The sequence below is a fragment of the Primulina eburnea genome, chromosome 2, assembly GCF_022965805.1.
Source record: "Primulina eburnea isolate SZY01 chromosome 2, ASM2296580v1, whole genome shotgun sequence".
NCBI lineage: Eukaryota > Viridiplantae > Streptophyta > Magnoliopsida > Lamiales > Gesneriaceae > Primulina > Primulina eburnea.
Genome location: NC_133102.1, coordinates 7,010,261 through 7,081,423, shown reverse-complemented (window position 1 = coordinate 7,081,423; position 71,163 = coordinate 7,010,261). Strand labels below are relative to the sequence as shown.

The 71,163-nt window shown below is 34.3% G+C and overlaps 7 protein-coding genes, 3 long non-coding RNA genes and 1 pseudogene across 14 annotated transcripts in view; 5 read left to right on the top strand and 6 right to left on the bottom strand.

The window, feature by feature from the left end:
- Positions 1-1,586, top strand: part of LOC140822856 (hydroxyproline O-galactosyltransferase GALT6) — a 3,945-nt gene extending 2,359 nt beyond the window's left edge. For both annotated transcript variants that reach the window (XM_073183768.1, XM_073183769.1), the window contains exons 5-8: positions 1-46; positions 121-294; positions 985-1,092; positions 1,173-1,586. The exon at positions 1-46 is cut by the window's left edge and continues 83 nt beyond it. In XM_073183768.1, the coding sequence (XP_073039869.1) occupies positions 1-46; positions 121-294; positions 985-1,092; positions 1,173-1,382 (538 nt within the window). In that variant the 3' untranslated portion in view covers positions 1,383-1,586. The remainder of the gene's footprint in view (positions 47-120; positions 295-984; positions 1,093-1,172) is intronic.
- Positions 1,587-2,648: 1,062 nt separating this feature from the next.
- On the bottom strand, positions 2,649-10,594 carry LOC140822854 (DDT domain-containing protein DDR4-like). Its single transcript, XM_073183767.1, has 12 exons — positions 9,567-10,594; positions 9,355-9,465; positions 8,510-8,596; positions 8,365-8,402; positions 8,164-8,245; positions 7,220-7,326; positions 6,701-6,857; positions 5,259-5,351; positions 4,958-5,081; positions 4,595-4,637; positions 4,312-4,500; positions 2,649-4,220 (listed from the first exon to the last, which is right to left on the bottom strand). The coding sequence occupies exons 1-12, from the start codon at positions 10,146-10,148 to the stop codon at positions 3,461-3,463; spliced, it is 2,373 nt and encodes a 790-aa protein (XP_073039868.1). The 5' UTR covers positions 10,149-10,594; the 3' UTR covers positions 2,649-3,460.
- Positions 10,595-21,239: 10,645 nt separating this feature from the next.
- Positions 21,240-22,330, bottom strand: LOC140824546 (uncharacterized). Its single transcript, XM_073186126.1, has 4 exons — positions 22,174-22,330; positions 21,893-22,065; positions 21,552-21,777; positions 21,240-21,451 (listed from the first exon to the last, which is right to left on the bottom strand). Exons 1-4 carry the CDS (start codon positions 22,253-22,255, stop codon positions 21,333-21,335), a joined length of 600 nt encoding a protein of 199 aa, XP_073042227.1. The 5' UTR covers positions 22,256-22,330; the 3' UTR covers positions 21,240-21,332.
- A 1,855-nt stretch (positions 22,331-24,185) lies between these two features.
- Positions 24,186-27,025, bottom strand: LOC140824545 (uncharacterized). 2 transcript variants are annotated; one of them, XM_073186124.1, is made up of 6 exons: positions 26,927-27,025; positions 26,531-26,593; positions 25,287-25,349; positions 25,144-25,191; positions 24,518-24,580; positions 24,186-24,395 (listed from the first exon to the last, which is right to left on the bottom strand). In XM_073186124.1, the coding sequence occupies exons 1-6, from the start codon at positions 27,002-27,004 to the stop codon at positions 24,345-24,347; spliced, it is 366 nt and encodes a 121-aa protein (XP_073042225.1). In that variant the 5' UTR covers positions 27,005-27,025; the 3' UTR covers positions 24,186-24,344. The 2 variants fall into 2 exon arrangements, with proteins under 2 accessions (XP_073042225.1, XP_073042226.1); XM_073186125.1 differs by lacking the exon at positions 26,927-27,025 and adding an exon at positions 26,732-26,873.
- A 6,889-nt stretch (positions 27,026-33,914) lies between these two features.
- Positions 33,915-34,619, top strand: LOC140824544 (uncharacterized). Its single transcript, XR_012116367.1, has 2 exons — positions 33,915-34,331; positions 34,369-34,619. It is a non-coding gene; the product is annotated as an uncharacterized lncRNA (long non-coding RNA).
- Positions 34,620-36,910: 2,291 nt separating this feature from the next.
- On the top strand, positions 36,911-40,420 carry LOC140822853 (serine/threonine-protein kinase AtPK2/AtPK19-like). The gene is made up of 6 exons (XM_073183766.1): positions 36,911-37,814; positions 38,884-38,966; positions 39,046-39,166; positions 39,298-39,471; positions 39,665-39,772; positions 39,982-40,420. The coding sequence occupies exons 1-6, from the start codon at positions 37,134-37,136 to the stop codon at positions 40,276-40,278; spliced, it is 1,464 nt and encodes a 487-aa protein (XP_073039867.1). The 5' UTR covers positions 36,911-37,133; the 3' UTR covers positions 40,279-40,420.
- A 415-nt stretch (positions 40,421-40,835) lies between these two features.
- Positions 40,836-44,302, top strand: LOC140822852 (uncharacterized). The gene is made up of 2 exons (XR_012116053.1): positions 40,836-41,027; positions 44,006-44,302. It is a non-coding gene; the product is annotated as an uncharacterized lncRNA (long non-coding RNA).
- A 385-nt stretch (positions 44,303-44,687) lies between these two features.
- On the bottom strand, positions 44,688-47,970 carry LOC140822851 (TORTIFOLIA1-like protein 3; annotated as a pseudogene).
- Positions 47,971-55,075: 7,105 nt separating this feature from the next.
- Positions 55,076-59,864, top strand: LOC140822850 (uncharacterized). Of its 3 annotated transcripts, none has more exons than XR_012116052.1 (4): positions 55,076-55,200; positions 56,315-58,039; positions 59,400-59,536; positions 59,647-59,864. It is a non-coding gene; the product is annotated as an uncharacterized lncRNA (long non-coding RNA). The 3 variants fall into 3 exon arrangements; XR_012116051.1 differs by having other exon boundaries at positions 55,107-55,200; positions 57,424-58,039; XR_012116050.1 differs by having other exon boundaries at positions 55,118-55,200; positions 55,600-58,039.
- LOC140822849 (protein EDS1B-like) lies at positions 58,318-61,302 on the bottom strand. Its single transcript, XM_073183765.1, has 3 exons — positions 60,798-61,302; positions 59,455-60,231; positions 58,318-59,224 (listed from the first exon to the last, which is right to left on the bottom strand). Exons 1-3 carry the CDS (start codon positions 61,125-61,127, stop codon positions 58,520-58,522), a joined length of 1,812 nt encoding a protein of 603 aa, XP_073039866.1. The 5' UTR covers positions 61,128-61,302; the 3' UTR covers positions 58,318-58,519.
- Positions 61,303-64,537: 3,235 nt separating this feature from the next.
- Positions 64,538-67,164, bottom strand: LOC140822848 (formin-like protein 8). Its single transcript, XM_073183764.1, has 2 exons — positions 66,159-67,164; positions 64,538-66,070 (listed from the first exon to the last, which is right to left on the bottom strand). The coding sequence occupies exons 1-2, from the start codon at positions 67,130-67,132 to the stop codon at positions 64,777-64,779; spliced, it is 2,268 nt and encodes a 755-aa protein (XP_073039865.1). The 5' UTR covers positions 67,133-67,164; the 3' UTR covers positions 64,538-64,776.
- Between the last annotated feature and the right edge of the window lie 3,999 nt (positions 67,165-71,163).

The window sequence follows — 71,163 nt, the reverse complement described above, 5'->3', positions numbered from 1 at the left end:
CTACGATCTCGTTGTACTAAAAACTGTTGCCATCTGTGAATATGGCGTGAGTAATTGATAAGAACTTAAAGATGAACTTTTTCTTTTGCTGCCTCACTTATTTGTTCTCAATGTTTTCAGGTTCGGGCTTTATCTGCAAATTATATTATGAAGGGCGATGACGATACATTTGTGAGAGTCGATGCAATTATTAAGGAAGCGAAGAAAGTGCCTAATACCAGAAGCTTGTATGTGGGGAATATAAATTACCACAATAAGCCCTTACGAAGTGGTAAATGGGCTGTCACGTATGAGGTACTTTACGGATTTCATTTTGTCCATCTCATAATGTATATATATCCTTTTTCTTTTCCATACTTTTCCTGCTATTGATGCAATCTTTCCCGCTTTGGTTCAAAGAACTTTAGTTCCTTTTCATTTGGTGCAGACTTGGTATTTTGGCTTCACTTCACCTTAAAATCATGCTGCACTTAGAAAAACAGGATATTGTGCGGCTACAAATGTGTGATTCATTTGATTATTTCCATTAGGCAATGATGTCGTGATAGTAGAAAAATACAAGGCACGTACATTGGAACAGACCTGTTCACCACTCTCTTTGATGCTCTCTCGAATTTGATCAGGTCCTGGTCGTCCAGATTCTCCTGAATTTAAAACCATAAACATTGCCTCGTTTTTCATCTTCATCATTGTTTAGAAAAACGAAGAGATCACATTCTACCTCAGTATTATGGTTTTCCACAATGTTTCTTCCTCAAATCAAACTACTTTATTAACAATCACTTGCTCCATTTTACTATAGTAGAGGTTGTAATCCACTGTACTTGAATCACTGCCACCAAAATCTTTTTAAGACGCCTATATCTCGACTTACCTGAATCCTGTTCTTCTTTCGTGGTCTCTGTAAATCGAACTTGTAATAAAATGACATGCATACAGTACATTACCACGAGACTAAAGCTCTTTTTTTTTTTGATGATATAGGAGTGGCCAGAGGAAGAGTATCCACCCTATGCAAATGGACCAGGCTACATTATCTCATCTGACATTGCACATCTCATCCTTTCGGATTTCGAAAAACACAAACTGAGGGTAAGTATAACCTCCATATTCCGAATCACTCAGCACAAAAGCTCTGTCCACAACACTTGAACATTCTATTTGCTTTGCAGCTGTTTAAAATGGAAGATGTTAGCATGGGAATGTGGGTGGGGAAAGTCAACTCCTCGACACCAGTCGAGTATGTTCATAGCTTAAAGTTCTGCCAATTTGGGTGCATAGAAGACTATTATACGGCTCATTATCAATCCCCCAGACAAATGATATGCCTTTGGAATAAACTGAGACGGAAAGGGAGGCCTTTGTGCTGTAACATGAGATAACGTGTACCTTATGTATGGGGACTGCTACATTTGTTGTAGAATGAACAAGTTTTGCAGTGATAATATGTGATGTCTAGTAAATTCTTGTGGGCTCAGTAGTATGATACATTGGAGTTGTCCCTCTTTTTCTTTTTTTTTTGGCTTGTATAGATACTGCTTAGATTTTATGTACTTCCAGAACTTCACCCTTTGATATGTATTCATGTACATATACTTGATTGTAAATAAATAACTTCATTTCTACTAGTAGCATTAGATACAAAATAACATGAAAATCTGAAACCAAGAAATTCATATATATTTCTACAATAAAATTACATGATTAAAATTGTTTGCATCATTGTTTTCATAATCAAACTGTTGATCGAATCGGCTTATCTTAAAAAATAGTTCAACCATCTCACGGTCGGATTATAAAATCATTATATTATGTAAAATAATGAATAATATATTTTAAATTATAAATATATTAAATATGTATATATAAATAAATAAAAAAGTATTTATCCAAACTTAAAATCTAAACAATATAAATGTAATCAAATATAATTAAATGTATATTTTAAAAATAAATCAATCAAAACAAGATATAATATTACTAAAATAATATTTTAATAAAATTCAAAATCAAAATAATCATATATATATAATCAAAAAATAAAATTTTAAGCATAAAGAATTTTTTAAAAGAAAAATGAAAAAAAAAACATTTAATTTTTTTTAAAAAATATATACGAATCGGTTCTTGACCGATTTTTGCTGGTTCTAATCGATTTTGACTGGTTGGACCAGGTAGTCCGGTTCAGTTTTGAAACACTGGCTTGCATTAGATGGCCAATGCTGCTGCTAATGCCACTTTCGTGGACAAACTATACTCACATTGTGCATGTAGAAGAGGAGAGCTCAGGTTAATTAAATCGAAAAAAAACAAAAACAGAAGGCAAAAGGAAAAAGAGAAAAGAGAAAAATAGAACCATTTAGCATATTTTTCCTAAAAATTGCTAAAATACCATGGAAAATTCAAAATTGTTTGAAATTGTCGAAGGATATTCTTTTTGAGGTGAAACTCGAGCAACCGAAATAATGTCAAGGAGTGAAGTGCTTTATGCTATTCAATATACATATCATCTTATTTCAAAGACGATAATATAAAAAAATTTAGATAAATATTCGATCAAAATTACCATGTTCATGAAATAAAATAAAATAAAAATAGAAATTCAGACATTTTCTTCCAATAAAATAGAATAGCAAATCACCCTTCAATGGTAAAAGTAAAAGAAACTACCACATCATATATAATCTATATTAACAGGAGATTCGTTATGGTCTTAAAGATCAACATCATCCATAAAATAAGGAGTCAAAAAATCCAGTGGATGTTCACAAACTTTGTGCCCAAATTATCTTTCCTTCTCAATCACCTTACACTATGCAGAAAGAAGCTGGGATGAAATGACCAAAAACATAAGAAAATACCAATTGCTAATAACTTACAAGCTTTTCTGCAAATACTATGGAATTTCACACTTACCTGAAACGAGGAGATTGCGATAACAATAACACCAGGGGAAGTTGCCTAATAAAATGGTACCAGAATCAATGATGTCTGCAAAAATTTCTTCGGATTTGTTTCATGTACTTGAGAGAGCGAATGTAGATATATGAAGAAATGCAGTAAACTGAAAGAAAAAGGAGGTAGAACAAAAGCGTAGCTGCTGCTCCACAAGACGGAGATGTAAACTTCCCATTAGAAATATCAGATCAGATATAAGGGTAGCAGTGTACAGTGACCAGATCACAGGTGTAACTGTGCAAGAACCCATTTGACTATTTCTTTTCCATCCATACCTAGTTCGTGTTCTTTTCAAACGATAAATAAATTGACTAAGGCTACAGAATTTTTTGCTCCAGGCAGAAAAACAGTACCCGGGATGTTGCTTAAATTTTGTATAGGAAGATCTCAAGTCACTTCCTTGATAGAGTTGATTTATCACAAAATACAGAAGGAATTTATCGTACAAATCATTCTTTTGAGGCGAGAACCTGTGATCCTTGCATTTTGGCGAATGGAAACTTTAGAAATCATCATTGTCTTCATTATTCATCGAGCTTGGACCATCATCAAATCCTGAGCCCGGAGCAAGCTCATTTAGATCAAGAAAACGTCTTTTTCGCACAACTCCAAATTCTTCTTGATCTCTCCCATTTGACTGCTCTCCAAGTTTATCAGTTTGGTTTGCATCAACCATCTCTGGATGCTCCTCGGAAGGTTGATTGACATTCAACTCTTGCTTCTCGATGTTGTCCTCAGATTCTTGACTTCCCATTGAGAACTCGGCATTATCACTCGAATTCGAGCGCTCAGCTAATACATTCGACTTTTTGGGTGGTTTCATAGATTCGTTTTCTGATTCAGACAACTCATACTGTCGATAATTAATAGGATTTCTTGCCGCCCGTTTACTACGCCTGAGTCCAGATTGTAGCTCATCAACTGACTTTTGTTTAGTTTCCCTCCTAGTACGACTTGGCAATGCTCTGAATCTCCGAGGCTCGTCACTCTCCTCACTCGTGCTTAAGCTATCATCTTCTTCTTCTTCTTCTTCTTCATCTTCCTCTTCCTCTTTATGATTTTCTTCATCCCAGTTATACTCTTCATCTCCTTCCGAGCTACTCGACATCTTCCTTCTTTGTTTTCGTTTTTTTAAATACTCTTCATCATAAATAACTTCACCAACAATATCCTCGTCGCTGTCAAAATCTGCTTCGTTATCAGAGACAGCTTCAACGAAATCTTTCACAGAATACCGCTGAGGTCTCTGCCGACGGCGATTGCTAAAAGCCATAAGACAACATAGTGAGGGATCTTAGAAAATATAAACATGCGTGCCAAAAAAAGGTTCTCCAGAAGCAAGGAATGGAGTACCTGCGATCCAATGTCTCGGTTTTCTGATCCTCATAAAATTCATCTGATTCGGATGATAATGGAGAGAGTGCACTAAATGTGACATCCTGGGAATATTGTGAAGGACCAGCCCATCTACCGTTTGTAGAAACTTCACGTTTCACCGCAGGATCTCTTCTATCAAAAGGTTCTGGAGAAGGCGGCTTCGTCCTGGTACAGGAGCAAATAAATTTACGGAGAAAGATTATAGGGAAAGCTCAACCAAAATATTTGTAAAACCAAATGAAATCTTCAAAACTCGTACTTGGTGATCTTTATAGCCTCGTTAATTGATCGATCATAATCATCTGCACAGAAAAACAAATATAAAATGAGGCTCAGCATTTACTTACATTCACATTGAAACATACACAAAGATAAAGAATTATGCCCCTTCACTCTTGCCAAAAATAAAGCAAGAAAAAAAAGTGATAACTTTAGGTTGGGGCCTTGGAAACTTTCATGCCAGAGAACCAAATAAAAAGTTCTGACTATTCATCTACAAGAGTCATCTTAAACCAACTAGCCACCGTCCCATTTAGTTTTGCTATTTTTGGGGTAACACCAACTTCTTATAACAATTGTCTAATACTCCTTCGGAACCTACAACTCAATATGTCACGCGTACCAAAAGTATAGGTAACATGTTTTCTATCACGAAGAGAGCGTCCAGCAGCAAGACCATCAAGGTTTATCATGCTGTCAAGCATAAGTGCTTGTCTGTGCTGTTTCTTTAATAGCTTCTCCTTTTTCTGTAAAAAAACCCCATCTCAGTGTAATCAGCTCAGAGAAGGGTGCAAATGATCTATATATAATGTATATATCATAATTTTGATGGTGAAGAAGAGATGTCATTGTCTCATTGAGACTGAAAAGAGGATAGGATCAAAATTAATGACAAATGTCTCAATCAAGTTAAATTTGGTTACCTTGTGAACTCTCTCAATTTCAGGAAGCATGTCGTTTTTCAATTTTTTGCCAACGGAAACCTCTGATTTATTTTTACTGGAAAAGAGCTTTTCCTGCAAACAGTTAATACATCAGTCACAAGCATGTCAACTTTAACATGACCTACATCATGAAAGGAGTGAGTTCCATATGCCAAGATGCACCAAAAGACTCAAGTTTGCACCAAAAGTTTAAACTTCAAGAGAAGGCAAGACCAGACTAGTAAAAACATAGATACATGCACGTCTGCCTCCTCCATTGAAATGCATAGCAAGATACAGCAAACCAACTCAAAACTGAAAACTATTTAAATTGTTGGAAAAAAAAGAGGCTGCTTACATTATTCGGTGCTTAAACAGAAATCGCATTTTGACTACAAAAAGTCGAAGATATCGACTTACACAAGTCAAAAATCAAAACAAACGCTTTTATATGATATATACAGCTCAGTATGCCAAGCAAATTGCCTAGCACACAGATTGCTCATCTAATCAAGATTACAAACTTTTCATTTTTGCATTGCAGGAGTCACCACCTATTAAAACTTCATAGTTTGATGTTCTTCTACAGCTCAAGAACTGTCATAGATGTACCAGTATAAGTTGCAGTAAAACTCTATAAGGATTGACGTATAAGATCAATCTACATTCAATAATCACTGCCCAGGTCCATGCTTGAGCACGAGTATTCTAGCACAACTGCACAACAAACATGCACATTTTGTTACTTGTGAAACATCACAAGGTTCTGTTTTAAAAGTGTCCTAGGGTTTCTTGACATCAGAACAACCTAGAATTGAGAATTACTACTAATTCTTGAGAGAATTTTTTCCCAACTTATTCAGAAAGAAAATTATATAGTCACAAACTCAAAATACCTAGGCACAATACTCAAGAACTGAAGCAATCATGGAATAAATGTTTGTTTCCTAGCATTGAAGACAGAGAAGTATTAGATGCAATTCTAATGGGCGAATAAATGGTTCTTGAACATTCAACAGAAGAAATAGTTTAAAAAGTATCTGGCATAAATCAGACACAGAGGCCACAGATATTTTCAGATAGTTACCCTGCACTAATGTACTGGTTCCAGATTCTAATAATCTTTGCCCAAGAACAAAACATTATGCATCTAAATTTTTGGATTCACGTTACAATTGATTTCATTAGCAGGCCACGGACATGGGTCTGATACATTCTTCCTTGGTATGGAAAGAGCAGCGAGGATCACATTATTTGAATCCACGACTACATTCTTAAATAGGTTACCATAGTATTCATCTCGTATACTTTCCTGTATTGAGGTCTTTTGACCCTTTTCAACACTACTCGATTGGATTCTTCCATTGGCAACACAAATGCATACCATTTTCTCAAGACATAAAGATGGGATACAAAGAACTGAATGCTACACACACACTTACAGAAACAGTAAGGAATTCATCTAAATTAGTTGCAGCTGTCTCCCATTGATAAGAGGAATGGGGAATAGGGGGAACATTCTTCCCTTTCCCTTTTTTCACCTCAACTTTCCTAATCTCTCGGTAAAGCCTATGACCAATGATAGGATCATTTTCATACCTACATAACCACAAAAGTTAAAGGTCAACTTTAAGGAATATATAATGAGTTGATCATAGGTCGAGCATAAGATAAACAATAGATTCAAAACATGATGCATTTGACACATTACCGATGCATGAAAAAAATTATTCAAAAACTTTTTTTTTTTTTTGATGAGAAACAAAAATTTTATTAATATAGTTCTTTTAACATTACAAGAAGTGGACTAGCAATCCACTGCACCCAAAGAAAACCATCTGATTTTAACAATACACATAGGACCAATCCCTTAATATGTCAAATGTAGAGACTGCATAAAAGTTTTTATCCGCTCTATTCAAAAACTGACGCATAAACATGATTTATCAAAAAACTATTACCAATATGAGATTCCATGAGAATCACCACCTATGCGTTCCTTGCGAAATGTGGAAAGCTGAACCCCATGTTTTACTGAGTCGTCTATGTAGTTCCGTATATCTTCTTGCTGCAGAATCAAGCATAACAAATTTCGATATTATCACACAATAAAACAGACCTTGAAAGCTAAATCAATTTATAATATGTAAAAAAGAAAGTCATGTTGCCTGAATAAGATATGTACTGGTATAATGGAAAAACTCAAGTCTAAACAGAAAGCTGTCTCAGAAATGAACTTGACTGACCAGAGGTCCCACAACACTTTTTCCTCAAGCATTCACTTGCTTGACGTAACGTACATCAGACAAAGAAAGGGAACGGTAGAGACATGACCAGAAACGAAGGCCAAGAGACAACGGGCTTACTACATGACCAAAGATCGGCCGTAAGATGGGAGACGTGCCCTTTTTAAAATCAAAGTAAACAAAGTAAACTTATCAATCAACACATCAATGCGGGCTCGATATCCGCCCTAAATAGCTTTCTAGCTTCCTAGAAACCTCCTTAGTCCCAATTAACATCCTCATTTATCATCATTCACGGTATTTAACACAGATTTAGTTGAAAGTAAAATGGAACAGAGTCCACCAAACTAAGACGGGGAAGCCCGATAGAAACCAGTGGAAAATACCACAGGAACTTTAACAAAGATAAGATGTTCAGTATCTATGATGTGAGAAAATTTTGATGTACAACGATTTTGTAAAGTAAGTAGGATCTTCACCAAATCTAGCAAAAGATCAGCACTGGTAATCTAGTCACTGACAAGCAGTAACACCATGACAGCAAGGAAAGTGATCATTGAGTTAACTTATCTTAATATTGGGATCCATTGAAGCAAGGTCTTGATCAGTAGAATTCACATGACAAATATAAGAATACCAGTGAATGTGACTAAAAGTACCTCAACACGTATATCGCACAAGGCCTTCAAAATCACCACTCTAACCCCAGGATCAAGAGAATTGTAAACTTCAACTTCAGTCCTAAAAAGCCAAAACTCAACTCTAAAAAAAAGCCAAAAAAACAAAGGCACAAATCTGTGTCTCATGCAGATATAAATCAAATTTTAGGATTATCTTATCATAAAAAAAATTCTACTCACCCATGTGATGCAACTAAAGGTAAATCCCCCTCCGCAACCTGAAATTGAGAAAAAACTAAGTAATTCAACACTTTTGTTTTGACAAAACCATTGGTGGTTCTGACTGAACCAAAAAGCTGCTCAAGGGAGTCAACAATCACATTACCCAATGCCACCAATCTCTCAATTTTCTACATAAAACAGTAATCCATGTACCATATCCGAGTGCCATTCTAGTGACAGGAGGAATTGCCTGCAAAAAGCAAACAAAATTTCATTAGAGCACTTATTATGTCATAGTATCAATAAGCGCAAAGAATCAATAATTCAGAAACTCTTCAAAGCACAGGAAGTAAAAAAAATTAGCACATGCACACATTGAAACTGTGTTTCATAGGTGAAGATTTTCTTGGGAGAAGCAATCCAACAGTAGCATCTTCACATGGCACACACTCAATGCGAAGAAGGCCAAACAAGAACATGAAAGTTAAACGAGAATTCGTAACCAACTGCCTGATCAACCTCAAAACAGGACCATACATTCTCTACCAATGGAGTTCAATAAATCTCCTGTTTTGAGAACATTTTTTCTCAGTTCTGAATGTCAAACATTAAATGCAGAACATGAATTAACTTTCCTAGTATGTTGAACAACTAATCACCATCGTTATCAATTCTAGAAATGAAAACCAAACTACGTCCACATTTTGATATTTGGACACCGCACTCAAGAACATGTCAACCTCACAGCCATGAGAAAACAGAACACAACAGGTCTAAACATCTAAACTACGTAAATTCTTCTCTGAAGTTCAATCAGGCAGAGATTCAACTCAGGCATCTTACCAATACAGAAGATGGAGTTATTACTTTCAAGCAACTAATGAAATCACAAAGTTCATACAAAAGTTCTCGTCAACTCATTTTAACCCAATCACAGAGTTCCATATAAAAGTTCTCATAAGTACATTACCAGTAAAACCTTCATCGAAAAAAATTAAGAGAACAAACCTTCAACAGTGGCATATGTATATCGCACAAAGTATTATTTGGAGTAATCAAAGCCGTCTCAAACTCTTCCACGGAAAATTCCACTTTAATATTTAATAAAGGTCTGAACACCTACAAATCACAACACAGAAACAAACATTGAGCCTCAAACTAAAAATTCGACATGAATTTGAAACTTTCTTGCCTAATCATTTCCCAAACATACAACATACATTCAAGAAATTGAGAATGGAAGCCAACTGCCACATAGACCGTACACTCCACCGTGGAAACTGAGAGGGCTCGGGCTCCCCAACAAGCTTCGTCACTATCTTACTACATTGCACCAAGGAAGACGATGTGGAGTCATCAACCTCCCCATTCTCCTCATGTACTCCCTCCTCCTCCTCCCCAAATTCCTCCTCGTCAAACTCCTCCTTCAGTAGCCTGGCCGTCAACCTTTCCCTTCTCTTAGCTTTCTTCCTCTTTCTCTCAGACTCAACCATAGCTGCCTCTGCCTCGGCAGCAGCCTGCATCCTGGCCGCAGCTCGCTGCGTACACGCCCTGGAAGGCCTCTGCCGCCTGACAAATTCACTGCTACAACCATTATTTTTACTAAAACTGCTAATCTTAACTCTATTCTCTTCAGTATTCTCATTATCGGTGTTATTTTCTACGTGGGTGTCAACGTTTCCCAAGTTCTTGGAGGAGTGGTGGTTTGGGGAGCAGATCGGCGAGGAGTGCCCGGACATGACGGGGAGATCGGACGCATGAAAAGTTAGAGAAGGGTTACGTGAAAGATCATGGGCTTGCATTTAGGTAACCCAGGAATTCGACAGTAAGAAAGCTGGATGCTTCACAAACTATAACATTGATGATATGATCACAGCGATATTGACGAGAAGTAACAAAAAAGGTGAAAACTTGATAATCAGATAACCGTAATAATGATTCATAAGACACAAAAAATGGATTATATAAATGGGTTATCAAAGTTGTCGTTGGCTTTCAAGTCCCTCCCGTCTGGGGAGCGAGAACGATTAACTGAGAGGTGAAATCGAGAAGAAAGGGAAGGACAGTGGGAAATTGAAGGCGAATTAGGTTTCGTGAATAATCTGTGGGGGTAAAAATAGAGAGTGGAGCCAGGATTTTGGGGTTAATTTTGACCTAAAAGCTGAGTCCTTGGGGTGTGTTATTGTTAATTGTGTTTTCTTGAATTGAGTTTGTAGAAGATGAATAATGTTTCGAGGGTTTCTTGGATTTGAGAAGACTTCTGCTTCAGATTTTACTCGTTTTCAATCAGCCTTGTACGGTGTCGTATGACGTAGCAGTTCTTTCTTCTTCTTTTTTTATTGTCCAACTTAATATTTGTAATTTTGGGGGAAAAATATTCACAATTTTTTTGTGGAAAATATTCATAATTTTAAGCATAGTAAATATGGTTATTTGAGATTCAATTTTTCTCAAGTATAAAATTTATTGAATTTAGTTCCCAATTATATTTTTCCTGTCTTAAAAAAATTATAATAGAAGTGGATTAGAATTCACATATCTATTTTTGTTACGAGAAATTTATGACATTATATCACATTATTGTCGTCGTTCCTCGTTTTCATCTAAATATTAGTTTCCACTTTATTCAACTTACAAAAACATGCAACTTATTGCCACATATCTCTAGTTACATTTTAGAGATGTTACCGGATGATTAAACTGAGTGCAAAACTGTGGATTGTGAGATAATCGAGTCGAATAGTATTGTAGAATACTAAATTGAGCCAGATAAGATTTACTGGATTAAGGTTATAACTCAATCAGAAACTAAAATCGAAATGAACTAAATTAAAACGTAAGTCGAATCAACATTTTTGCCAACAACTCCATACATAAATAAGTTATGTATGAAGTAAAATAATAATAAAAAAAAAAGTAAATATGTTACTAAATCGAATTCAACCCAAAGAATTTAAAAAAGGTTCCGATTTTTTTTTCAAGTAATTCAACCCAATTCAATATTGGTGTCGGATTCAGTTCAATCACACACGTGTGCACTCGCGCGCGCACACAAACACCTGTTACCCAACGAGAAATTAGCCAAGCTTCCAAAATGCAAGAAATAAGCTATTTTGCACTTATCGGGTTTGAACAGAAGCTTCCCACTCAACTTCATTATTCTTCATTTTTGTCAAGCATATAAGACATGAATATTAGTGTAAAAATTATCAAAAGGTAATATCCCTGCATGACACCCAGTGTTTTTATTACATTAATGATAATTTATAAAATGCGGAAAAAGTTTTTTCCCATTAGAAATCAATATTATATACTCAATTAGATGTGAGAAAAAATATCGGATTTTCAGTATACCGAGATTACTGTATCGAAAAAAAACAGAATTTTCGGTACACCGAAGATTTCCGTACGGTACGGTAATGATACCGAATTTTTCGGTGTGGTAATACCGAAATAACAAAAAAAAATATAATATATATTTTAAAACAATAAATTTAGAAATTTTAAAAATTTAAGGTTTTTTCGGTATAAAACGGTATATATCGATATCGTATCGAAATCTCTGTATACCGTACAATTTCGGTATAATCGATAAGTTTTGGTATACGAAATTTCGGTATGGTATCGATAAAAAAATTTCTTATACTGTAATTTTTGGTACAGTACACTATATATAATTTTTGATACGGTATACCACCCTTATACTCAACAATTCGACCTCTAAAAATTTTACAAGGTTTTGAGGAAGTGGTGTGGCGAATGTTGATCGAGTAAAAAAATTTAGTGCTCAACGGAGGGAGAAATCACACGCATATAAAGATTCGATGGAGGAATGTTAAATGTCCCACATCGGTTAGATAATTAACCTTTGAGTGGCATATATTGGCTTGGACAATCCTCCCCCCTTGAGCTAACTTTTGGGGTTGAGTTAGGTCCAAGTTCCAATCTTAACATGGTATCAGAGCCCGGTTTCACCGTTATGTGTTGGACTGCCTATAATTAGGCCACCCGTTCTACCCATAATTGGGCCATTTGTAAACTCCACGCTCTAGATGTTCATTCCTGGGCGTGAGAGGGGTGTGTTAAATGTCCCACATCGGTTAGATAATTAACCTTTGAGTGGCATATATTGGCTTGGACAATCCTCCCCCCTTGAGCTAACTTTTGGGGTTGAGTTAGGTTTAAGTTCCAATCTTAACAAGGAAAGATGAACGTTTATGAGCTCAAGAAGTGGAAAATAAAGAGCATGTATCTTTTCTTTTTTTCAAAGATAAAAAATTTATGTCACTTCACTCAATAATTATGAGTAAATTCCATGTTATATCGAGATAACTTCTCTCTATATTGTCAATCATTGGATTATGATTGGCATCTCACCTATTTTGATCAGGCTCATCCCAATCCAATGATTTTCCTATACGAAAATTCATGCTGCTCTAGTGAAGAAGGAAGCTAGAGGCAGCGACGTTAGCGTAATAACTAACGTCGTAATAGCGTCCTATACGTGACTACGTCGACGTCAAAAGTAGTCGTTTCCATTGAGAAAAAAAGACTCTGGATGTCATTGCTAGTTTTTTTGGGTTCTAAAGATGTGTGAAGTAGTAGTGAATATATAGATGGAGTATTGATCAAAATTAAATATATGTTGCGTCGATTAATATTATTTTCTTGCTCGTTTAATTAAAATTAATAGTTTCGAAAGACTGATTGATCATGGAGCTATGAATTTGGGAAAAGTTGAGTTTAATTTTATAGATGATTATTTATGAGAAAACTAATTTTTTTATATACGATTATTAATGTATTGAACTTCATTAAATATAAGATTTAATAAATAATTACATTGGGACGACGTTGTTGTTTTTCTTTCCGACAATTACTTTACATGCATGTAAAAAATTTATTGTCTTTTGAGAGATAATGATATATTATGATTTATACTCACATAAAATTGCTTACAATTAAGTGATCGAAATCATTTCTATGCATTAAGAATAATATCCGTACCACTTGAAAAATTAACTTAATTAATTGGAATGGTTTTAAAATATGAGTACAAATTTTTAATGCATAATTTAATCTTTTATTTATTGATAATAATAATTGTACTACCCCAATTTTAATAGTTAATAATCTTTTACAATTATATTATATAAAGAAATAGAGTTTTTTACTAACTTCTTTGATCCAACCTGATTACACCAATATAATTATACATAAATATCCTTAAACATCAATGTGAGAGTCACGTATCCAAATGGAAAAATGGTAATAAAAAACTGTCTATTTTCTCCGTCTACTCTTACATGAAGAACTCAAATTGGAAATCTCCAGCCACCATCTAGAAGGTCCACGGTAGGTGCAGCTATTGTTGATTCTCCAATGGCTGCCATCGTCCATTCACACCCATTAACATGTAAATAGAGGCTTAGCTCGTTGTTTAAATCATCTCATTACCAGTTGAGGAATCTCAATCCCAAGTAGAGGAGAGTCTTGAGAGTGCTGTGAAAATCTGAGAGTTTTTATTTCTTTCTATAAATTAAATCTATGAATTGAATAGATTGATTTTTCTCTCAAATTAGTTTGATCTTTGATAGTTTAATTCCCAACAAATGGTATCAGAGCCTGGTTAGAGGTATTAGCCATAGAAGGAGAGCTCTATGTGAAAAAATCGATTTCGTGAAAGTGTCTGAAATCTTGTTTTGATCATACAACGACGTATCTCTCGTTCCCACGAGTCTACCGGTATTTTCAGATCGAGAATCGGACATCAAACGAATTTTCTGTGATTTTTCAAAAGTTATTTACGAAGAAGATGATGAACAGTGCACGCCACGTCATTGCCACGTAAGCGTCCAGTCAGCGCCACGTCATTGCCACGTAAGCGTCCATTCAGTGCCACATCATCAGCACTATTCAATTTTCTGAAAATTGCATTTTGGTCCTTATATTTTCTGATCGTTTCAAAATGGTCCTTTATCCTTCCTAAAGTACAGAATGGCCCCTGAACTTTTGGTAATGACTTAGAGACCCCTGAACTATCAGAAAGTTATATAGTGATCCCAAAATTTTCAGCAATAGAATTTCTGACTCTGAAGTGCCTATTCCACCATTTTCGGCCGTTCCGGACACAACAGTGTACTCCGTTTTACGAGATTCAGCTCCTATTTTGATAAATAAATATTGAAGATGACCACAGAAGAGTCAACATCATATTCTGGAGCTATGATTATGCTCACGACAACCAACTACATGCTGTGGAAACCTCGGATGGAAGATCTCCTCAGCTGTAAAGATTTGTTCGATCCCGTAGAATTGAAAGGGGAAAATCCTGATCCAACCAAAGCGTCAGAGTGGAGAAAATTAAACCTGAAATCTATTGGTCAAATCCGACAATGGATTGATCATAGTGTCTTCCACCATGTTGCACAGGAGACAGAAGCATATGCTCTCTGGAAGAAGCTGGAGGACATGTACCAGGCCAAAACCGCTCGGAATAAAGCCCTGTTGATGAGGCGGTTAGTCAATATGAAGTTCAAAAGTGGAACTTCTGTTGCCGAGCATACCAGTGAGTACCAGAGTCTGGTAAATCAATTATCGTCTGTAGAGATGCCGCTTGGAGATGAGATGCAGACACTTCTACTTCTCAGTTCACTTCTTAATAGCTGGGAAACACTTGTAGTTTCTCTCAGCAACTCGGCTCCAGATGGCAAACTTACCATGTCCATGGTTAAGGATGCCCTGTTCAACGAGGAGGCCAGGAGAAAGGATATGGGCACAGACCAGACTCATGCCCTTGTCACAGAGCCCCGAGGAAGACAACAAGAGAAACAACAAAGGGGTAAAGGCAAATGGAGAGGCAGAAGCAAGAGCAGAGGCAGATCCACCGATGACAGAAAACCTTCGTATAAATGTCATCACTGTGGAATAGAGGGTCATATGAAGAAGAAATGCTACAAATGGCTAGAGGAGCAAGGCCAGAGCAGTTCCCAGTCGAAGAACAAGGGTGGAGAAACGCTAGTCCTCATTCCTGGAGATGTAGCGTTCTGTTCGACCTATAATGAGACATGCCTTCACGTTTCAAAAGAAGACACAGAATAGGTGGTAGATACTGCAGCTTCCTACCACGTGACTCCGCACAAGGAATACTTCATGACATACAAAGCTGGTGACTTTGGAGCAGTGAAGATGGGAAATTCCAGTTCCTCTGGGATTGTAGAAATTGGAGATATCCAAATAAAGACAAGTGTTGGAAGTACAATCACTTTGAAGGATGTCTGACATGTGCCAGATCTTCGGCTCAATCTTCTTTCTGGAATAGCCCTTGACAACCAGGGCTATGATAATCATTTCAGCAATGGCACATGGAAGATGTCAAAAGGGTGCATTGATAGTCGCTCGAGGACACATTTGTGGCACACTGTACAAGACTCACATGAAGATATGCACAGACACCCTCAACGTAGCTGAGAAGGAGGGTTCTCAAAATTTGTGGCACCAGAGACTCGGCCATATGAGTGAGAAAGGGTTGTCTACCCTAATAAAGAAAGAGCTTATCATCGTTGACAAAGATGTTGCGCCAGATCCATGCAATCATTGTCTATTTGGTAAGCAGCACAGAGTCTCATTCAGTTCTTATTCAACGAAAAGATCAGAGTTGCTCAGTCTGGTACACTCTGACGTTTGCGGCCCCTAGAAGATGAATCACTAGGCGGAAATAAATATTTTATGACATTCATTGATGATGCTTCTCGAAAGGTGTGGGTCTATTTCCTGAAAACGAAGGACCAGGTATTCGAATACTTCAAAATGTTTCATGTCATGGTAGAACGTGAGACTGGGAAGAAATTGAAGTGTCTCCGGTCAGATAATGGAGGCGAATATACTTCCAAGGTGTTCGATGCGTATTGCAAAACATATGGCATTCGACATGAGAAGACGGTCCCTCGCACCCCTCAACACAACGGTGTAGCTGAAAGAATGAACCGGACAATCATGGAACGTGTTCGGAGTATGGTCAGTATGGCTAAACTTCCAAAGTCATTCTGGGGAGAAGCAGTCAGAGCCACCTGTTACCTGATCAACAGATCACCATCAGTACCACTGAATTTTGAAGTTCCGGAGAAACTGTGGTCTGGAAAGGATCCATCATACTCACACTTAAGAGTATTTGGATGTTTGGCGTACGCACATGTATCCAAGGAGCTCAGACAAAAGCTTGATGCAAGGACCACTCCATGCATTTTCATTGGCTATGGAGATGAAGAATTTGGATACAGACTATGGGATCCAAAGGAGAAAAAGGTGATCAGAAGCAGGGACATTGTGTTCCATGAAAGCCAGACAATAGAAGATATTGAAAAACCTACAATATCTCAGAAGTCAAATGTTGGTGCTCTAAATTCAGATGCAGCACTAAACCCGTTCGATATAGTGACAGAATACATTCCAGAAGCAGAAGTTGAGGAAGAAGGGGGTGTTGAGCAGGGGGAGCCACAACCCACTCCACCAGATGTTCCAGGATTATCACAAGGCCCAGATGATGGTGAATCTTCTCAGACTATTCCAGAAGTTCGTAGGTCTGAACGAGGACGGATTCCATCTAGAAGATATACGGAATCCGAGTACCTTCTGCTTACTGAAGATGGAGAACCAGAGAGTTTCCAAGAAGCACTATCTCATAAGGACAAAGAAACATGGTTGTCAGCAATGCAAGATGAGATGGAATCTCTGCAGAAGAACCACACTTATGAGATCGTAGAACTTCCAAAAAGGAAGAAGGCACTAAGAAACAAATGGGTGTTCAAGATGAAGAAAGATGGCAGCTGACAAGTGGTGAAATACAAAGCACGATTGGTAGTCAAAGGATTCCAACAGAAGAAATGAATTGAATTTGATGAGATATTTTCACCAGTAGTCAAGATGACGTCAATCCGAGTTATACTTGACTTGGTAGCAAGTATGAACTTGGAGCTTGAACAGATGGACGTGAAGACAGCTTTTCTTCACGGAGATTTAAAAGAAAAAATCTATATGGTGCAGCCAGAAGGTTTTGAGGTTTCAGGTGATAACCTCATTTGCAAGCTTAAGAAAAGCTTGTACGGTCTAAAGCAGGCACCAAGGCAGTGGTACAAGAAGTCTGACTCATGCATGGCAAGTCAAGGCTATAAGAAAACTGCTGCAGATGAGTGCGTTTACATTGAGAAATTTTCAGAAGGGAGTTTCGTTGCTCTTCTACTTTATGTAGACGATATTATGATCGTGGGAAAGGATGCAACGAAGATTAGTCAGTTAAAGAATGAACTCTCTAAGTCTTTTGAAATGAAGGAATTAGGACCAGCTCAACAGATTTTGGGAATGCAGATTGTTCGAGACAGAAACAACCAACGGTTATGGTTATCTCAGGAGAAGTACATTGAAAGTGTGCTCGAGAGGTTCAACACGAACAACGCCAAACCAGTCAGCATTCCACTTGCCAATCATTTCAAGCAAGAGTGCATGTCCTTTATCCAAGAAAGAGATCGGGGAAATGTCATCAATACCATATTCTTCTGCTGTTGGAAGTTTGATGTATGCAATGGTATGCACAAGGCCAGATATTGCTCATGCTGTGGGAAAGGTGAGTCGTTTTCTCTCCAACCTTGGGAAGCAGCATTGGGAGGCAGTAAAGTGGATTCTCAGGTATCTAAAGGGTACTACTAAATTATGTCTTTGTTACGAGGGAGCTGATCCAATATTGGAGGGCTATACGGATTCAGATATGGCCGGAGATATTGATAGTAGCAAATCTACTTCAGGATATATCTACACTTTCGCGGGGGGAGCTGTCTCATGACAGTCACGACTGCAGAAGTGTGTTGCTTTATCCACAAGAGAAGCAGAGTATATTGTTGTCGCTGAAGCTGGGAAAGAAATGTTGTGGCTTCAAGAACTTGGAATCAAGCAAAAAGAGTACAAGGTACATTGTGACAGTCAAAGTGCTCTCGACTTAAGCAAGAACTCAATGTACCATTCCCGTACAAAGCATATTGATATTCGATATCATTGGATACGTGAAGTTATGGATCGACAACTGTTGAGACTAGTTAAGATTCATACGAAGGAGAATCCAGCAGATATGTTGACAAAAGTGGTAACGCGAGAAAAGTTAGAGCTATGCAGAGACATAGCTGGAATTCTTGTTTTGGATATGGCTGGAAGAGGAGAATTGAAGAACTCAAATTGGAAATCTCCAGCCACCATCTAGAAGGTCCACGGTAGGTGCAGCTATTGTTGATTCTCCAATGGCTGCCATCGTCCATTCACACTCATTAACATGTGCAGAATATCCTCTATAAATAGAGGCTTCAGCTCGTTGTTTAAATCATCTCATTCCCAGTTGAGGAATCTCAATCCAAGTAGAGGAGAGCCTTGAGAGTGCTGTGAGAATATGAGAGTTTTTATTTCTTTTTGTAAATTAAATCTATGAATTGAATAGATTGATTTTTCTCTCAAATTAGTTTGATCTTTGATAGTTTAATTCCTAACATTACAAACCTTAATGCAGTTTTAATGAATCCGAAGAGAGGTCGATTGGGACGATGAAATGTGGGAGGGGAGATTGTATCACATATTATATCACTTAGGCTAGCTCCGTTATAGAAAATGATCCTGATTTAATACGTCGTAGATACAGGCTACAGGATGCGGTGCGTCTCAGTTATGCACGACCTCTTGTGGTAGTGATCCATGTAATCGGATGAGTCGATCTATAGCTTGATTGCATCTGTTAAATATCTCATGTTCATAAGCTTGTATGGAAACATGATTTTGATTTGATGTACTTTATCCTATAAATAAAACCCCTCAATTTCATCCCTAAAAATTTTAGATGATATGTTATAAGAATTTTTTTTATTGATAACCCCCTACAAAATGAAACCAAAAAATTTGACAGAATGTGGGTTAAAAGAAGTGGTATCGTAGAAAAAAATTTAAGTGAAAATTCATATATTTATATATTTGACTATTGTTTATATAAAAAATATATATAATTTATGCATAAAACTAATTATTATTAGCACCAATTATGCTAATCTATTTAAAAATCCTTTTAAACTAATATACGTTAACTTGAATTTTTTTCTCTCGAAACTAATAAATCCATCAAATATTAATTATTTGGCGTCGATACTTGACTGACGATTTCGGTTGAAATAATTTTAGCAAACGGACTAGGTCAAATAATAGTAATTGGATGATGAATTCAGGTATCGTACCCACATTGATTGATGTTTAAATATTAGAATATGAATTATTTCTTAATTTAGGCTAATCAAATTCAAGTGAGATGAGATAAATTAATTGAAACTAATTTAAACAATTTAAATAAATTAACTTGAGTAAAAATAATCCAAATTAATAATTTAAAAGAAAATTCAAATTATTTAAAAATGACTAATAAGCATAACGGTACTGAGACAAACTTATAATCCACGTGTCAAATTTAAATTCAATAAATAAATTACTTAATTCACGACGAAATTCTCAAAATTATCTATTAAACGATTTCTCGAATTAATAAATCTATTAGTTCAATCATTTCTAACTGAATTTAATTAAATTCAACCGCATTAAATTGATGTGAAATTCCAGTTTTTCAACCTAAAGTCGAACACTGAAACCAAATATTATTTCTACTTGGTTTATCCATGTGTTGATTGATGTATAGAGCAAATATTAATCAATCGCCTTCCGGTTTTAGATTAACCAACAAATATTAATTTTAATTGGTCAGATTAAAAGAAAACGTGATAAATGACATCAATCAATGAATAAAAGTAAATAATAGAATTGAATCAAAATCAAAACATCAAAATAATTTTTCTCGGTTCTATCGTGGCCTGTCTATAAAAATCTACTCCATAAATTTAAAATGAAAGTGCAAATCCATGTTTAAATTTAATGAAAAAAACATAGTTAAAAAAAATGAAAGGAATTCTCAGTGATTTGGCGTGTGTTGAGAAATTCCTCCTGCTTCAGCTCTCTTCCTTTATCTTCTTCACTTCACTTCTTCTTCCGTTGTTATCTTCCCTTCACTGTAGTCTTCTGTTATGCACTGTTGCTGTCTTTACTTCCTTCCTCTGCCTCCTTCCTTCTGTCTTCTGTGCTTCTTTTCTCTTCCTCTACTGTTACAGCTCTTTCTTCACTGTACGCTTCTGCCTCCCTTTTATCATTCTAAATGAGCCTCCTCCTTCAATTCTTTTTAAACTCATATCAAACTTAAACCTTGTAGATAAGATTGCAGATTTAATTTTAAAAAACGAGGCTTCATCTTTATCAAGATATGCACATATTTTTCTTCCAACACTTCAATAATGTCAAGATAATAAAATATTAGAATATTTTATTTCATTTCTTTTGATATTTTTTTCTTTTGAAGTCTTTTAAATTTATTTTATTTCCAAATTTAATCATTTTCCTCTTTTATTCAAATTTTACAATTATTAATTTAATTAACCACTTAATTAGCGATAAAAATCAAGATAAGCACAAATAAAATCCTTAAATTTCTATAAGATTTGGGCTTATCAATACTCTCTTATGTGGCACATGTGACAAGAATAAATTTTATATTACACACATTAAATATCCATAAAAAAATGAGAAACCACAAATTTTTTCCTCTCATTTTGAAGTATTGTGAGTCGTTTTAATTTATTTTTCCTTTTATTTTTTATGAGATGGATATTAGTTTGAGTGATATGAGCTCAATTCTCGTCACATACTTTACGTAGAAAAAATCAATGTCAAATAAATCATATTCGATAGATTTAATGGTTTTGGACAAAAAAAATGATCAAACAAAAAAAATCCAACTTACTCTATGGGAACAAACTTTGACAAATACGAAATTAAAACTCAAAACATATCAACTTACATGAAAATATCGTGGTTATACAAGCGTTATATACTTAGATTATTACATATGTTACCTTTTCAGAAACTTAGAACAACACACAGTACATAATACTTATCAGAAAAATTCTAGCATACAAAGTAGGGTTAAATGTCTTGTCTGCAGAAACCCCATTAGCTTGAATGTGCTCAGCCACATCGAAATTACCTAATATTAAACAAAACACCAAATGAGAATTTAATCACACGCCAACTTCTTGACATCATGCATGTATTAGAAATAAATTAAAATGAAATATACATGATACCTCTTTCGGGTCCGTAGCTGCAACCGGATTCGATTGTGTCGCGTATATCGCTTAGAGTAGCTCTGTTGTAGAATAAAAACTGACCGAATATGCCATGGATGCAGGCTAGGACGTTTTGTGTCTCGGTTATGCAAGGTCCGTTGCAGTACTGATCCGTGTAATCGTGTGGCACGTTGAGTTCGCCGCCTTGGGTCAGTCTGTATGCTTCATTACAGCTACTATATATCTGTGACGTACATATACGATTATCCATATCGAAATGGGTGGAATGAAACTACATATTCTATACATTTTTCAACTTTAATATGAATATCAAGGAAAACTGCAAATTTGTTACTTACATACTTATCATCGAAACATTCAAAAACTTTGTTGAATATAAGATCAGGACTTGCGCCCACAACACCTCCTTGAGGCAGATACCCGCCGGACCCTCCTTCATTTTCTGCCTCAAGCAAATACTCGTCTGCGACTACGCCCGCAGCGCCTAAATGAGGATAGTCATACGCCCTTCCTGCGAGAGAACATGGACACGACCCGAAATATACAATATTTTCAATTCATATATTAGAAAATAAAGACACAATTTGTAATAGTTGAAAAGCAATATGGTCAAGCTTACCAAATTTGCAAGAGGAAGAGGAGATGAGCATTAAAAACAAAACTACGACAGGACCATTCTTGTTATATGTTGCGAATGCCATCGAAATTTGTTATCCAAGTCAAGATTTGGGCGATGTGTTATATAGAAAGATAAGAATGTGGCAAGAATGTAGAATTTAGGATGATTATGATGGGAGAATGGCTGATTTTTCAAGTAATCTATTATTTTATGAAGTAGAAGAATTTTGGTCTTGATCAAGAAAGTTCGTGTGTCTCAAATCAGAAAATGGGTGGTTGGACAATATGCACCAACTTCAACAAATTTAAATTTTTGGGCTAGAAATCAAACCTACACCGATCCACCTTGAATAACAAGAGTTATGGTTAATTTGATTTTTTGGCCTTATTGTACACTATATTATGGTTAATTCGAATTTTATAATCTTTTTAAATTTATGGCAACTTTGTAAGAATTATAATTAATTTTGTTTTGGTGATAACAAATCGTTACTGGCTATTTAACCTCATTTATGGATAGCCACTTTCAGTTCCTGTTGGACTACATTTTATATCAAGGTCTGTTTTATTACAAGCTGACTCCAGTCAGACATAGTCAAGTATATACTTTGTATATCAATCAGATCGCGAAAAAAAAAAAAACCCTTCTCGAGTGTATTTGAAATGTATTGTATAATATTATTTTTTAAAAGAGTAGGTTTCTTGTAAGACGGTCTCACGAATCTTTATCTGTGAGACGGATCAACCTTACCGATATTCACAATAAAAAATAATGCTCTTAGCATAAAAAAAATACTTTTTCATGGTTCAAAAAAGATATCTGTCTCACACAAGTTTTTGTTTTTTTTTTAAAATAATGGTTGACTAGAGTTAGATAACAAAATAATTCTTTTTGTGTTAAGAATTTAACATTTTTAAAATTGGTGAAACTTAGCTTAATCATCACAATAAAAATCATCTTTGCCATAATAATTTGACGAGTTACGTTTGCAAACTTTGTCTATTTAAACGAGTAATAACTGTGATTTACCTACCAATATTGATCTAATGCTTTAATTAAATTTAATTAACATATCGTATTTGCATCTTTTTCTTCACTTTAATATTTCTCTTATATTTTCTCCGTTTGGCATACTCTATGAATAATATGGTTTCCAAGTCTATAGTGAGAGACGAAATCTTCTGTTATACTTAGTATTCTGAATAATACTACACTTTGCTCAAACAAGTTACAAGTCTCGTTTACACAAATTATTAAAAAATAAATACATAAACACCGTGTACGAAGAAAATAGAATAGATCATTGACAAAACATTTGATTCATTTTTTTTAATTTAAAAAATCGTCGATATATTGTTTAATCATTTAAAGTTAAGTTGTCGATTTCTTTTCAAAAAAATTGATGAATCAAATGTTTATCAACGATTAATTATATTTTGTTCATATATAATTTTTAGTGAGTTTAATTTTTAATAATTTGTGAAAATATGAAACGTTTGAGCAAAATTTAGCATGATTTGGAGCATAAAATGTTTCAGAGGATTTCATCTCTCTAGTACTGGTATATGATAAAAGTCTCTCCCAATAGAAGAGAAACTTCGATTTAAAAAAAAAAATCAATATTAGATTAATTTAAAATAAATAAATATTAGTAAAAAACCATGAGAATTATAATTTTTTTGCCAAATATATATCTTGGTAAATGACGACATAAAATGATTTTAGAATTTCGTTTTCTAAAAATGATTTTGAACAAGTGAATTTAAATATTTTTTTTCTTATTACCTTTTTCAACTATTATAGTTTGACCAATGAGACCGTCTCACAAAAATCGTAGTTGACCCGTCTCACGGAAATAGGTCTGTAAAATCGTATCACAGTTGAATTATTTTGTTGATATTAATATATTCCTAAATTTAGCTATATATAATTAATTAAATCATTACCAACATTAAGACGTAATCCGCTAAAGAAGGTGAAAACTGATGCCTTAATTAAATTACCCCTCCATATTTGTGGATAAATCAAGAAAATTTATTTGTCAAAGCATCCTCATAAGTTTGAGTAATTACAAACCAGCCCCAACAATTGTGACAGACCACTGGCCAACACAAGTCTTTTCCGCACAGAAAATTTAAATAAAATAGTAATAATATACAACAGCTGCAACTTTAAGATGTGCAGGCAGGTCTTCGAGGAGGCAATTGTTGGTGAGGCGTCCTCTTTTAAAAAAAAAAAAGAAAAAAAGAAAAAAAAAGGTAAAATAAAAAATAAAAGAACTATAATTAATATTCCATTCGATGAACTAAATTTAATTAATTCAAATAAATATATAGATTATTACCTGTAATTTTGGCCTTAATGTCTCTATGTCCACTATCGTTTTTTGGTTGACTCCAGCACCTTGCTGATAGTTGGAAACAAATAAAATATATATATATATATATATATATATATATATATATATATTTCGGTTTTTTTTTTCCTGTTGATACTAATGTATGATATTTGAATATAAGTTGTTTCATATCATATACTAATATATGATTTTTGAATACTCAAACATGTATATCATGTATTGACATTGATTACACGTCTTTCTTTTAAGATGAAAATCGGTACAAAATATCGAAAATATGATGATGTTAATATATGATATTTGAGTAACTATTGTTTCAAATCTGATGCTAATATATGATTTTGAGTATCCAAACATGTGTAACAAATATTGACAGTAATAAAATTGTTTCAACTTAATAATCAGAATTTTATCTTTTGTATCACATCTAAAATAGCTGATACTCAAATATTATATATCAGTACCATATTTTCAATGTTTTGTATCGATTTTCATTAGTGAAAAAATATATACGAGTCTAGAGAGTGCAAACGTATATTTTTTTGACAGTAAATGAACGAAAATGTAATTTTAGTTTGGGAGATTTAAAGCAAATTTAGCCAAATTGATACCTTGCATAAAGCCCAATCCGCAGAATCAAAAAAGGCACGTTCAGGGTCCTACATTCATAAATTTTAAGTAATCAACGAGTTTAATCATAAATTATAATATTAAAAATAAACGTTAATACATATTTTAAAAATAAACTAATTACCTTCGAGATTAGTGGTTTCTTCTTCGGCATCAAGCCTCCATACTTTTTATCCATTGAAGAAGTCTATAATTAAAATTAAAAATAAAAACCAAATCTTTGAATGAGAAAAACGATTGTGATACCTTATCACACATTAATTTTGTAATATTAATTTTCGACCAGACTCAACTCATGAAAAATATTATATTTTATGTCCAAAAAAACTATTTTTTAAGACAAGTATAGATCAGATCGATCCATCTCAAAGATATAGACTCGTTTAATTATCTAACAAGAGTCCTTCTCTCTTTGAATAGTATATCATTTTTTTGAGATTAATAAGCCAATTACAAAGGAATATGGACATATATATGGCATAGTTCACAGCCCAACCACCAGTAAAGTTTACAAATCCCATGCAATTAGAGGCCTGTGCAGACAACCTTAACTACAATTATAAGTTTATAATGGAGTTTCTAATCAGGATTGAGTGGCTAATTAGCGTTGTTGATTAGGTTTAAACCTTAATCCTATCCAAAAATACATTGGACCACGTGTTTGGGTGGTGATCTCTATTTTTAAAAATATACATCTGATATTTTAATTTTTTGTTTTTCCTCTCAATATTATTCGAATTCAGCGTATAAAAGTTTGAAATGAATGAGTATATATAAAGATACTTATATACAAAAACTATTTATTATCAATAAATCCTATTCTTTAGTAAGAATTTTGGTTTGCAATGAAGTTCTCCAATTAATTACCTTACTATTATGTCACATTTTTAAATAAAATTAATATAATAAAGTATTTAAAAATTGATATTTTCCACTAACCTTGCTCACTTTTATGTTTGTCAATAAGATGACGCTCATCTATTTTTTTTTTAAAAATGTAATATATATATATATATATACGGGTCTTTCCAGCGTGCTTATGTTCTCACTCACACGCACCCTAAAAAACTTCTCAGGGGTCACCCATCCCAAAATTGCCCCAAGTCAAGCACGCTTAATTTTGGAGTTCTTATGTGATGAGCTACCGTAAAAAAGATACACATTCTTGATATGAGTAGTACAAATCAAATCTTTTAAGCCATCTTCAACTGTACAGTCTATTACATTGAACAGTCTCGGATACAAGTATATATATATATATACTTGTAATTCGATTGTATTTTTAATAAACTTAATTATATGGGCAAAAATATCATGTCTAAAATAAAATATTAGTACTTGAGATATACGTACAAGAAACAATATTACCTCATGTTCTTGGGAAGAAGCTGCGGACTCTTCGCTTCTCTTGTAGCCAGCCATATCAATATCCTGTAACGTTACCCAAATCAATATATATATATATATATATATATATATATATATATATATATATATATATATAGTGCGTGTTCTGTGTGTTTTGAGATAAATATGAACATAAGAATGAAGAGAGATGTGGAATTTTACCAATAAAAAGAAATAAAGATTGAAGCAGAGGAGATGCAGGGAAATGGTTCGAGGGATGGAACAAATATACGGCCAAAGGCCAATTTTAAAGAAAGAAACATTAGACTATGGAAATAATCCAAATTTAAAGTTAAAAAAAAGGAAACAAATAAATGAATAAATTTCCAAGAAAATATTACAGAGAATCCCCATTACCTTGAAGTGGAGGAGAATAGAGAAAACAAGCAAAGAGATGGAAACAAATAGAAAAAGAGTTATATTATATACATACATATATCAGACGGTCATATAAGGCTACAAGGGAAGTTGAGTAACATGGTGATTCAAGAATATAAAATTATTTTATATGATTTTGATGTGTTGTCTATTTTAAGGGTGGGAAAAAATACCGAAATACCGAAATACCGAAAAACCGTACCGGAAAAAATATCGAACTTACCGAAAAATCGGTATACCGAAAATTTCGGTACGGTACGATACCATACCGAAATTTTCGGTATCGGTATCGGTACGTGATATTTTTTTTTATACCGAAATACCGAAAATAATTTATTTTTATTATTTTTTTTAAAATTTAAGTTCGGTATACCGAAAAAATGTCGGTATACCGGAAATGTTTTCGGTATACCGACAATTTTTTGGTATACCGACAGAATTTTCGGTGTCGGTACGGTACCGGTATGAATTTTTTTCATACCGAAAATTCGGTATACCGAATGTGCGGTATACCGAATTTTCGGTATCGGTATCGGTATAGAATTTTTCCATACCGATATTTTTGGTACAATATACGGTACCGTAGTTCGGTACGGTATACCGTACCGTACCCACCCCTAGTCTATTTATCGTGTCTACCTCCGTGCTCATCAATGAGATGTCACTCGAATATACAATTTGATATAATTCAACACATCCAATAAATACATAAAATCTAATTTGTTGGTACGATGTGGATGAACAATATATCATGTGTATAAGTATAAAATAATATCGCTAGGTAAAGATGAATTAGACGACTTAGGATTTTATTGGAGTATAATTAAGATTAATTTGAGCTAAGCTTGTTAAGACATCAACATCATGTGGTCACTATTTCAAATAATTAAGCTAATTAATCTTTCATGGCACCGACACCTATTAGCCAAGTGTATGTTTATATATATGTTATTTTACGTTTCACAGTCTGAAAAGAAAATGACAATATGCTTTAAAAAAACACAGAGAAACTGATTTATCTGTGAAATTGGGTTAAAGATAACTGAGTGACAACGCACTCAACAATACGAATGAACTTCTTCGGTCCAATCCCTTTCCGCCATTGTAAACTTCCAGAAAACTAGATTAATTGGGCAATAAATTTCACAATTATATTGTTGATAATGAAATGGCCGCATTTTACAACTCGGCAATTAATGTATAGCCTTTTTCTGATTAATTTAATGAAACCTGTTAAATTTTTTATTCCTTTAATATATGGTACCAATGGGGATACGTTTTAAGTCAATTATATTATATGAACGTTGCCCCATGGCTAAGAAGATGTGAAAATGACACCATAGTGTGACAATTAGCCTTCAAATATATATTTGTGGAAAATCTATAGATTACATAATATATGATGTTAAATTATTAAGAATTTGATTGGAAATTTAAGCAGAAGCATATTGAAAGCCATAATTTTGAATTATTTAGAACGTGTCTTGATCTTCCACGTCTACGCGCTCTTGTCTTTGAGAAAATCATTTGTTTTCTTTTTTTAACTATTTTCTTAACGAATGGGAGAATAAGGAACATGATAACATGTGATATGGGGATATGACTCATATATAGATAATGTATATCATTATCTTATGATATTTATGATTTATCACATCATAAAATTAGAAATTATGCTAATGTCTCTACACATTAAAAGTCTACAACCTGCTAGACAGATTAAAGCTCGGTAACTCGAAATATTAGTTGAACATTTTATTTTGGGCGTAACTTCATAGACTACGCATAACACATAAATATTCACATATAAGTTCATATAAATAAAATTGATCTGACAATCTCCCACTTGAGCTATATGTGTAACCTTATAATTATGTTTCTCGTGTCAATCTGATCTGTCAATCACATCGACACATGATTAAAACAGTATTCACTACACTAAAGGTAACTAGACCCAGCAATATTCATATATGTCAACACAACTGAATGACATAGATCATGAAGTGAATGTGTAGTGTAGCATGGCAATTTCATGCAATATGATCATAACATGTCTATTTCCAACTGGTCTTCCTTAAACCTTATTGATATCAAACTTTAAAAGATCAGAGTGTGATTTAACTTGAAATTTATATCTGCAGAAAATAAATTTATATAATTGTAACTGAAAATGTCTACAACTAAAAGCATTTAAAATAACAAATTGCTACTAAAACTGAATTTTCTAAATTGACATAACACTCATAAGAGCAGTGTGCTCATGAAACTCTTTGGATGATAGTCCCTTAGTAAGTGGATCTGAAACCATGGAGTTTGTACCGATATGCTCAATAGACAACTTGCCACTCTGAATTCTTTTTTCAACCCAGGAACTTGATGTCAATATGTTCTGATTTCGTCGAGCTCTTATTGTTATAGGAATACATAACTTTTGATTTATCGTCACAATATATTCTTAGTTGCCTTTCAATGCCATCAACAATGCGCATTCATGTGACAATTTTTTGTAAGGCCCAGGGCCGAAAAGGGCGAGGGGGTGATCGCTAGTGCCATGAGGTTGCACGGACAATGAGCGGCTCCTGGCAGGCTTCTAGGCGGAGTGAACATGGATGAACCGATCTAACACCAGAAGTAGAGGGATTCTGAAACTGTTCAGGTACGGAACTGTGCAGTTGAAGAGGGCTTAAAAGATTTGATAGGTGATATCCTTGGGATAGCGCGGGTCATGGATGCTAAATGGATAGCCCAAATCTGGGTTAATCTGCAGGATTGATTCTTTAGAAGCCGGGCAGGTGCCGCACTCGATTGCTATCTTATCTGTCAGAACTATAGGGGTTTGGCGTGTCAGAGAAGCTATTAGAGGTAGGATGGCTTGACAGGATAGGGTGGCTTGACAGGAAGTCAACATCAAAGGCTATGAGTGGTAGGTGTACGCGCAAATCGAGGTAATCCTTGATTTTGCGGACCATTACATTAAGGTCAAGCCTTCTTCGCCCTCTACGGGGCAATTCAATGCTCAAGTTTTTCCTTCCTATAAATAGCAGGTAAGCATCTCATTTAAATAGATTCTGAAATCTTTGAACTCTCAAGCACTCACAAATATTTTCATATATATCGCTTGTGTTCATCTTCAACCTGCTGGCTTAAGCATCGGAGTGGCCATGCCGAACACCCCTCCGGCGCCCATTCACGAGTTTATCTCCTTGTCTGCAGGTCACAGTGGAAGCTATAGCTCACAGATTCATCTCCTATGCTCATTTTCCCGAACAACATTATTGATTTGATCCGGTGGGGCACCCGACCCGGCTCATCCATTTCATACGGATCACATCAATAGGTACTACTCATATCAAGAAGGTGCATCTTTTTTTCGGTAGCTCATCACATAAGAACTCCAAAATTAAGTGTGGTTGACTTGATATAATTTTGGGATGGGTGACCCCCTGAGAAGTTTCCTAGGGTGCATGTGAGTGAGGACATAAGCACGCTGGAAAGACTCGTCTTGATATATTGAGGACAATCGTCGAATCTTGGGCGTTACAGTGGGTATCAGAGTCGACCTCTCCTAGTACGGTGATGTTCAGGGACGAACCAAGCAGAAGCTGGTGGGCATGTGAGACCCGGGGCCGAAGAAGGCGGGAGGTGATCGCCGGTGCCATGAGGTTGCACGGACAATGAGCGGCTCCTGTCAGGCTTCTAGGCGGAGAGAACATGGATGAACCGATCTTACACTGGAAGGAGAGGGATTCTGAAACTGTTCATGTATGAGACTGTTCAGTTGAAGAAAGTTTAAAAGATTAGATATGTACTATTCATATCAAGAAGGTACATCTTCTTTTCGGTAGCTTATCACATAAGAACTCCAAAATTAAGCGTGTTTGACTTGGGATAATTTTGGGATGAGTGACCCCCTGGGCAGTTTCCCAGGGTGCGTGTGAGTGAGGACATAAACACGCTGGAAAGACTCGTCTTGATTCAGTGAGGACAGTCGTGAGTGAGGACATAAATACGCTGGAAAGACTCGTCTTGATACAGTGAGGACAGTCGTCGAATCTGGGGCATTACGATTTTGCATCCATATTCTATGACGGGATGCTTCATAGCACACTACAAACTCAGCTGCCATGATGGAAGATGCTATAAGAAACTATTTAGCACTCTTCCGTGAAATGACACCTCCAGCAAAGAGATAAATGTATCCCGACATAGATTTCATACTATCTTGACATCTAGTAAAATCGGAGTCAGTATACCCAATGATCTCAAACTGATCCAACCACAAATATATGAGCATGTAATCTTTTGTTCTATGTAGGTACTGTAGAACTCTATTTTATGTTTTATGATGTTCCACTCCTGGATTACTTAGATATCTTCCCAACATTCATATCACGTATGTAATATTTGGACATGTAACATGAGCATACATCAGAATCCTTATTGCAGTTGCACAAGGGATCTTTTGCATTTTATCCTCCTCACAATCATTTTTGGGAAATTATTTGAGACTAAAATTTTCCCCTTAGCCACATGGATATCCATTGGTTTACAACCTCGCATCTCATATCATTTAAGAATTTTCTTGATATAGCCTTTTTGAGATAATCCAAAATTATCTCGAGAGCGATACCGATGTATCTGGATTCTCAGTACAAAATATGCATCACCAAGATCTTTCATCTCAAAATTCTTAGCTAGAAAGTTCTCGGTGTTTTCCAACAACTCTATATTGTTGCTAGCAAGTAGGACGTCATCAACATATAAAATCATAAAATATGTTTACTCTCACTGAACTTATGGCAATCATCGACCAAATTCATCAAAAACTAAACGAGATGATTACTTAATGAAATTTGAAATACTGTTGTCGAGATGCCTGCTTGAATCCATAAATGAACTTATTTAATCCTCAAATCATATTATTTGTGTCTTTGGATACAAAATTTTATTGTTGCACCATATAAATCATTTAATCAATGTCATTTAGAAATGCAGTTTTTACATCAATATGATAAAGCACAAGATGGAAATGCGCTACCAAAGCTATTATTAAACTTAAAGAGACTTTCGAAGAAATCAGAGAGAAAGTCTATTTATAATCAATGTCTTCTTTCTATATAAAGTCTTTGACAACAAACGAGCCTTATATTTTTTCACGCTACCTTTCAAATCCATATTAATTTTAAATATAAATTTTCAACCAATAGGCTTCGCACCTTTAGGCAATGAGAGAAGATCTCATATGTCATTGTCCTTGATACACTTTATTTCCTTATTCATGTTATAATTCCATTTTTGAGAGTTATAACTTTACATGGCTTGATGGAAGTTGACATGATCATCCTTCTTCATTCTAGTGTCTGCCTAATGTTCTTTAAAAAATACAATGTGATCATCTGTAATTGAATTTATTTGCTCTGTAATGGATCTCCTAATAGCATAAGATCTGGAGGTGCTTGAGTTTGTTCATATAGAATGAGAAGATCTTCAATATTGTCTTGTTGTATCGTGTCTTGTTCAAGGTGAGAAATACAATCATGATCAATGCCCAAGACATCTATGAGAATATTTACATATTTCTCTTCAAAGACAATATCCATAATTGAACCTATCCCACAAACTCAACATCCTCAAAGAACCGAGCATTTTCCAACTAAAAATCGACTTACTTGTAGGATCATAAAACTTGTACAAGTGGTGTGGATATTTCAGAGTATCCAGAAAAATAACAACTGACTATCCTTGAATCTTGTTTCTTTTCATCAGGCATGTAAGGCCCTGCTTCAGTTGGACATTCCCAAACGTCCAAATGCTTAGGACTATGTTTTTTTTTTTTGCTTGTCCAAAGTTGATAAGGGGTTTTGGTCACTGCCTTAGTTAGAACTCTGTTAAGGATATATGTTGAGGTCTTTAGAGCCTCTTTTAGAGTGATTCTGGCAATGTAGAATGACTAAACATACTCTTCACTATGTCCTTAAGTGTTCTGTTTTGTCTTTCAGCAACATCATTCATAGTGAGTGAACCCGACATGGTGTACTGTGGGACAATACCGTATTTCTCTATGAATCTAGCCAAGTTGATTTTCAACTTCAGCTTTATAACTTTTGATCACATCTAATGATTGTGTCTTTCATGAACGAGACAAAAGAAGTCATGTCTTGAAAAATCGTATGTGCACGTTATAAAATAATGTTGATCATTCCAAGAATTCGAAGGTAATGATCCACAAATATCAGTATGTTTAAGTTCTAAAACGCTCGAACTCGTGTTGGTTTCAAATATCATTTTGTTGGTTTGTATTTCTTTTATACAATTAACACAATTATTAAAATATGTGTAATATAAAAGTTCGAGAATTTCGTCTGACACAAGTATCCTTATTCTCTTTTCAAATATATGACACAACCTTTTATGTCATAACACAATTAAATTCTCACTGATTAATTTCCTTTTAATACATTTACTTGTTTGCGGTGATTTATTGAATAAAGAAAATTACAAAGTAATATGTTTGAACTAAAATTAATGTTTTTAGCATAAAAACTATTATCTTTGATCCCAAAAATAATATTTTTATATCAAATAAAGCGTATATGTATTATAAAATAATTTTTTTACCATAAAAAATAATATTTTTAGCATAAAAACCAATACTTTTGACCCAAAAAATAATAATTCTTTTTTGAAATAAGCATATATTAGATATAATAATTTTTCATAAAACTAAGTCTAACACTTTTGACAAAAAAAATACTCTAGCACAAAATATAATGATTTAGACCTAAAAAATAATCTTTTTTTATATCAAATAAGCATATATTACAATGTAATATTTTTGACATAAAAACTAATACTTTTAACATAACAAATAATAAATTTTTATAAAAAAACATAATATTTTATATATCAAATAAGAATACGTTAAAAATAATATTTTTGACATAATAATTATTATCCACGCTCGTCCTCCATCTAACCATAACAGTTTCCATTGCATCAAATTCCCCGTTAGTACTTGAGTTTCTCGGCCATGCGTTTGTACGTCAGCAGATTGTTTTTATATACATCTTCCTTCTCAACAGAATTAAATATTTCCAGAGCCTTAAATGGGTTTTTTTTTTATACTTTATGACAGCAGCAGCATGTTTAGACAGAACAGAACTCATAGCATGAAAAACTTAACTCTAACCATTAATATTTCAAGCAAGAACTTTTGTCAATCTAATTGCATGCTGTACAATTGAGTGTAATTTGTGAACTAAACTTTCCTAGGCCGCCGGACAAAGCTTAGCAGAGGTAAAAATGAAACCAAGGTGCAGCGGTTGTTGGTCTCGTCGCTCAATCATACAACAAAAAGTTCTACAGCTCAGCTGTATCAGAGCGAGTACGTAGACACGACTGGCATACAAGGTACTCAAAAGGTAAACACTCTTGCACAAGTAGACGATTGCAAATGTTTACCTCTGGATTAGCAATATACTCAAAGCAGGTTTTCTTTCAACCTTTGTCTCACGATTTCATTTATCCGCTTTTCCACTCTCACAACCTGAGCAAGAAATATATAAACTTACACCTCAAAGCTCAATCAGAAAATGATGGAAAGTTGCAAAAGCTAGAACCTTTCAGTGATTACAAGAACAAAAAATGCCTGCATGAGTACTCCAGAATGCCTTATCACAAAAAAAAAAAAAAAATTAAAAGCTCCATCATTCAATTGAAAAACGAATCCAAGCAAAAAGATGCGTATTTTGAATTAGTGCTCATTTTCTACTTTCTCAAGAGTTAATACATAAGCATCCCAAGTCGCTAAAAAAAACTTTGTTATATAAAAGCAAAGAGCAATTCATATCAGCTAGCGCAGAGTTGCGAAAAATACAAGTAATAAGCAAACAAGCTTGCAATTAACCTCTCTCGATCGGTGGTTTTAAACTTCTAGTATCAAATACGGTGAACTCTTTTAATTACCATTTTGCAGCTTACCAAATTCACATTTCAACAAACATATGACATGCATTACATTTTTTAGAAAAATCACAACTCAGACGGGTTCTGTTGAAAAATGAGAGAACTGTATGCTTCACAGAGGGTTTTTTTTTATAAAAATAATGTAATTTTTAAAATTAACACGGACGCTGCAAACGTGTGCTCCACGTCGGAGCGACAGAATATTTAGCGACATAATATAGATAAAAAAATGTCGCAAAAGTTAAATTAGAGACGGTTTTACATCACCGTCGCTAAAATTGAATCAGCGGCGGTTTATATTGGATCAGCAACGGTTTATATACTGTCGCTAAATTTAGCGACGGTTCAAAATCCGTCGCTAGTGACATAAAACAATATTCTCGTACTCAACAAATAATAAATTGATCAAATATATCAAATGAAAATACCCGACACCTTGCCCTCTGCTCAAATGCGAAGGGAGACTAGGCTGATGGGAAGACTAGGAGGCTGCTGGAATTCTATTACTTTGAGCTCCACTACTTGTCTGGGCTGATATATTGAATACAAAATCTCGCGATATAACAGTAAAATCTCGTGATATAATAATTATAAATATCGTTCTTAACAATATATTGGTAGTACATTTAATATTGTTCATAAAAAAATAGACTATAATTTATAAGTCAGCAGGATTTTCAGACTCCGTCTTGGTCGAGAATCCTGTTGGCCAAACAAACCAAAGTTGTCATCCCTGACTCATTGAAAAAACCAGGTTGAATAGTAGAGGTTCCTGAAAAAACTTATTTCGTGATAAATTTTTGTATGTTTTTTTTCGATGTCTTCACTAAAACAAAAATAGTTTTTCGCAGCGCGCAAATTCTTTTTCCGCAGCAGCGCACATTGCATGATGGCATGCTGCAAAGATGCAAGCATTGAAAGTTCAAGATTATCCGCGGCGTACATGTATATGCTGTTAATACTATTATTAGCGTGCAATATACGACGTAAGTGGAAATAGCAAAATTTCGGCATAGCGACGGTTTATTCCTGTGCGCTTAAGTGCGGATTGATGTATTTTTGCAAACGTTTTTTTTTTAAAATTATTTTTGAAATTAATTTTAAAAATTACATTATTTTTAAAAAAACCTGTTTCACAAAAGTTTCATACCTTAAATCCATAAATGCCACCAAGCAAAAACATCCTAGTGCTTAGGCGGAACCCAAGCGGAATGGTCTGGTCTCGATTAAATCATAATTTTAAAATAAACTTACGGCACATTTGTGAAAATTCGGGTTGAAATCGAACTGGATTTATCAATAATTTGAATTTCAAATTTCGAATTATCAATATTCGAGCTTGTTCAACCAAATTTATGAAATTCATGTGTTACATAAATATCTTCTGGTGGTAGTTAATCAAATAATTTTGATTAAATATTTTTTTTTTAAAAATATCATCTTCCTATGTATTTGAAATTGATATTCTCATTTTTTTTAAAAATATTTGATCAAATTATTCTCCGAATATCCGTATCTTTCAAAAGCGAGAAACTAGAAGCGAAAAAGAATTCGTCTAAATAAGCCAAGTATAACCTAAAATTTTAAATTATATAATAATAAATCAACTTATATATCTATATTACACATATATATCTATATATCTTTTATATTATCTATACATATGATTTATAATTACATTTGCATTATAATAATAAAATGAATAAGTGCGATCTCTGAATGCAGTCATGTATGTCGATTGTCGAATAATGTTGTTCATAATATTGCTCGTTTTGCTTGTTCTTCGTCTTCATCTTTTGTTTGGATTAATGGTGAATTTTTTTTTGGTTAGTTAATTTGTAATGGATTATTTGGTTGGTTAATTTGTAATGGATGATTTTAATCAATAAAATTACGAGTTTACTTTCAAAAAATAAAATTAGTAAGTCTTTTGTGAAACGGTCTCACGAAAGTAATACTTTTCGTTTAAAAAATAATACTTTTGTCTAATAAAATATATAAAAATCTAATTCTAACTCAATAAATTCCTCGGGATATATACAACTAGTACCTGTACAATTCTCCGAACAACGGCCAGCCACCGCCGTCGCCGTTACCGTTGTTTCTCTCTCGACGAATCTCTGCAACTGCAAACACGAATACACGCACAAATGTAACCCCAGTAAGATCTCCGCCTGCCATCTCGGTTGGCCTAATCTGATTTGAGTCGCAGAAATCAGCCATGGAAAACACCGTTTCATCTTCTTCAACGTCCCACCATAACCCCACCAAGAAGACCCTTCACTCCATGTTAGCTTCGAGGCTAACCCACCTCCACATCCCATCCTCTCCCTCCACCGATCCATCCCAAGATTTCGATTTCTCCGAACTCTTCGGTCCCTTACCTTCATCTTCTCCTCCCTCCTCTTCTTCGCTCTTTCTGGGTGACCCAATAGTCATTCATCACCGCTCCCACTCCTTAGTGGGCCCTTCTCCCCGTTTCACGCTCTCCAAATCACTTCCCCCCTTCGAGCGTGACCAATTATGCTACTCTTCATCTGATGATACGGGCAATAATGATGTGGAGAGTAGGAAAGATGAAAACTTCAGTGAGTTTGTTTGTGATCATGATGTGGTTAGCGAGGTGGTGGAGAATGGTGGAGGAGAGGAGATTAACAAGGTCGGGCCCGGGGATTTTGAGATAATGAGGGTGATTGGGAAAGGTGCATTTGGGAAAGTTTTTCAGGTGAGGATGAAAGGTGGGGATGGTGATTGTAATGATGGAGATGGGGTTTTTGCGATGAAAGTAATGAAGAAGGATACCATAATCAAGAACAATCATGTCGATTACATGAGAGCTGAGAGGGATATTCTCACCAAAGTAGTTCATCCCTTCATTGTTCAGCTGCGATACTCCTTTCAAGTTGGTGCTTTTTTCTTTTCATTTTCCTTTTTTTTTTTTATCGACGATTCTGATTTATGGAGCTTTTCATCTTTGAAATTAATTTGGAATTGGTTATTTGTGCAATTATTGTCGCATGTTTAGTTCCTCTAATATTTTTAACGTGAGTTTTGAAATGCACTTATTGATGTGTATATGGCGTTTAAAACTTCAGTTCTTTTCATTCTTCTTCTGTACGACCGCCTCATGAATGAGAACACCTAATTTCCACCCACTGGACCTTTGCCTTTATAGGATTGATATATCGCCTCGTTCCAGTATTTCTAGATTTCCCAATATTAAGTACATAGAGGAACTTAAAAATGAGGCTATAGAAGAACTTAAAAGATTTACTAGGTAGGGATCCTAAGGTCCCAATTTGGGACGAGATTATGGGTTTGAGACCCAATTGTACGCTAAAAAAAAGAGTTTGATTAATCTTATTTTGAGAAGCATCTTGTTGTTCACCTTTGTTCGAGGCCATGGTAGAAGTCTGAGTTTAGAATCGGTGTTTGCTAGCACATACTATATAAGAACTTGAAACAGCTCTCTTGCCATTAAGGGTTAAGCATAGTTGGGCAAAAATTTAATAAGATAGTTTCAAGCTTACGCATACAACTGATAAACAGAGGTTGGCGCCCTGTAAAATTATGTAGTTTTTTAGTTTCCTTGTGGGATACATGCCTGAAGGGTCCATTATGATATATTGAGGCTCCATACAAAAGCCCCACCCTGTATCTGCAAAGCATTTTAGTTGCATTGTTAGGCCGTTTGGCACGTTAATGCTTTAGAGCCCTGGCATACATGGGAAGGTGTGTATTTGACAAAGTGAGTTCTAGTAAAGCATATTTATGAAGAAAGTTCTGATACAAAAGACATGAGCTTAAGCACGTTCTGAGCCCTTTAGGCACACCAAGGTGTGCACTTCAATATAAGGCTGCATCTTGGCTTGCATTTTTCAGTGTTCGCTTTTAACACCTTTGCTATTGACCTGCCTTCCCCCTTCCCGCTCTGTTTGATGTCTTACAAGTTTACTTTCCATATACTGCAGACCAAGTCTAAACTGTATTTGATACTGGACTTCATAAATGGTGGCCATCTTTTTTATCATCTGTACAGACAAGGGATTTTCAGGTACATCCGATTTTGTTTTCGTAGCCAATAAATGTGTTTCCAGAACTTAATTTCTGTTTTCGGCTATGTCTTGGTTTAGTGAGGATCAGGCAAGGGTTTATACTGCTGAGATTGTATCCGCTGTCTCACATCTTCACAAGAGCGGGATTGTGCATCGAGATTTAAAACCTGAAAATATTCTCATGGATGCTGAGGGGCACGTATGACCATGGCATAACTTTATGTACATTCAACGTGCATGAAATTATCACATCCTTTGTTCCCACTATTCAAATTAATTCTCTCCCCCTATTGTTTTCTTGTGGAAACTAATTTAGTAGCTTGTTTACAGGTTATGTTGACTGATTTTGGACTTGCCAAAGAGATCGATGAATCAAGCAGATCAAATTCAATGTGTGGGACGACAGAATACATGGCTCCTGAAATCTTACTGTCTAACGGTCATAATAAGAATGCTGATTGGTGGAGCATTGGAATCCTTTTATATGAAATGCTCAGCGGCAAGGTATTATTCACAGTTTTTAACTAACAGTCCAAAAATTCAAGGAATCCTCAATGAAAACGTTCGTTCGATTAATAGGAAAATAAATGTTAATACATGTGTATTTTTAATCATTTCAATTGGTACACAAAAAATCAACTCAGTATTCCAATTTCCATCTCTGGGCTCTGATTGCCCATTGCTGACTTTATTTCAGCCACCGTACACACATGCAAACAGAAAGAAGCTCCAGGAGAAAATCATCAAGGAAAAAATGAAGCTCCTGCCTCGTTTGAGCAGTGAGGCCCACTCTTTACTGAAAGGGGTGCGTCAAAGTTCTTTAATCTGTGTATCTTTTGTTATATGTCCAACATCTTCTTCATAACAAGTTGTGCGGTCATTTATAAGTTTGAGGGATTCTGACACCCGATGAAGAATTCCTTGGACCAAGGCTCTCGTCTTGGACTTGTAGCCCAACATGTTTCTCTCTTCATTTCTTATTTTGGATTGTGAATTTCCCCTTTTTCGTTATAGTTGCTTCAAAAAGATCCGTCTCAAAGGTTAGGGAGCGGACCCAACGGAGCAGACGAAGTGAAATATCACAAATGGTTTCGGACTATAAACTGGAAGAAATTGGAGGCAAGAGAACTACTGCCTAAGTTTAGACCAGATGTGAGTGGGAAAGATTGCACAGCGAATTTTGATCGATGCTGGACTGCGATGCCATTAGACGACTCTCCGGCTCCAACTCCAACAGCCGGTGAGCATTTCCAAGGGTACACATATGTCGCGCCTAATCCCTGGCTATCATCTGAGAGAACAAGTTTGTAGCCGATGTAGGGCCAAGTTTGAACAGATTTGTCTCATCTTGCAAGCACTTGAATTAGTTCCATTACTTGTTGCCAAATTTGAGCTGAGTTCAGGATTTACCGCATATCTGTATTCCAAATTCTGAAGGATGGATGGATTATTTAAGTTTTTGACTGAATTTTTAAGCACATCATTGTTTGATTAATCTTGTTTATATAATTATCTTTCCAATAAAGATTTTAATATATTTAATATTATTATCATTCTTATTATTTTATTTCACATAATTTTTTGGTATTTCTATTATCAATATTATTATTTTTAGTTTATTTATTAATTGATTTATCTGTCGTGTATAACTAACAAATACTAATTTTAAAATATTAGAGTTCATAAATTTTATTAATAATTAAAATTCTAAATTTGAAAATTTAAAAAAAAAAACCAAAAAAAATTCAAGGGGGGCGGGGGGGTCTCATTGGTTTTTTTTTTTTTAAAAAAAACTATTAATTTAATAGCTACGAAAATTAAATTAAAATTCTTTAAAAAAAGAAAATTAAATTAAAGTTTGGTGAAAAATGAAAATTATGAGACTATATATCCTGGAGAGTTGCAGAGGAAGAGGAATCACTTAAATGGCGAGGGCGAGCACAATAGGGGAGTGGACATTCAAGGCCTTCACGGCGGGGCTCGGCATCGCCTCCATTTATCTAGCTGCTACTTTCTCTGTCAACGTTTACCGTGGTCTAGCCTGGCATTCCGCCCAATCGGTATTAAACCTCGGGACTTTAATTGTTTTGCTTTATGTTTCTAATTGTGAAATTGGATAATTTATCGTCTTCTTATTATCATTAGATTGAAAGGAAGACAACTACTCTATGATGTTTTTCACGTTGTTGAGGAATTCCTGACGGTAGCAATAGTGCATACTTTTTTAAAAAACTAAAATTCAGTTATAGGGATATGTATGTGAATTGAATTCATGAGGGATAATAAAAAGCTGGGGTTTTTTAATTAGAAATTTATGAATGAGAAAGGAAGAGATCTGTGGAGATGTTGATCTTGTGTGAATAGTAAGGCTTCCATGTTTTTTGTCTGATGCACTGTTGAAGAAGTTGATTGCTCATTAAGAATGGATCCAGAAATTGATTCAGTGGGAGTGAAATATGCCCTGAGGGTTCCTGTGGACTGTGGTGGTGCCATGCCCCATGGCGCTATCGAGAGGTGGCAGTGATGTGCTCTGATCTCATACTTTGTTGAGAAAATTGAAAAGGAAAAGCAAAATCGCCTTACATTTTTTAAAAATAATATTACGATATGACAAAAATGATAAGCCTTTTCCATACATATTTTCTTTTCTAACAGAAAAACGAAACTATTTTCTTTGTGCTTTGTTTTTGTACATGATAATATGCCAACAGAAGAGATAGACAAAAAGTAATAGGGGGAAAATAATTTTTGTTACATTTTAAGAATACTCTCTCAATTTCAATACTTTGAAATGTAGTTCAATATATGTGGAGCCATGGAGCTGCGATTTGCAAATATTTTGATGTGCTTATGTTCTGCAATTTTTTTGTATGTTTAATCTATAGCAACATAGAGACAATGTTATTCTCGAATTTTTCAGTAGAATCCATGATCCTAATGTAATATTTGCATTCTTCTCGAAAACATAACCCTCAGGGCTTATCATATACCATGAAAAATAGGTTTCTTGAGATGCATCGTAAAAGTGGTTTTTAAAGAATGTTCTGAGGGGGCTATTATACGAATCAACATGATTTCATTCAAGACTGTACAGGCTCACCGTCTTATGTTGCATGGATATAGGTACGGGTATTTTATCGAATACACGACAAATTTTGAAAATATAAGACAATACGGTTACGATATGACAATTTATTAAAAAATATATAAATATTATGTATAAATATATATTTATTAATATAAATTTAGTATAAAAAATTAAAAATTGTAGAGATATTTATATTTATGCAAATATATTGTTGATATATATATATGTAAATATACAATGTACAACTTTAGATGAGTGATTTAAGAAGAAAAAACAAAAAAAATCAACTTGTGTTGCCGAAACGTATCCAGAAAGCGTATCTCCTCTGTGTATATGGTGTAACTTAGCCGTGTTAAAACCTATTCAACTGATCAAACCTACTAAAAGTCAATGACGTGGATTTTGCCGTTTCTAACACTGCTGGCGTGTCATATCTGTGTCCGATATTTTTACTAAAAAAATTAGGTAGTATCCGTACTACATAGCTTACCTGTGCATGGTATAGCCAAAGATGCCTGTGGATGTAATTGCCCTCACTGGCTTTGATGGACATCCATCCTTGTGGCTCACAAATCGTATTTTGAGTTAATGAGCTGTTCACCTTAAATTTTAGGCTTCCTGAGATAGTTGTGAAAAAATTCTTTTTTTAGTGTAGCTCAAAGTGGCATTGATATTTTGGCATCTAAATTTATATAATTGTCATAATAGCATAATCGTAAAATTTGTTAATGCTGGCAGAAGTTTACTGATTGTTGCTGTAATTTGAAGCTTCTTACTGATGGTATCCTGAGCACGAACAATTTCCTGTTTTTTCGTTTGTTTATTGAGCATTACGTAGATGAAGTGTGCCCCTAAATTTGTTCTTACACCCCAAATGACTGCGGTTTTTTAGTTCACGATATTATTACTGTGGCTAACGCTCTTAAGTTCCTTAAAGTGACCATGCGGGTTGAATTGATGGAGAGTGAGTGATGGGATATAGAGTTTCCAAATAACTCAATAAGCAGCTCTTAGGTAAGGTGCAAAAGTGATAATTCAATTAACCAAGTTGTCATTGTTAGTGGCCAACAAACTTTAAGAATATCTGTGTAAGAAAACTGTGTAAGAAATGAAGCTCTTCTTTCCATGAACTTGAAGCTTAGTGAAGTTAAAATTTAGTGGGAACTATATGTGTCAACATGCATCTTAGTTAATCTCTTTTATCTGCTTCGATCTGAAATTTCATCTGAAAATTATCGAGGATTTATATTTAGATGCTGTTACCTTAGAGATTATCACTTCGGGAGTGCCTACCTTGTTTCTTATAACTGTAATGTGCTTTGAGGCATGATTTACTTTAGTCTGTTAACAAAAGTGCATTTTTTTTCTAACTGTCATCTGTGTGGACCCAATAATTTGATATACATTTTTAAAATTGATAGCTGTCATAAAGACACTATGTATCAATATAACTGGGACAGGGATAGCGCTTTACTTTCTCACATTTATGTATGTATTGTGTAAATTGATTGAGTTATGCATAATCATAGTATTTATAGCATTGAATTAAGTGTATATGATCTTGTTGATGAAGCCTGAAAGGTTGACAAAGCAAATTAATGTGTGTCAATCTTTTTGCGAATTAGTTTTGCCATACTTTCAAAAATCTTATTTAATGTTTTTCTTATTTGACATTCTCTGTTAGAATCATCACACACTTAACATTTTCTTTTTCCCTTTCCAATAGTTGGCTTTGAACATATATTTAGAATTGCATTTATCGTGTTTTTGTGTACAGCTAGTTTTCTGCCATTGGTTGAAAATTTTATGACAAAAATGCATACCTCGTTGGATATAATCAATTTAAGATCACTAGCTACTCTTCATTGTTCATGTTTTCTTTTACTTACACATTCATTATCTTCCTCGTGATATTTAACTCTGGTTGTTTGTTATTGAATTATTTTGCAGAAGGCTGACCAAGAGGGGTTGACGGATCAAAATGCCTGAGTACTGAATTCTTCATTTTTCACGGGTTGAAATTTTGTGATAATGCTCTTGCAACTCGATGAACCAAAAATACCGCAGCTAGCTGGTCCAGGTTTATATATGTTACATTAAGTTGGAGCAGATATATATTAACATTTAAGTTTGATTATTAATGTTGAAATGGCGTGATGCTGGACTACTTGATTTGAGTTGTTTTTGAATGAAGGGTTTTCATGTTCACACGACAATTGAATGAAAATTTAGGATACTATTTGATATGTTTTTGGTGGCTGTTTGAGTAATTAGAGGTTCTCAAGGTAAAGTATACGGCTCTGTCGATTTCAGTCTACTACTTTTTGTCTTTTGATATACTTATCTACAGATGGGCTTATCTTTTGTCTTTTGCTATACTGTGTAGATATTGGTTCTCTTTAATTTTTCATTTACAAGACTGAGAATAACAATCGACCGATGTTTTCGTGTATTTATTAGAAAAATTGCATTGAATGTTGTTTGTACTTAGGTGTTTCATTATTCTTCATAACCCTTTGTAAATCAAATCAAATCAAATCAAATTTTTGGTGGCCCGTCATCAATCTTTTTAAACAAAAACATTCATCAAAGGTTAGATGTCATTTTCATCATCACTCGAGTGGCCTTGGAGTAAAGTTGGGAATAAGTCATTTTTTAAAAAAAACGAAGAATGGATGTGAAATCTCAATACATTAAAAAAACAAAAGAAAAGAAAAGAAAGCATACAGGTGCATCTGCTCTTTAGTATACACACCAAGCTGCAGAGAGAAGCCAACCTTGTCCTACGAATACTCTTGTCCAAATTTCTTCCCTTTCCTGACATCAACTTCTTTAGAGATATTGATTTGGCTTTGACTAAGTATTGGCTGACGGAAAAGAATTGCTGCCATATGTCCTTCACAATATCAAATGGCAACATTATTTACAACTCACATGTGGGAACTTCTAAAATACACTACAAACCCGTAGGGATTTCGGCCAAAGGGTTCATAATGAGCCCACGTCCTCCTCGGAGTTGATATCTAGAGCTTTTCATAAACCCCTCGGGGGAGGTAGGCGATACGGTAGTTGAAAGACAACCTGTTTTTCTCCATAGTTTTGAGCGAAAGAATTCTGTACCAGGTAAGTTGCAAAGCATGGTTCCAGCAGCACTATTTCGCGGCATTCTTCTTGTTGGTGCAGCTAAATCAAATGAAAATTCATCCAGTGCCAGTTCTAAACCACGGATACGTGCCTCCAGAGAATGCATAAAATTCGGCGAGCTCCCCATTAATCTCTGGATTTGGAAAACCAAATAAATAAGTCTGTATAATGGCTTACCGTATGAAAGTGTACTAGCACTCAACAGGAATCGAATAGATCACAGCAATTATGTAAAGCAAGCTTCATTTAGCTCTAAGTGCGTAACTAGATGTTAGTACAAAAGATATCGTTTGATTGTTGAATCACAGATGCTGTCGCACAGATAACGATGGCGGATGTTTGAATGATAAAAAAGGAAGTAAGTTACGAAAAATATGAATCTTGCAGGAAAAAATCCAACCTTGAGGAAGGCTGACTACCCAAAAAACAAGAAATTGTGTTCAACCTGTAATATGAGTGTATTTCAAGAGTCGATTCGGCAACCATCATGTAGCATGTGGTTGAATCCTAGTACATGTAGAAGGTATCTGTCTATACCTGGAGAAGATCCAGTAAATGGGATTGCTGCGTTTCAATCTGAACAAGTTGCTTCCTTATTAAAGATAGCTCCTCACTTTCTCTCCCTCTTTGGAAAGAGATCTCCTGTTTCATTGCTCGCTAAAACACTAGCATCGCCACATGGAACAACTTCACCACCACTTTTAGAGACACAGAGCTGTTTATCATACATGTCATCGATGCGAGCACATTTAATTTCCAAACTTGCAGAACGTTCTACCTCGTTTATTAACTCCAAATCCTTTTCAACTTTATCCCAAGTGTTTTTTGAAATCACGGTGCCAGAAAAAACGGTATTAGGGGAAATTTCGAGTTTCGAATTTGAGAGTTTTTTAAGATCCAGCTTCCGGAACAATATTGGGCCGACTCTGTTTTCAGTACTTCTGCAAGAACTCTTCCGGGCAGGGGAATTATCAGAAAAACTGGTCCTACCGACAGGATACTGAAGAGGGCTTCGTGATTTTGCTCGAGTGATGGAGCTCATATTAGTTTTGGAGCCAGGCGGATAATGTTCGGTACTACCCTTTTCTGTACCCAAAGCCAAAGGAACATGAAAAAACAATGTTAACTAATGTGTAATACTTGACAGTCACAAAAGCAACTGTGGGCCAAAATGAATTAAAGAGATGCTAGGCCAATAATGGAATTCATCGTATTATAATCCAAATGAATGAATCAAAAGGACAGAATAAAGGGAAAATCTATAATAAGAATCAGTCCAACAACCAACACTAAACAATCAAGAATTTCACACCCCACTCAAACATGGATAGATGAGTGAGGACCATTCACAGTTTCAACCAAACTGTGGCCACCATTCATATGAAGATAAAAAAAAAACAACCACGAAGACAAAATCAAGCGGACAATGGCTGAAACAAAGTCTATAGCACGCAAACAATATCATAATCGAATTAATTTCTATATTAAATAAAACTTATTTCACATGTATTTTGAAAATTCAAGCATGAAAACGAAAGAATCAGCAAGACAGAGGGCAATTACATCAGTGACTTTACAGCACCATCAACCATGAAAGAGAAATGACGATTGCCACTACCTTTTAATGATGACCCTGATTCGGGTGGTGGCGAAACCGCACCACACGGATCCGGTATCTCCTTCCAAGCCTCGATCATCTGATTCATCGTCTCCCTCACCGCCTTCACCTGGTCAAATGTGACGCACGAACAAATCAAGAAAACACAGGTTGTTAGATACAATAAGATGTCTCCAATTCAATCCACCCAATTTCAAGATCAAACCTTGTCAAATCTCTTAGCCTCAAAAGTCTTCAAGCATGAAGCCTTTTCCTCGGACAATGTGTTTTTCTCTACCCTCGTCACCTTCATCAACGCCTCGGCAGCAGCCTTTCTCGCGGCCCAATCGTCACTGCTGAGAAACTCCGTGAAACATGCAACTAAATTCTTGATCGCATTGCTCCCACAATTTCTGAGCACTCCCTCCACTCCCACGATGCCACCAATCAACGTTACTAAGGCGGCTTTCGCTTTAAAACTTTCGCATTTCGCCAATTTCTCAAGCCTGGGCAACAATTTTCTCAAGCTCGCTATGTCTATGTTTCTAGATCCCTCCATTACAGCAGACAAGCATAATGCTGCGCCGTTTTGGGCGTTCAAATCCTGTTCAACGAAGAGGGATTCGATAAAAGGCTTCGTTATCGAAGTAAATGGTGGGTTGGTGAGGTTGGAGGAGATGGAGAGAGTGGCAGCAACGCAGGAGGATCGGATCGAGGAGTCAGGGTCGCGTAGACGTCGAACGATGGAGGAGAGGAGTTTGGAGAGGTATGGGGAGAGGGAGTCACCGTGGTGCTCGGAAAGAATGGAAACCAGACGAAGGCACTGGCGGCGAACAAGGGACTTGTCCGCTGAGTCCGTGGCGGAGATGGAGTAGACGAACGACGGGAGAGCGTCAGCGGAAAGGGTTTTGGCGATGGATTCCAGCTCCAACGCGGCGGATGAATGCGTGTCCCGGTCGGAGAGTTTGTGCAGCGCGGAGAGCACGCGGTGCTTGAGGTCCCGTAACTGGGCTTTCTTGGACTTAGAATCCGACATATTTCAAGAAAAAGGTGACTCCAAAGGGAATTCAAGATTGAGGTGGCGGAGCCGGCGGGATATCCGGCTGCATTACGGCAGTCGTGGATCTGAATGAGCTCATATAGCTGTAATGGAGAAATGAGCCACTACATTTCTTCAACTTATATATATATACAAATTAAGGTGGTTACTATGTTTACAAACGGCGTCGTTAGATGGTCATCAATTTTTTCCCTCTCTTTCCTTTTCTTTTTCTTTTTATTTTTTATTATGTATCTGTTGGATGCTTTTTTTCTGTTAGATTATTCAATTTTTTTTATATAAAAAATTAATAATAGTAATTTGTGTCATTTTCTTCCATTTTTATTACGGTATAGACGACGAACTTTTATATATGAGAAGGATCAAGTCTACCGATATTCACAATAAAAAGTAATACTTTTAACATAAAAAATAATATTTTTTCATGGATGACCTAAATAAGAGATCCGTCTCACAAAATATGAACCGTCGCACACAATTTTTTATCATAGTCGACATAAACTTTTATATGCATATATATAAGTAGTTATTTATATCAAATATGTAATTAAGGTCTAAAGATAGATGGATTATTGAAATGAGAAATAGCTGGCCACTATTGGAGGGGATATATAATTAATTATATTAAATAAAATAATAATAAAAAATTGTGAGATTTACTTTGTTCGTTCTAAAATAACTACATACGCATGATCAAATAAGCAATTTTATAGCTTCTCGATCAAAAGTCAAGTTAGGTAATTATATAATACAATAATGTTGATGGCTACTTATATATAAGTTACCTATGCATACATAACATTGGACTAATACAGTAAGTGGCAGAGCTAGAAATATGACTATGTCCGGACTACAATTTTAAAATTTACATATTAATTTTACATATAAATTTTTTTAAAAAAGTTGGGTCACCCGGGCTTTATAAGAGTGTAGCTCCGTACATGAACACAGTAGCTACGCTAACCAGATAAATCAACTTAACAAACTTTACATGACAAGTTCGTTCGAACAAAGTGTTGATAAATGATAGGAAATCAAACTCATGACATTTAATCAAATATTCATCTACTCTACTAATTTAAACGCTCATAAAAGACGTGAATATTGATTGAATTTTTGGCTTTTTCATGATATGATACTTGTGTGAAGTATTATTATATTTCAAAAAGAGGTAAAAATGGAGGATACTCGATATATATGGCATATAAAGTGGTCCAAATATCAGGAATTTAATGTGCATAACGCTCCAATGCGGTTTATTTCATCCTACCTATGTGGGCATTGCCCCCATGATAGGATGAATGGTCAAGATTTGTCCATGCATATGTAGGACCCACAATTTTTTTTTGAAATTGTATGTTTGGCAAGATCTTGGCCATCCATCCTCTCATGGGGGCAATGCCCACATGGGTAGGATCTCATTAACCAATGCAGCAGAAAATAAGTGAGCGAAAAATGATAAAATTTATTACACTCTCCGTATATATAACCGAAATTTTTTCGAACATATTTTTATTTTATTTATGGGGAAATAGTTTTATGTAAAATGTTCTTTGTGCCTCTCAGATTCAAAATTTATTATTGGTTCCATAGCCAGAAGCAATTTGAAAAAGCAAATTGAAAAGAATGATTAATAATATATGTTAGATCAAGTATTATATCAAAAGTTATAGCGGTTAGTGAAGACTCGATTTTATTTTTTTATACTCGTAACAGCACAGATTGCACCTACTTGGGTGTTAATAGGTCGGGTTGTAAGACTCATGAATATGAGGATGTGTATTTCTATATGTCGATATTGTCTTATATCTCTTAAGATAGCAATCTTATATTTTCCCTACTGTCAGTCATATCTCCAACAAAAACAACATCACCTATTAATATTTGAAGTCAGTTTTTTACGGCTCACATAACAAACCAGATCAAGTGGCGCACCGTTGGCAACTTGACGTATGAAAATTTGTCAGGAGGTTACCCAACACAATACTACTATCATTAATGCACAATTAATCCAATAAAATAAAAAAAATAGGTATTACTGTTTGAAAATTTTAAAGATAAAATTGGAATTTTCATAAATTTTATTAAATAAAGTAGTCAAATAATCCATTAGCTGATCATCACGTAAAGATTGGAGAACACTGATAGCAAAGAAAATCACAAAATATGTTCAAGTACAAAGGGATGGAGGGAGGGATATAATTATATAAATAATCATAGAGTTTAGCTTCATAAAATAATTCCAATATAATTTAATTTCCATTTCTAATTTAAAGGAATTCGGAAATATATTCTTTCACTTCATTTTAAATAATTCCCATTTTGTTGGAAATATTATTTCTACCTTTAAGAATTATTAAATTCATTTTACTTTGACTTTATATATTATAAATGGAGAAAAGTTCCTTTAATAGTTATTTTTAATTCTAAAAATAAAAATATCCACAATTAAATAAAATATAAAGGACTATTGTTTAAATTGAATTGGAAGAGAGAATAAAAGGGAATCAAATCTATATTAAAATTTTCTTGTAAATAAAATTATAGAAGAATTAGGCAGAGATGGATGTTATATTTATTTTTTATAATAATAATAATAATAATAATAATAGGTCTCTTATAACACGATCATTGATCTATAATTTTGATATATTCAATGAAAAATAATATTTTTGATATAAAAAATAATATTTTTTCATAAAATACATCTGGTTGATACTAATCTCACAAAATTATCTCCTGAGCCAAAAGCTAAAATAATTTGTGAATAAGGTAAACTTGTCCATTTCCATTATCAAGGGAGAAGAACCCTTTACATTAACCAATGTTCGTAATTTAATTTCAATACATGGCCAAAATTTTCCATAATTTGTACAACAAAAAACACGAAAAGAACTATATATATTAATTATTCAAAATCATTTTATCGAAGTAAATCTTACATTACTTTTTAGGAATTAAGTTATCTCTCTTTCGCTTAATTATCAAGCATAAATTCATTTAAATCCTATTGTCCTTTCTTGCATGTGTAGAAAGAATTATATCAATATCTACTACTTCAAATCAAATTTGTACTTTTAAAAAAAAAAAACTATCACGAGACAATCTCACAACTTAATTTTGTGACAAAGATATCTGATCTGATCCAACTCATGAAAAAAATATTACTTTTTATGTCAAAATATTACTTTTCACGTTATATATGTATTGAGTCGACTCGTATGTATTCAGTCGACTCGTCTCACGGATTCTCACAAAAACCGTGCCCTTTTAATATATATATATATATATATATATATATATATATATATATATATATATATATATATATATATATATATATATATATCTTCTTCCTTTCATGGTCTCCATCATTGATGCCTGCTTTTTCTTCTTACGTTATAACTTTTTCACGATCATTAAGGCGTTGTTTGCTAGTTAATCAAGCAAAAATATTCCATTAATTATCTCAATTATTCCATTCCTCTACTTAATTAGTACTACTTTTAAAAATTTTATGCGCCTAATCAACGATTTTTTTAGGTTACTATTAACCGATAAATTATTTTTTGTCATTCTTATTAGGATAGTTTGGTGAGAATTGCCAAAAATTGATTGCTAAATATTAAGTTTTGAGTTCAAAATTGACATTACCATTGGGTATCGATTAGGTCTTACTAGGAACAATCCCAATACCTTATAATATGTACGTTTCATGTTCTCGAGTTACTTTTTTCGTCTATAACCAGTGAAGAAAAAGGAGAGAAACTTGGCTAAATAACTTCGATCAACTCATTTTTTTTAAGAAAATGATCTCTTCGTGTGTATTTGAAAATTGAAATACACATGAGGAGATCATTTTCTTAAAAAAAAGTTGACCTAGGTTTAAAAAAATACCCCCAGTGAAACGTGATGTTTGTATCGTTATACGATATAAAATATTATAGTTATGATTTTTGATAAAACAATAAATTAATAAAATATTATTATAATAATTATTTTAAAAAAATATACAAAAATTTTGGAGTCACCTAACACAATAATATCCAAAACTATTATTGCACATGTCCATCTTATTCAATGAAGAAAATACTATTGAACATGCCACATGCTAATGATTTGGAAGTTTTAATTTGATGGTAATAAATAATTTCGTATTTTATGAGGTTTCACAATATATTTTATTTTTCACATGCAATACATACATATATATATATATATATATATATATATATATATATATATATATTAGTTAAAGTACTAATATTTAATATGTATTTTATAATAAATATACATCAATATACATAGTTCAATTAGCCGAACCCATACATTTTCATGTAATTTTCTTTATAGAAATGACCCTTTATTATTTAAATTGAACTTCTTTCAAAGTGAGATTATCTCACAATAATAAAATATGAATGATATAAAAAAAATAAATCGAATTATAATTTATTATATACGTTTCTTTTTCTCTTACTAAGAGTTGAATCAAATGTTTATCATTTTAAGTAAAATCATAGTTGATGATAACAGTGCAACTCAAATCTTTTAAATTATATAACAAAAACACCACGTTTCTATCAATCAACTAATATGAGCATTTATTGCATCCCTAACATCTACTAACTAATAAATAATTATGGCTGAGAATTAAAATAAAGGTCGGCTTAATGTAACGTAATAAATATAAAAAGTTAAAATTTATATAGCTGAATTTTTTAATCTTAAAAATATATATTTATTATGATATAAAAAAATTAATGAGTTTTAATATGAGTAATTTTGGGAAGGTGGTACATCATTCAGTAGTTGAGGTGCCACGACCATTTATTGGGACGCGAGATATGATAAATGCATTTTGTTTTTAGTTTTTTTTTTTTTAAAATAACTGATTTTATTTTTGTTTAAAGAGAAATAAATGCATTTTGTAGTTTACAATAATTTAATTAATAATAATATATACTTTTATATAATATTTCAGAAGCGAATTAGTATATAGAGAATCTGTAGACCCAAAAAGCTAAAATTATACTATAGTCAAACACATTTTCTCCTAATTATCCCCTCGAGTTAGATCAATGTAATTTTTTTTTTTTACATGTTGATTTAATTTAGACGAGAGTTGTAAATTGGAATTTTTCGTGCTAGAGATGTTAATTGTTATAATCGAGTTTCGAATCCAAGATATCGTCTCATGAGCGTATAGAAATTGGAGTTATCTTTATAAATATTGATACATGTACTTAGTCTATGAAACACATATTAGATACTTGGTGGAGAGTCATTATCCATATCCAATGCAATGGCAATGGGTCCATGTCTAAGTTGAACTGTCACCTATCCAGAATATATATATATATATATATATATATATATATATATATATATATATATATATATATATATATATATATATAAGTTTTGAGTGTATAATTTTATAACATACTACGAATTAAATATAAGTAGGTCTATTGTAAGACGATTTTACGAGTTTTTATTCGCGAGACGAATCAACCATGCTCGTATTTACAATAAAAAATAATATTTTTGGCATAAAAAGTGAATTTTTTATTGGTGACTCAAATAAAATATTCGTCTTACAAAATTGACACGTAAGACCATCTCACGGAAGTTTTTGTGAGTAAAGATATATATATACCATGTCCTAAGCTTTTTACATTTACAATTGCACCTGATTCAGATATCTAGTTGCAAATGGTGTTCTTGTATGTTGATTGGAAACATGCAGTTTATATATCTAAAAATTTAAAACCATGATAATTTGTTTTTTTTGGAAATGATAAAGATGTTATTAAATCAACACACTTGTAAGTACATCTAAAATAAGAGTAAGGGAAGGGGGAAGATGTCCTACTTGACGAGATATAAATCACGATCTTAGTTAAAATATGAGCCGTCGATTCACTGATTAACTCGTAAAATAAAAATACAATTTGTTATTTCCAAAGCTATAGTCTTGCAATCGTCGACAATCATTCCGAAGCTTGGTACGTTGGTGTCCGGGTCATTGAATGTTGTGACATAGAACATGGAGGAGAATATAAAAAAGACATAGATCCAAGAATATCTATTGTTTCCATTAGAAAAGGGGACAAAATCTTAGAATTAGGGACTTTGGAATCCTACCATATGTACAAACATTCCATGATCCTAAGTGGCGTGGCGTGGAATGGGGACCTATATCAAATGATTCTTGAGTTCTTGGATCATCATATTTGAGTGGGACGTTAACTAGTGAAAAATGCTAATTGCTTTTGAGAACAACAAATTATTGGCTTATAAATTGGAATGGTGGGTGCATTGATTGTCCATGTGGAGAGAGTAGCCATAACACGACGTTTGAGTCGTTGTAAGATTTAAAGTATTTGTCTCACAACGTTACTACGATCCATAACATTTTATAATGTGCGACATACACAAGATCCTACGTAGACACTGGTAAAATAGTATGAATTTTGAGACATATCTTGAGATGATCACATTTCAGTGTTTACGTATAAGTGTTTGTGGTTGTATACGAGTAATATGTAGCGGCAAAATTATATACTGTGCGTGGCATGTAATTAGCGAAAATTATAATTTTAATCTATACACTTGTTGTTTTGTAAATTTAGTCTTCTATATTGTCAAAATTGAGTGTGGATATGATATCTTTCAAATTGTGTGCTTTTAGTAATTTGTTTTGTAATTTTAGTCATCTTTTCTCCGAGAATGATAATAAAGCACTAGACCAAGAATGTATCCGTCAAAACCCGAGTCCAGTTCGAGTTTTAATTTTTTCTGCCACGAGCTACTCGAATAACTATATATTTGTTTTTTAATTATAATTTAATGGTATTTTCGAGCTTTTCAAGCCAAACTCAAACCAATCAATATTTTCACAATTCGAGCTCAACCAGTAAAACAAAATAATTAAAGAAATTAAAATTTAATAACCTAAATGACAAAAATCGATAAGAGACCCTATACAACTATTTGTAAAATACATGCTGCCAAATACAATTTAACTACTCGGAAAAGCGCAGAGGATGATTCCATCTTACAACCGAAGTTATTCTAATTTAAAAAAATATATAACTGATGATATTATTTAAATTGGTTGAATTGTGAATAATTTTTTTAAAATTTTAGTTTTTTAAAATAATTTTATTCAATTATTTTAACAATTTATTTTTAAAATAAAATCTGACGGCTAGTTGTTAGAAATCTGCTTTCTTATCGGCTTTTTATTTTCTTCTTTCCCTAGGTGAACCGTTCCCCAAAACTGAAGCAGTGGAAGCTTGATGCTCCTCGACAGTCGACAGCAGCGGCTTTTTCAAGGTTTGTGAAAAAATCCTGCTCTATATTGTGAAAGCCACTGCTCTACTTGTAATACGCGCGTTTGCATCTATGCGGTTGTGTATATCTAAAACCAATTTATTTTTGATTGCCTGAGAACCATGTAGTTGCATGCAAGATTTTCATGTTTTATCAGACTTTATTTTAGTTGTTGTTTGTGTTGAAGTTTTTTCCCTATGATCATAACGCTTTCAACGAAGTTCAAGGGTGGTGAGTGTGAGGAGGCCTTAATAGGTTTTCCATTTGTGTGAATGAAAATTGAGGAAGGGTGGGTGGTTTTTGTCTCACGTAGGAAAACAAAAGTGATATAAATGAGCTTATATTGAGATATACTTTATAAAAGTGTAAGAATGATTTGTCAAGAGGTTCTCGTCCGTGTAGGGGTGCAAATTAAGGGCTGTACTGGAAAATGCTTGAATTGTGTGCAAGTGTACGAGCGCGACCTGGGTGCGTCGAATGGTATAACAATCAAGGCAAAAATCGCCTAGTTAGGCTATGCCACTTTTTCTTTTTTTTCTTTTTCCGGAAGAGACCTTCCACATTCCCTGTGTGACCTTTCACATGTCTGACTGTTGGTGCTCCATCTGGTTGGCTGTTTGTGCTTCATATGTCTTCCTATTGATAACGACCTTTGGCTTTTCTCATGGATGCAATCAGCCTATATAAATAGAGGATGTGCTAAGCTCGAAAACACACCAAAAACGTCCACCCTGTCCCCGTTCCTACGTTCTTTCTCCTGCTTATAACCCACGCAAGCTGCTTGTGGTTCCCACGTGATCTGTTGGTGAAGTTCAGGCACTGATTTTGTTCGTCAGTATGGTATTTGTGCTATATCGCTACAGGTCTATCCGTTATATCCTGAGAAACCATCGTTCGACTTAATCCTCGAAGTACATATCACAGAGTACAAATATGTTTTGAAGAAATTGTACTTGTTACGGTACTTGGTTTGATTTACTGTTTCTTGTTGTTCTTATGCACACGATTTTTATGTTTACAATAGTATACTTATTTCATTTGATGCTTTGTCTTTGCTTACACGAGATTGTTGTTATTCACTATTCTTTGCCCGTGGCCTGCATATTTTCGATTTAAGCATTTTGGCTAACACATATTCCGAGGAGTGTCTGCTTGGGACCCCAAGAAAGTTGTGCCAGTTCCCACATCATGTCCAATATGCTATGAGGATTTATACTGCACATACTCGAGCTTTCTTCCATGTTCATATGGATTCATGCACTGCCTCGTTTGTCACAAGAGAATTCTTGAGGAAGATGGGCATTGTCCAGGTTGCAGGAAGCAGTATCACTTCAACCCCATTAAAGGAAAGGAAACACTGGACAGAGCTGCATGTCATTTCCATTGATCTGGTCTTGTAGCATAATGATTAGGTCGTAGGAAGAGTCCTTGTTTAGTGAACTAGTATATTGGGTCTCTTTTTGTGTGTTTGACTCTTAGGCTGTTTTTTAACACCTTAGTATATTTGTATAGAAATGTGGTTTTGAAGCGTAGGAGAATCGATCTAACTCTCAGATTGATTATGCTGTATGGTGTTTGGTATAGAGATAAGGAGATGTAGAAATAAAGTGCATAAATTTTCTTCAATATGTTATGCTGTACCATATTGGGTATAGAGATATATGAACAATCTATTCGATGGTATTGTGTTCCTCCAATAAATATATATCATACACTTTTTAGTGATACAATTGAATGATATCATTTTGATAAGTTCACATATCTTCGAGTAAATTTAAAAATTTCTGTCTTCTGCTTTTTGTTCTTGGAGTCGGTGTCTATATTATGTTCGCTTGACGTAGGCTTAATTTTTGACTTAGAATGTGTGATAATTCCACCTGATTACCATGTGATATGAAAATGTTCGACACAATATATACAAAACTAGACAAATATCTTTGTTTGATAATCGTTATTTTAGATTGCAAACATTATACAGGGTAGGGACTAGGGAATGTGTTGGGAATGTGTTGCATAGGCTCGTGCACAAGATTTAATATAATTTTTTTCATTAAACCATTCATGGAATAATTAGTCAGATGAATGTGATTACTTCTGGTGTTCTGAACATTGTGGCGTGCTATTCATGAACACAGTTTTGGCATGTCGACATCTAAGGGTGATAACCGACAATTTGAATTGTATTTGGACTAACTTCTTGCATCTTCTTCATTTTTTTTCATCAAGGTGGCTGTCCCTAAGCTATGAGCCTATGACAGGAAATTTTCTGATCTATCAAATGTTATGCCTTGGGCCCACGGACCCACACAAGCATGACTTTAGGCGCTGAATTAATGTACCAATGGCTTCACATTCACATGGATGGATTTGGGTGGCAGCTGCTTCATATTCATATCGTTTTGTAAAAAAAGTTTAATCCAAATTGCTAGAGGAACCCCATTATGGGCGTCACAAATGGCGTATCATTGCGGTAATTTCTAGCTCGTAATATATGAGCTTCTCTTTTATCAGTTCTTTAAGGACAGAGGTTGGAATGTTTTTAATATGCTTTGTTTCTTATTACTAGAATTATCACAAATTGGTTTCATCACCTAGAAAATGCATCATACTCTTCTTCAAATTCCTGAATTTAGAAGCGCCTCGCTCATGAAATACTTAAATGAGCATAGGGAAAGGTTCATCCTGCATTGAAGGTTTAACCATGTTGTTGGATGTTTGTCAACCTTGTAAAGATGTTTCAGATATTAACCCGCTGACTATCTGGTTGTTCTTGCTGCTACTGAGTTTTACATGTGACATGAGAATCAATGAGATCGACTTGTTAATGATGTTTGGTTGACAGGTAAATATTCATTTCGATATGTAATGACTGCATTTACAGCAATTTGCCTTATGCACTTACACGGCAGAATCAGTTGTTTTATAATAAATGTGAACAGTAATTCAACTTAGCTAATCTATACGATCCTAGCTGTCATTAGAGCTTCTGCTTATTGGCGAGTTATCATTTACATAATGGTTCTGGATTGAAAAAAAATCAGAATATAGTGTTCCTGGATAAAATGGTTTGTCCTCAGGTTTAGATGCGTGGACTGGCTTTTTGTACATTGGTGCCTGGTATTGAGTAATTTTTTAAGATTCCAACCTTAATCGCTGATCAAGAATATTAAGTGAAACATTGTCTGATGTCATGGAATACAGGAATAGACAGGATTTTGTCCCATTACATCTAGTGAAACGGGTGCTTAAAACTGACTTTTCATTGCGGCAAGGTACTAATGAAAATCATGTAGTAAAAATATAGGTTCCGACTTCCGAATCATCAGTTAAATAAGATGTATCCGGCAATGCAAGATCTTGATATGTGCTCCGAAGGGAGTGTTTTCCACCACTTCGTGAAAGTAGATTCATCCAAGAAAACATCTTTTCCAAGCAATCTATTTCGAACCCAAGTCGCTACATTTTCCTCTAACCTCAAAATTTTATCCTTCACATCAGCAAATGGCTTAACTCTCAGCTCCTCAACCTCAGCCCAGAAAGTTGTCTCTGAGCTTGATTCAATGGTCATCCTCTCTGCATGTGCTCGCCATTTCTGCGTGAATCTGTACCGTTTTGGCCTAGCCTTTACCATATAAGGCCCTGTATCTTCATTCTTTGAGTGCCTATAGTAATTTGCAATGTCTAGGGGCTCCACCAGTCTTCTAAACACAGTTCCTAATTCTATCCACTCTTTACGACCCTCGAATCCATCAGGGAGTTCATATCTTTTAATCATTTCCATCAACTCATCCCATATTCCTGCTAGCTCTAGCCTCTTGATGTTGGCGTTGAAATCATTTGTGTCTCTCTGGATTTTGAAGGCATCATAATAACCAACCTTGCGAATTTCACAGCTGGTTTGGTATTCTTGTATTCTTTTTAGTGCTTCCCTGATGATGTCTTTTTTGGAATCTAGCTTTTCTTGGTTTTCCAGTTTCTGCTTCTCCAACTCACCAGCTGCCCGAAGACACAATCGAGCTCTAGTGGTCTGACAGTAAGTCATAACACCAACCAGTTAAAACGTGCAAATTATTGAAGATTTTACAAACTCTACGGCAGGTGGAGTAGCTGAAGTACTTAAGTGACACAATAACCTAATCTGGCTGAACATATAACTGGAAAGGATTAGACTAAGTTATAAATGTGTCTATATGTGGTCCTAGATTGAAATGAACACACTCGTAGTGATTCTGTGTGTTTGGAGTAATGAGCACGTACCAGACCAAGATCATTTAGAGCTGCTGCATCACTTGTCCTGGCATCAGAAGACAAAGGGAGATCTCTCAAGTTTTCCAAATAGGTAGCATCTTGCATGTTTAAGCTCTCTTGCAATTCATTATCGTAGCACAGATGATCTTGAAACATTCGGTAGACAAAATCTGGATTTATTGTTTCTGAATTCAACTGCAGGCAGAAGAAGAAGAGTTGCAGGACAGCATCCGGATTGTTAAGAACCACTAGTTTTCCATTCCCGATGCAGAATACATAGATTCCAAACGGGCTATAAGGGCTCAGTTCTATGATACTGGATATGGTTTCTACCAGCAAATTTGTGCATCCCTTGAGATTACAGGCAGCGTGACTTGTAACAGACAAGGCATTTCTAATGACAGAAAACAAGAAAGTTGATGCACCATCGGATTTTCCAATTGATTCGTGCTGAAAACACTGGGATTTTGGGTTCATAAAGTCTAGTATGTGTTTAAGCCCTTGTTCAATAGATGAAAGAGGGGAAAGGATTATTCGAGGGACAATGTCATATTTCATCACAAAATGTATGAAATAACGAGCCCAATTCTCTCGCCTGAGAGCATGTGAAAAGATATGGTTACTGACAAGAGGGGATCCAAACGTTACACAGAAAGGAGAGATTCTGTAATGATTTGGTCTAATATATTTCTCAAAGAACCAAATGGCAGCAAAGATAGCCACTGCACCGCCAGAGGAGTGCCCCGCAAAGATTACTCGTTTTCTCTCTGATATCGTTTTCTCCACCTGAGATTCCGTTTAAGATCAATCATTTCCATTTCCAACTTGCTAAGGCAAGATAAACATTCGTACAGAAAAAAACTTCTGATGCTAAGTACTTGAATACCACACTTTTGAGGTATGCATAGCATCAAACTAGTGTGTTTCTTTTGAAATATATTACTTTATATGTAAAGCAATTAACTGGTTTATTTCTTAGGAAATCGTTTCAATTGTTTCTATGGTTGAAACATGAATATCCACATACTTTTAAATGAGAACTAAAAACTTGATTTCCCATTATTGCAGATACGGCATTTCCATGGGACGGGGAAATCATGAAAAATGGGAGCACATACCGGGAATAAAAGAGGTAAATGACTTATGTATATTTAATGTCCACGAGGAAATAGTAATTCTCTTGTATATTTATATTAACTCGTGCTCCTGAAAATGAGTAGCTTTAGTCTTTAGAGAGGACATTCTTGGTTGTAGGCATTTTGGAATTAAACTGACCAAATAAAATCTTGAGAAACAAAAAACATACTCGATAAATTAAAAATTAACTGAATAGGAATCAATATTGGAAACACCTCAATTTCCAGTGATGAATTGCTCAAGAGTTCTTGAAATCTCCTGCTAAATGCTTCATTCACCAAAGCAACTTCATCATTGCCAACACTCTTCATAGATGGAAATTTCGAAACATCGATCTTTATTTCACCAAAGGGCTTTCTGCTGTACCAGTGATCCACACACCATGATCCCGGAAAGGCGAAAAAAGCGTCTGTCGAACCACGAGCTTTTTCATGAATGTATGGCTTTCCAGGGAAAGTATCATGAGCTTTCATGGCCAATTTTGCAGCTTTCTGGATAAGCTCTTCGCTTAGCCCTATGTTTTCTCCAAGCTTCCCCCCTGCCATCTTTTGTGCCGTGGTTCTGTTTTTAAATCTGCTACTGGTTATTTATTTATTGTTTGCTTTCTGTTGTAATTCTTGTTTTCAGAGACAGAATGAGTTGATCAAGTTTTGGTTTATACATGATTAGAGTCGTGTGGAATGTGTATGCCTCATTGACTTGAGTCTTTCTTGACTTGGCTGTGGAAGGAAGACTTGGAAAGATATACGAAATCTGTGGAATTTAGAAAGTATCATTATATCATTGAGAGTACTTTCCCCAACCAATTATTTATATTTACTAGAAAAATGCACGTGCGTTGCACGTGAACAACTAAACTGCTGAAAATATATGAATGAAATTTTGATAATATTTAAATGAATTAAAATAAGGATAGTAGTATTTATCAATTGAAACAAATCAAACTACCAAAAAATAAAAATCATGATCATAGACGGTATATGAATCAGAAAATTTATCTTATCTACATGACACATTTTCAATATGCTTTTTGGTTGATTTTGACAATTCAATAACTCTTGTCGTAATTTCATAATATGCGTATAATTATTTTGGTATACTCAACAAGTATATGATCATCTTTAACATTTATTATGTTATTTAGAATCCTCATCGGAGATTAGACATGCTTGTAGTTTGTTTCTCCATCACGATATTTTTTCAGTTTTCTACATTGTTTTTATCTGATAATCTTATATTCGACTATTTATTTATTTATTTTTTGAATAATTTTTCAGTTTATGATAATCATCAACAGTAACATAGAAAAAATTATTTTAGTCGTGATAGATTTTTACTTGTGAGTAAAAGTATGTATAACCTATATATTTTTCAACAACATAATCAATGAATGATGTTATAATTTCTTCAAACATCGTGATATTTGTAATATCAATTTTATATATTTAATATCAATATTATTAACATATAGCTATAAGATTAATAAATTAGAACTGTTTATATATAGCTATTAGGTTAATATATCTACTCAAATTACTATATTAGAACTGTTTCCTCGTTTAATTTGACGCAATTCAGGAAAGTAATTTCGTTAGTTATTTTTTATAGGCTTTGGAACAACGATTGCGTTCATCATATCATGGAGATAATATAGTTTCAATCTCATTTGTTGTGTCTAGAACATAATATTATATTATTTATTGAAACAAAACAAATGTTTTTCTATCGAGTTTACATTTTGTTTATAATATTTTATATATTGTGGAACGACATAAAAATTAATTATTGTATTTTAAAAATTTTGAGAAGAGACATGAATAACATAATTAAGATGCAAATAAGATAATAGATATCATTCAAATATATATAAAAGTATTTGTTTCATTCAATATTTCATCTAATAATACAACTTTTAGATTTTATGAACATTTTGTGATAGTCAAAATTAATTTGATGAAATGTTGTAGAATTATATTTTTATTTCACTATTTGGCTAAGTGGATGTATTTGACGATGAGTTTTCAATACTACCATTTTATGTCTTATGAATTAGCTGATTAGTCACTTTGACTTAAAAAAAGACAAAAACAATCTCTTAGCCACCACGGAATATATCGAGATGATATTGGATGAAATAAAGTGCAATTGGCTCAATGCCTCAATTTACTAAAAATTCACAAAATTGATCTATTATGTCCACAAAATTTTAGAATTATTCTCATACCGTTATTATTAGAATGAGAATTGTGTACACTTTGTTTTTCATGTGTTTCTTTTTCTGGATGAAGGATTTTTTCTTTTTGAAAACGATTTTATTTTCTTAGAAATATTGACATTTTATATGACATTCATACAACATAATTAACACAAATGACATATAACAATAAAACATGTTAACTCTAGGATAAAATACTCATTTCATTGTAAGAACACTAAATGATCAAATGAATCACATTATTTAGTATTATTTATTTAGCAGCATATATAAAAAAATTGACCAAATTGCTTAAAAACAGTGTTTGAAATCAGTTACATACAAACATTTCTCTCAATCACGTATCTCAATTGACACATAAAGAGTTTGAAAATATCTCTATTCTAAATGAGGAAAGAATATTTATTAATAATTTATTTTTATTCAATATGTATCATATTCCTTCATCTTCCCATTATTATCTATCATTAACATGGTAGAGATTTTCATGAATTTGCTTGCAATGTATAAATTTAAGAAATTAAAATTAAATTAAATTAATAGATTATCACCTTGATATTCGGAATATTAACAAATTTTTAATTTATAACATTATTATAGTAATTTTCTATGAATTTGATGTCAATGTATAATTAAAGTAATTAAATTTAAATTTAAAAGTAAAATTACAATAATAAATATCTTAACTAAGTACTCTATTAATAATTCTATTAAACTAACGTACAAAATAATTTAAAGAACCTCATGAACATGCCAAATTATAAAAACAAAATGGTAAAATAATAATCCTATTAAACTAACGTAGAAAATAATTTAAAGAACCTCAAGAACATGACAATTTATAAAACAAATAAAATAGTAAAATAGTAAGTTTACAAATGAAAATCATATATTTATAAAAATAAAATAGATATAATATTATTAATTTTTTTAAATATATAAATTAAATTAAATTTAAAAGTAAAATCAAGTTAATAATTATATTGATTTAATTAAGTAGACTATTAATGATCATATTAGATTAATATAAAAAATTCCTCATAAACATGACAAATTGTAAATAAATTAAAGGGTAAAGTAATATTAAATTTAAAAGTAAAATCAAGTTAATAATTATATTGATTGAATTAAGTAGGCTATTAATGATCATATTAAATTAATATAGAAAATTACTTAAAGAGCCTCATAAACATAACAAATTGTAAATAAATTAAAGGGTAAAGTAGTAAGCTCACAATTCAAACTCATATATTTATATGTATGTTAGATTATTATATTATTGACAAAAAAAATTAGAAAGCTGCTGCTGTATAAATTTTTTGGCATGTTTTAAACGATATTTTTTGAAATGCAGTATTCTTTAACAATTGCTGTAATATGAAAATTTATGATTTAGTATAACTTCTTTATTACATATCATCTTTTAATTATGGATAATATATCGAATTTTTAGAACACCTTGGCTCCGAACAAAACAAGTAACGCAGCTGAATTTGGAGCATAGAAATCTGTAAAAGCTTACCCAAGTAAAAGATTAGGATTGTCTCCTTGAATGGAAAAGGGCCTGTTTTAATCAAAATGTTCCTTAACAAGCTGTTGACAAAGAAAGAATCAAGTTTCATGTGAATCTTGTCTTTCGTTTGTCACGCTTCATCTTTGCTTGAGCACATATTTATGCATGAATATGCATCGACGGATGGGATTTTAGACATTCTTTTCCTTGTTTGAATCTCTGGTGCTTGGGCGGCCAATGACAACGTAATGAGCGAAGATGTGTCGTTCACGTGATCATGCTTTAATGCTGGGATGAGTAAAGAATCAAAGGGCTGAAAGTATATATAATGCAACATGCGCTGTAATTACAGTAAAGAATAAAAATGAAGTATAAAATCTTCAGAAATTCACCGATCTAATAACATGATGTTGGGACTATTCTGAAAATATCTAGCTGATCTTCAAAAATGATCCCTCAGCCACTATCAGAATTCATCCTCTGAATCGCTTGAACTGGTTCCATGCTTTTGTGACATCAAATATGCTTGCAAGTTTTGAAATCTCATAGGAGACCTTGGTGTAGGTGATGATGGAGGCGATGAACGTGTGGTCATTGCCTTCTTTGTTTGCAGTTTCTTTGTGATTTCAGCACAAACTTGATCGACCATAACCAAGAAATCCTTTACAATGACAAATAATTGAAGCGGATTTGTTCCTTTGTCTTTAGAAGCTCCGGCTTGAAAATAAACCGTTGTTTTCAACACGAGCTCCATTATTCTTGTTTCTTCCTCCCTCACCACTTTAAGCTCTTCCTCACAATCCTCTAAAAACCCTTTCATTTCCTTTAAGAAACCTCCTGATTCATCCCTGCAGTGTGCCAAAAGTTGTTTGTTTTCTTCAACTTTGGAGGTAAGAATCGAACGCATGTCGATGAAGTTTTCGTAGTCTATTGTGGCTGCTTTCTTGAAATTAACAAACCCAGCACTCAAGTTTCCTACTATTGATAATCCTGCCATTAGATTCTCCCCATCTCTGTCTTCTCTTGAATTCTTGGAATCTGATTCATGATCGGAGTTGTCTCCTTTACTTTTCCTACTGATCAGATGTCGTTTACCTTCAGAACGCATAACTTGTTCAACTACAAAGTGCAAAAGAGTAGTCTTTCCATCTGAGCTTTTCACATCGGATAATCTTCGAAGGGCGCTTAAATTGAATCCCTGAGCATTTCCTCTAGCAGTTCCCGCATTCATTCGGTTGCCAGCCTTGAGAATGGCTTCAAGGAGTTTGAAGAAAATCCCTCCAGTTCTCAACTCCTTACATCCTAATTCAAGAGTCTGCAGAGACTCCTTGAGATGCAGTATATCGGAATCATAGGATGACCTGAAAAGCATGGCGTTGAAACGAAGAAATGCAGATGGAACAGGTTTCAAGATGTGATATAGGAAAGACTCGGCATCAGCTAGTTTTGTGGGGTTTCCATCAAATTGAAGGATTTTGGTTATTTCATCTCTTGTCGGGCAAATCTTGGTTAGTTTTTCAAGGGTATCCGGGTTCAGTCCTCGGCCATCCAATAGAGAATCTATGATTTCTTGGCGAGATATTGCTAGAGACTTGAGAACAATTGCTGTATTCTGGGATTTTCTAGGATCAAGGAGGAATACTTGAGCTGATGTTACGGTGTTAGAACCGGCTTTACTCATTGGTCTGTTACTTTTATCATCTGATTTCTGGCTGGTGGTTGTGTAACCAAAGAGTGATTCTATGAGGTCATCATCAAACCTGATAAAATTGCACAGAATCGTTTAAATTTCAATAAATATTGTTCATGTAATAATAAAGCAGAAGAACGAATCAAGAAACACTTAACCTGAAAGATCCATCATTGATTTCATTCCAGACCATTGAATGATCCACATTAGCAATAACCTTGTCCCAGTGTAATGGTTTCAGTTTCTTTTGAACCCCTCCATTTTCTTGTTCTATGGATGGAGTTTTACCTACCACATGACTGCTTCCAGTTTCTTTTGGGGGAACTGGTGGTTTATGTTGGGCAACTTGGCCCTTTCTGTTTGCTGGTGGAGGTGGTGGCACAGTTTTTAACTTTGGTGGACCTGGCGGTACTGGTGGTGGCTTAAGGTATCCCTTTTTAGGTAGAAGTGGCAGGGGTAGCGGAGCTAATGGCTGTGCAGGTGGCGCCAGCTGTGGTGGTGGCGGTGGTGGAGAGCTTGGCCTCATTCTTGGTGTTTGAGGTGGAAGTGGAGCCTGTGGCTGTGTTGGCGGGGTTGCTGGTGGAGGGATCGGCCCCATTCTTGTCGGTGGTGTTGGAAACGGCGGCTGTCTTGTATTTTCATATTTTGAAACGGGGCCTGATGCATCCAATTCAGATGCTACAGGTAAACTATTCGAACTCACTCGAATTGTACTAGTCACTGTAAAATCATATCCACTTCTTGTTTCTTGAAGCAATGGGAGTTCCTGAATTGGCTCACATGTATTAGCCTTATCCCCTCTACTCTCCAATCTTTTAAATTCCTCATCTAAAGGATTACACCAAACCTTTGAGAAACAACCCGTAAAATGCCCCTCTTCAAGTCTCCTTAAATACAGCACATCCAATCCTTCTTCATCAAGTATAACTCCTTTCAATGCTCTACCATGCTGCCTAAATTCTATGGACGGCAAACCAATCGTGGCCTCTCTTCGAAAACTAGAGCCCATTTTATTTTTCTCTCTTCGTTGAGTTATCATGAATCTATACACGACATAGGCTAGTATACCAGCTAGTATTAGACTAATAGCTGCTGTGATTACTACTGCTTGAACGACTGTCTTTGTAGCCATACTTATCTAAAATACTGAACTTCAGGTTTTTATCATAAATTTCTTGATGGGTTGGAACCTCAGAATTGAAATATTCTTGGCTTTCCTTGCGGTATTTAATGAAGAAATCAAATGGGAGATTAGAGAAGACGACAGAGACTCATTGACCAAAAGCATTCGATATACACTTACATGGTCTGAGAATCCAGGATTCCCGCAAGAAAGTCGAGATTTAAGGTTCAGAAACTGAGAGATTCTTGGCTTTTCATGCAGGATTCTATCAAGGGAATCGAAATTTCGATACAATTAAACCTCGGTTTTGAATGATATCTAGCTTCTCCTGCAGAACTTCAACAAGAAAACCGAACCTCAGAAGTGGATGACAATCGTTTTCTCTGCAGAATTCGATCAAGAAAATCGAAAAATCTGTGTGAAAGACCAGGACTGGATAATTCTTGGCCTTTTCTTGCGGGATCCAATGAAGCAAATCAAGTGGGAATTTGGCAAAGACAACCACCTTTCAACTTTGAGCAATCCAAAATAAACATACATGAGATTTTATTGTTGTTATTATTATCATTGTCTTTGCTGTGTTTGATATAATCAAAGTTATAAAGAATTGTTGACAGTTTCAAAGCAGTAGTTGACGGTAGCTGGCTGGAGTCAATTTCTTAAGCTGGGAAATGACCGCTATGTCCCCTTGTCCAGGAATACTGTGATCCAGAAACTCGAGGGGCTTCCCGTAATTTAACCCAGTTTTTGAAAATACATACATATTATGTCGTTGAACCAGCAGCTGCAGTGGAAGTCAGAAGGGTTGGTTGGTTGGTCTGATTTCGTAGTCGGCCTTGGTTATCTATATGTCTTACCAAGTAAAAATTGCATAATTTATAATGAGGGTTGTTACCCTGCACCCCAGGGGTGCAGGGTAACATGGGCGCCTGCACAGCGACGGCTAATATAAACCGTCGCTAAACACCAATTTTTTTTTTTTAAAAAAAACTGACACAGAGGCGGCCACTCACAATGGAAAGGGTGTTAAATAGGTGTTACACCCCATTCTGGGTGCTCTTATGGACGTGATTTTGTATCCATACTGTAGACAAATTGAGATCAATCAACATAATGCAAAATTTCCAAGATGTGCAGGGTATTTGAAGGTAAATCTTGTGTTTGAAAAATCAAACACTGAAGCTGTTGGATATAAAATCCGGTTTCAGTTGGTGTCCTATAAATCTTTAACAGCCGATAGAAAAAGTAGATTTACAAATTTACCGAACAATGAAACACCTTGCACATCTTGGAAATTTTGCATTCTGTTGTTTGATCTCAATTTATCTACAGTATGGATACAAAATCACTTTCATAAGAGCACCCACAATGGGGTGTTAACACGCCTCTCTATTGTGAGTGGGCGTTGGTGTGGGGAGTTCAATTCTTTGAACGCCCTGGGTCAGTTTTTTTTTAAAAAAATTGGAGAAGTAGCGACGGTTTATTACAAACCGTTGCTAGTAGCGACGGATTTGGAAAACCGTCGCTAAAGGGAGTTATAAAACCGTCGCTAAACGTGGTGCCCAGCTGGCTCAGGCGCCCATGTTACCCTGCACCCCTGGGGTGCAGGGTAACAACCCTCATTTATAATTATACCATATATCTGGGGTGCAGGGTAACAACCCTCATTTATAATTATACCATATATATGCATAAAAATTGACGTAACCTATTTTTATGATTATAAAACTTGCAACCGTTATTTTTCGGTGCACGTTGGTTAAGCTTCGGGTTATTAACGCATAACACCTAAATCACGTTAGCAAGGTAAATCATACTAGACAAACTCAATGAAAGTACGACGAACTCGTTCGAAAAATGTTGGTAGGGAAAATCAAACTCCCCGATCAGTTATAAAATATGTACTTACTCCACTAATTCAAATACATCGTAAAAAGCTAAATATTGACGTAACTTAAGATTAAGATGTGTAAATTACTTACTATACGAGTGTGCGTACAACTTAGGAAGTCAGCAAACTAAAGCAATTCATTCCATTTGCAGCAGTTTTAATATGTCATTTTCATATATTAATTGTTTTTAAGATTGAATAATGAATCTTGTCGGTTTTTATTTCAGTTTTCAGTCACTTTTTATGTGAATTATGATTTAGTACATGTTAGCTGTACGTGCATTATTTTGGATATTAGATAAGAATACTTTTCTATGTAAAAATGTAACATTGTTTCGGGGAATTAGAAAAAAAACATAGTAATGACTTTTATATAATTTTTTATTTGAGATGGGTAAGATTATATTTCAACTTTTTAATATTAAATTTTACAAATAATTACATTGCAAAAAGAAAAAAAGAAAAACAGTAAACACATGACAGTATTATTATTTAAAAATAAAATTTGAGAAAATTTTATTGAGTTGCCGAGGGACCAAATATGATAGTTGTAACATACTAAAAATGCATTTGAGGGCTCCATGAAAACAACTAGCTGGAAATATTAATAAGAATTAATAGAGCTATTTTTACCTACTAAAAAACATAAATAAATAAATAAATAAATAAATAAAAGTTTGAAATATATAGGATGTTATTAATGACACTTTACACAATCTCGGTTTGTTATCATATTTTAGGGGTTGAGTCTATGGTATAGTTGGGTAACACTTCGATTCTGTTTTTAAATACAACATATTCGATTGATCATATGAAGGGCTTCACGTATTTTTATTATGAGAGAACAATCGAATCGCGACTTACTGACGTTGTGATTTTTATGATTTAAAATATTGAAGTTATATCGTTACTGCTAGATATAACTTTTAGTAAATCGTCAATCCTACAATCAATATCAGAAATAATGTCATGAGTTCGATTTTGATGGATCGCAAAAAAATACAATTATTGAGAAAGGTGATTGTTGAGGATGCAATATTTGCTTTGCTTAGAGAGTTATCAAACCGTAACACTTGAGTTGTTGTACGGTTTGAAATATTAGAGTTATATCATTATCATCAGCTGTTGTTTTTAGTAAAACGAGAAGTATTCAGTCTTACAAAATCAATTAATTTTATAAAGCTTGACCTTTGTTATTTTATAAACCAAGTGATTCATGGCGAAGATAAGAGTGCAACAACTGTCCAATTTAATGTCGACTTACTATTGTAAGGACCACTAACCAAGTTTTCAGAATTTTTTTAAAGTAGTTGGGCCCGTTTGGTTGGGTATCGATCAAAAGTTTACACTCTTTTTTTATTTTCGTTCATTAAAGTGAGAAGAATTCAAGTGAATTAATTTGGTTGGTTGAAAATTATTTGGGATAGCAATTAGTGTTTACGTTTATGTTTCTCACAAATAATTTTGTCAAATAATTGAGTATTTAAAATTTATATGGTATCATTAGGGCGAAGAGTTAATGCCTTTCGCTGAAATAATAATTATCTCTCGTGTATGTTAATTGTATATGCTTTCACGTTTTTTACTAACTAGTCATTAGAAATATGCTTCTTAGTATTCTTACACAAATTGTATATAAGGGAACATGATGCAACGGTTTTGGAATAATAACAGAAATTGTTTTCTTAGCTCAGTGAGTCTGTTCCCAACTTCTTCACATGGTATCAGAGCGTTTGGGATTATTCCTGGAGCTCAATTTTTCGTGTCAATTGCTCGATTGAGCAGCTCTCGAAGAGATTCTTAACTGATTTCTTTCGGCGATCTGATGTCAGCTAATTCCAAATTCAATTATTCGCTCTATATTCACCCATCCGACACTCCAGGGACAAATCTGGTGAGTGATCAATTGATTGGTGTTGAAAATTATGGCATTTGGAGCAGAGTTATGTTGATTGCATTGCGAGCAAAGAACAAGAATGCTTTAATCGATGCCAGTTGTCGACGACCACCAGTAGGTAGCCAGAATTTACTTCAATGGGAAAGATGCAATGCACTTGTGCTATCGTGGATCATGAACTCAGTCTCGAAGGAAATTTTGGTGGAATAATCTATGCATCGTATGCTTCGGCAGTGTGGACAGATCTAAAGG

Bases quoted from the DNA above. Each gene is read 5' to 3' on its own strand.
- LOC140824545 (XM_073186124.1), bottom strand. From the start codon at position 27,004: ATGTATGTATATAATATAACTCTTTTTCTATTTGTTTCCATCTCTTTG. The intron at 26,594-26,926 runs GTAATGGGGATT...GTAACGTTACAG, and splicing joins CTATTCTCCTCCACTTCAAG to GATATTGATATGGCTGGCTA. The intron at 24,396-24,517 runs GTAATAATCTAT...TTTTTTTAAAAG, and splicing joins CATTAAGGCCAAAATTACAG to AGGACGCCTCACCAACAATT.
- LOC140824546 (XM_073186126.1), bottom strand. From the start codon at position 22,255: ATGGCATTCGCAACATATAACAAGAATGGTCCTGTCGTAGTTTTGTTT. The intron at 21,778-21,892 runs GTAAGTAACAAA...TGTACGTCACAG, and splicing joins AATGTTTCGATGATAAGTAT to ATATATAGTAGCTGTAATGA. The intron at 21,452-21,551 runs GTATCATGTATA...GTTTAATATTAG, and splicing joins CAGCTACGGACCCGAAAGAG to GTAATTTCGATGTGGCTGAG.
- LOC140822854 (XM_073183767.1), bottom strand. From the start codon at position 10,148: ATGCAAGCCCATGATCTTTCACGTAACCCTTCTCTAACTTTTCATGCG. The intron at 6,858-7,219 runs GTAATAGTTTTT...GTGGTTATGTAG, and splicing joins TCTCATGGAATCTCATATTG to GTATGAAAATGATCCTATCA. The intron at 4,638-4,957 runs GTACGCGTGACA...TTTTCTGTGCAG, and splicing joins ACATGTTACCTATACTTTTG to ATGATTATGATCGATCAATT.
- LOC140822853 (XM_073183766.1), top strand. From the start codon at position 37,134: ATGGAAAACACCGTTTCATCTTCTTCAACGTCCCACCATAACCCCACC. The intron at 38,967-39,045 runs GTACATCCGATT...GTCTTGGTTTAG, and splicing joins TACAGACAAGGGATTTTCAG to TGAGGATCAGGCAAGGGTTT. The intron at 39,167-39,297 runs GTATGACCATGG...GCTTGTTTACAG, and splicing joins TCATGGATGCTGAGGGGCAC to GTTATGTTGACTGATTTTGG.
- LOC140822848 (XM_073183764.1), bottom strand. From the start codon at position 67,132: ATGGCTACAAAGACAGTCGTTCAAGCAGTAGTAATCACAGCAGCTATT. The intron at 66,071-66,158 runs GTTAAGTGTTTC...CAATTTTATCAG, and splicing joins ATCAATGATGGATCTTTCAG to GTTTGATGATGACCTCATAG.
- LOC140822849 (XM_073183765.1), bottom strand. From the start codon at position 61,127: ATGGCAGGGGGGAAGCTTGGAGAAAACATAGGGCTAAGCGAAGAGCTT. The intron at 60,232-60,797 runs GTGTTTCCAATA...ACGGAATCTCAG, and splicing joins ATTCATCACTGGAAATTGAG to GTGGAGAAAACGATATCAGA. The intron at 59,225-59,454 runs GTACGTGCTCAT...ACTTACTGTCAG, and splicing joins CTCTAAATGATCTTGGTCTG to ACCACTAGAGCTCGATTGTG.